Here is a 72089-nt window from a genome sequence, read left to right as displayed (position 1 = left end):
AGTAACTATCATTACCTCGACATTTAGAAACAAATAGTTGGACAGTTACTGCATCCGCAAGAAATAAATTAATTTCGGGCTTAATTCATGAAATTTCCACTTGTCTCAGATGAAGGACATGGCGCAGAAGAACCTGGTGCTGCGGAACTTCATGACTGGAGCGTCGCACCACGACACTCTCCACACCCGCCCGTCCCTGGTGAGCATTTTTATCAATTTTAATATTAGGGCGAAGTATGAAACATCACATTAACGTTAATATTTAAAAGCAAAGAATAGTCCACAGAAATTCATATCTTTATAGAAAACGTTTTATAGAACGTTATAGAACGTTTTCTATAAAGATATGAATTTTTGTGGACTATTCTTTGCTTTTAAATTTTTAGTCAACTTGCGATTTAAGCAAATAAGTGACATTGCTACTTTAATATTAATATTTAGCATGTTGAATGGCACATATACTACCTAACTTCAACTTTAATGTTAAGGAGACATAACCTTACTCGTACGTTGATATTTAGGAGAAGTATTCAATCTTTCATTAACTTTGATATTTATGATATTTAGGTGGAATTCACAACTTCGCTCTTACCTTAATATTTTGGCAAAGTATATACCTCACTCTAGATTTAATGTTAGAGGAAGGACACAACCTCACTTGAACCTGTAGCAATTTATTCAATCGTATTAGCTTGTATATATATATATATAGGTGATCATTCATCATCTTCCGTCAAAACCATTTTATTTGCATTACCCAACAACGTGGAAAAGTCACGCACTCATTTATCAACCTGAGTCGCACGGCAACAGGTGCAATTTTACCTCTAGCCCACTGACGACATTTTCATAATGAACGAAAAGTTAAAAATTGTTTTTGTAATTATATTAATAACTATAAATTATTAATTATTAACTTAATTTATTTTTTTCTTCAAAACGCCTTTCCATCGCAGCTTCTATTTCTGTTTTCATCATAATGATAGTACAGTTGCAAGAAAACATTCGGTTTACCCCAGTGAAGATAGAATGGGCTTACGCATGTAAGTGAAACGCCTCGCGCAGCGTAAAATACTGAATCGGCCCTGAAATGTTGGGCGAGATTATTTTTTTTACCTCTAATGAGTATAAAATGTACGAGATATATAATGAGTTGGGCGGGATTTGACCTCTAATGAGTACATGACGGGCGAGATATATAATGAGTTGGGCGGGATTTGACCTCTAATGAGTACATGACGGGCGAGATATATAATGAGTTGGGCGGGATTTGACCTCTAATGAGTACATGACGGGCGAGATATATAATGAGTTGGGCGGGATTTGACCCCTAATGAGTATAAGATGTACGAGATATATAATGAGTTGGGCAGGATTTGACCCTTAATGAGTATGGGTGTCACTATATTGGAGGATTCTCTCATTGTGCGGCGCTAGTGCACGTTTATACTAAAATTGTGATTGATAGACATGGATGGACTGATTTCAACGTGTAGATATTTACTGCAGTAGTATCTGAAACTTAAGTCGGTTCTTCTTAAATTATACGAGTATTAAATTCCTGTTCACATGATGTGCACCAACTGTGAACGATATCACTTATGCTTTTCTTACATTTGAGCATTACGTATTTTTCACTTGCCTCCAGTTGCGATAATAACGAATGAAGACTTAACATTGATGGGTATATATGATTAGACCGCATTTCTCATAGCAACGTCGAGTGTCAGCTATAGGAACTACGCTTCTGCTTTAAGACAGCGTTTGCACTGCATGTGTATACAGTGTATTTTTGTTCATTATTCTGTTTTTTTTTCAGAAATGCGCGGTTAAATTTAGCAGGCTTTTGAATTCGAAGATGTAAATTTAATGCACATGTTACTGTAATTTTGGGTTGTTATGAGATCTATTTGGTCTATCAGACCTAAACAGTCGCTTCCTCTCTATAAATTTTGTTAGATGCTTTATAATTGTTTGACTCCTCCGTCATACACTGTTTAATTTCATCATTATATCATAATATACCAAGGAGAGTATTTGAACCATAAATATTACTATTATTCTACGGGAAATGAACTAATTGCTAATAAAAGTTTTCCATCACTTCATTGCATAGTCATGCTGATTACGATGACAAAAATTACCCTGAAGCAATTGGTTATATTGGATTGCAATATCGAGAACATCATACCTCTGACGCACTGAAGCAATCATCGGTCACTGTCTTGGTCTGATGAAAACGATTCACTTCAATAAGATTTTTGATACATTTCATAGCTTGGGTTTGTAATTAATAAAGCTACATCGGGTCATTCGGTGCTACGTCAACTCTATGTTCGTGCTTATAGCGTAAGACAGTGCGTAAATATTTAATCCGTTAAATTGTTTTCAGTGAAAGTTCTGCTTCCTAATGACTTACGAACTGGCTTACTGAAAACTGTTCCCGGAAATTCGTACTCTTTGCATGTAAGCTTGTCAGTATTAAGCAGAGACTTTAACTAACGAAGGCATCTTAAATGACACCAATACCCTAATTGCTATAAGACATACAGTGAAGCTCTTCTCTCAGTCAGTTTTCTCTAGCAGTTTTTGATTTCTAAAGCTTCCCTATCGGAGAAATGGGACAGCGTTTGGAGCCATACTCCTATCAAATCACACATTTTTCGTAATTCAAGGCCAAGTTAATTTTTTTTAATTTCTACAGAACAGAAAATTATAGCGGAATGATTACCTAAGCGTCCTTTGATTAGTTGATCACAGAATTTAACCTCCTAACCTCAGAACGCACCAATTACGCTTTCTGCATTAAGCAATGTTTTGGTGACTAACAAACAGCATAATTGCGATGTTTTTTTAGATGACCGGCCTCCTGTTTAATTAATTTGCTCATTAACTCCAGGAAGACAATAACTTATTTCATTTTCAGTTGAGCTGACGTTCTGTAATAATTAAGTAGGATGGCCTCGCTCTATTTTGTCTTCAAAAACTTCGCTGACTTGGGATGTTTTTGCCGCAAGATGCAGTTGAGGCTTTTCTAGCTTTCAAAATAAATTGAAACTTTTTGTGCAATGATAGTATGTTTTCAACTTATTATCGGCCACAGTATGAATGACCAGATGAGTAGCGAATAAGGATAATTGTTGACATTATTTCATTGAAATAATAGCGATGTGAAAATTGCTTTCAAGTCTTACTTATTTTAGGCTTCTTTTTCATATGCTATCATAACTGAAAGCAGATCTTCAGAGCGTATCAAAACTCGTATTATTTTCGATATAGCCCTGCATGCAACATCCGCAAGTGCCCTTGGGCCAGAGCAAAAGTTCTGCGTCTTCACCGCAGGGTTTATGAGTAGTTTATGCATGATTGTGCCGCTCACAGGCCTACGCTCCTGATGATGTCTAGGCCCAACGACCTCCTAAACGTCCATCTCATCGCGAGGCGATCGTTTCTTTGCACTCACATCCATAAAACTGGACACATCTTTGCCCTCAGTCCAAATAGAACTCGCGCATCTGGGGCGAGCTTCTTATTCATGCTCGGTTTATCAGTGGACTGTGTACCGTGTATAGGCTGGTTTGAATTAAGGCTCTTGATGTGTTGAACTTCGGTAATGGCTAATTAATGATTAGTATTCATTTATTAATTCTCATTATTGCTTCGTAACGTCGTAAATGTAGCTCAGCCATGACTTGCGACTCAGTTGTCTTTGCTCGCTTCTTCAGTTAATTATGGAAGATTATCTTTTTTCGATTCCCTGGCATTAAGACGTTAAATTTCAATTCAAATATTTACGAATATGTTTATCCACAAGCGTACAGCATTCGACACTCCCATAATTTTTTTATTTTTTTCTGGCCCAAAAACAACTGGACTTTAATTCAATATTGTTTTATAAGGGAATCCTTGTTTGATCAAACGAACTCAATTATCCACATTCTTGCATACATTGGGAAATTCTTGCATTATAATTATTCTAATGAGGCACTCTTGCATACTACGGAATGTGATTCACGGATGTTCAATGTTTGAGAGAACGAAATTCGACGCGAATGAAAATGGTTATATCGTTAGTGCTCAATGTATTCTAAGCACATGGAGAAATTTATGAGTCTTTGTCATAGTTGACCTGCACTTTTGCCCTTGTAAGAGTCACCCTAACTTATTTGACTCGTCAAAATAGCGCATTATTGCCCCGCTCTCCGCTCGTCTTTCTGCTGGTAAGAAAGTTTGTCTCTATTTGGGCCATGAATGGCCCATTCATTTTTCTGAGTGAAATACCTATGCATATTCGCCAGTGTGTGCAAATTTAGAAGACATTTGGATTCTGCGAGTCTCGCCTGTCATAAATATTGCCATCAACGCGCCTTAATACCGCAATTAGGCGAAATTTTTAAATCCCTGTTCCCTGATGGCTCTCAAGAGTCGCATTTTGTTGCCAGTTTCAAAATTCGACATTTTTCCCGCTGCGAGCTAATGATGGATTCTAGGTTCTCATGGATCGATTAGGTTTGAGATGTCATGCATGGCTGTTTTCACCTCTTTTTCTATAGTTCAGGTGATGACATAACATTATATTATAACACATCAATTGTAACATTATAGCGATGGCCTTCCGATAGACCAAGATCCCTGCAGGATGTTGCAGGCGCGTATGTCTACAGGTTTCTTACAGTTATTTTATTGTTCGCTGTTATTATTTTGGGTTGTTTAATTGACGATATATGTGTATAATTTTCGACGAGTTACTTCAGCTGCACCTCCAAAACACTCGCTGCATCGTTCGATAACACTGCCGACCGGAGATTTATTCCGTATTTCAGTTTTAGGTTCTGAAACATACGTGTGGTTAAAACAGTTCATAAATTATTTTTGACAAGTGGGTTGTCAGGCATGCATGACTGTAGGCGAGGACGCGAGGTGACAGCAGCAATTTGCCGCAGCCCTCACAATTGTCCAGCTCACAAAAGGAGCCCGCAAGTCTTATAAATCTTCGCTCTTTTAATGTAATGGGCGCTACGTAGGCCGTGTAAGTCTCTTGCGCTTGTGTCCACGTCTGCCTCTCACCGCCAAATATTACTTGAAATTTTTTACTTTACTACAATTTTGTTAAGATTTGTAACTTCTGAACTTGAGTCGGTTCCGTTTGGGCTAAGCTGTCAAATCTCTTTTCTAAACCTCGAATCGTGTAAAATCATGATGAGATTGGGAATGGCTGGACTGGAAATAAGACTTTTGTGTATTCACTTTACCTGAATTGTTAAAGCTTTAATGCCCCCAAGATTCAGGGAGCTATATGTATTTGTTATGTCTATTAGATGAGCAAGTCGTGATATTATCTGGTGAAATCATATTATTCAAATTACTCAATTGTTAGTTCTTCGTTTGCATTCGATTGCCAAATAAGCCGCATTAACGTGGTAAAGTGGTAGAAAAATGTTCGTCTTTTATCGAAAAAAAAACTTTCTCGGGTTAATAATCGTCTTTTCATTTTTAAGCTTCGTCTGGATTTGCCTCTCGAACATTCACGAACTTAATCCTGCCGTGACTCACTCACAGCTTCCCTTGGGGCATCTCCTCGCAATCAGCAACTGTGATGTTTCCTCATCTCTTTGTCCCTTGATGCCGCTGAATTGTACTATCGAGGTAACCTTGTTTTGCTCAGTGCACCACATAAGATGCAAGACCTGACAGGATGCAAGTCCTAACGGCATTAATCGCTGATTGAGAACTTCGAACCATACAAACTCCGGTCACTGATTCAAAAGTTCTTCTGTAGCATTCATGATACATTGAGAAATGAATTATCGCCGAAACAAAATAGCCTCTCCTCAGTAGGGTTACTTGAAGACTGAGAAAGAACAATATTGCTTCATCATGGCTCACAATAACTCGACATTTTCCTCGATGTCCATGTCCATGTATGGTAATAACTTGAAGAGTTTTCCAGTAAGATGGCACTCGCTGAATCGGATTCTCGTGTCTTCGAATAATGAACTATTTTAACGTAATAATTAAGATTACTATTCGCGAATTGCTTATTGTGATGCCCACTTGTCACCAGAAACCACAACTCGACATCAGCTTATGACAGCATTACATGACATGGTTCCCTACAACGTCATAAAGTTGAAGCATGTCGGGAATTAAAGGAAAGTGCCTGTCGTCAGTGCGTCCATGGCTTAGCCAGCTTGTTACTCAGCATAGTCAGCACGCCAGCCAGCGCAGTCAGCAAGCCACTCAGCGCAGTCAGCACGCCACTCAGCATAGCCAAGGCGTCACTCAGCGCAGTCAGCACGCCACTCAGCATAGTCAGCACGTCACTCAGCGCTCCCTAAATGGGAAACTACCCTCAGCAAGTGACAAGCAACAGCATCTTGCATCAGCTGGCCCATAGGAGCGCAAATAGACGGAACACGTCCAACGCTACATCCGGGACCCGAGGGCGGGGTGACCTGCCTAGCGACGACTCGGAGACGGAGGACGACGAAGGCGGCGCATCAGCGTGACCGTGGACTAGGAAGTCCCGAACTCGTCATAAGGTCATAAGTCAGCACGCCACTCATCACCGGCACCTGCAAGCATCTTAATTGAACTCCCGAGAAGTTGTCACTGAGCTTCTTTGCGGCGCGCGTCGCTGCTCGCCAAGATGAGGCGGGACACTGCAGACTTAGCGGTCGGTATTTTCAATTATGATTTAATGATAAATTCTGGTTAGTTTTAATTGACCTCGCCTTCAGTGACCCCGGTTTCGTGCCCGCGCCCTGTAGGAACTTGTTCAAATTTGAGGCCGTTATTCAAAAATAAAAATAAAAATTGATTTTCTTGAGCCTAGATCGAGGTACAAAGCAGCTTTTGTCTTCTTTGACGAGCTTCACGTTATTGCTGCGGTGCAAATTTTGCGGCCTGATAGCGATTCTCCCTCGATACTGAAATGATACTTGAACGGTCATCATCAAATAACATTAGGGTTTATTTTCCCGATATTAATATTCTAGGTTAGGGCCTCTCATCGGATGTATTAATAATAAGAATTAGGAATTTAGAAGCAAAGAAAACAGCCAGACAATTAACCATTTCTTAAGAATGAAAACGTTTTGGAGTCTAGCTCCATCGTCAGTTAAAAAATTCAAAACCTATGAGAAAAGTAGAATCAATTAGGCAACTAAATTCACATCGAAAATAAAAACACAAATTAACAAAATAAAAACAAATACACATAAGGAGACAGGCCTATCTATTTACAATTTCAAGGGGATAGAAGCTGAAGGCTGCATTTAAACTAGGTTTCTGTTTAAAAATATGCAGGGAGTCTAAAATCCGTAGGTCAGTAACACCGGTCGTGTAAGCTAGAACTCTAAAATCAATATCGGGCACCGGAACATTGCACTGCTCGGCATGGACGCGCACAGCTGAATGAGGAGGATGCGCAAGTAATGATCCCGTTCTAAAACTTCTGCCCTTATGCTCCGCCAGCCTAGTGTAAAAATTGCGAGACGTCATACCGACGTACGCTGATGCGCACCGCGCACAACTGTATCTATATACTAGGGACGAACGCATAAAAAGAGGGAGAGCATCTTTATACTTGAAGAACGAGCCGATTTTGAAGTTATTCACCAATATCACCTGCAGATTTACATTCGGAAGATATTTATTGATCAAATCTTTCAATTCCTTGGCCATAGTCTCAGATGCTTTACGTAGGGAAAAGAACAATCTATCAGGTTCCTACTGTCACAATCGGGAACAACTTCATTATATTACCTTGACTTGAATTTCTTAATTTGAGTATAAATTAATTGCGACGGAAACCCATTTAAAGAAATGATGCTGCGCAAAAATCCAATTCAGTGTGCATAGCATTGAAAGTTGAAGAAATACGGAAGCTAAGATTTAATAATGTTTTAATCCCATTTAATTTAAAACGAAATGAGCAAAAACTAAAAAAGCTGGTGCTTAAACCGGTAAACGTTGACTTTCTGAACACAGAGGTCTGGAAACGGCCATTAGCTTTTGTAACATTACAATCGAGAAAAGATACACTATTGTTGGTTTCAAGCTCCATGGTGAATTTTATTGACTGATGTTGGAGGTTTAGATAATCAAAGAAAAGGGCCGCATAAGAGGGATGCTTGAAAAGTAAAAAAGTATCATCGACATATCGGTTATAAAAAAGTATGCTTTTATTATGCTTTTAAATTCCTGATAAATTTGCGATTTAAGCAATCTAGTAATTTTAATACTAATAATAACTAATGTTATTATAAATGTATTAATAATTATAATTCAGTCAAGATTAATTTTCAAATGGTGGTCAACAAATCTTATTACAAGAAATTTCTCTGATGTAACTGAAATTCAAAGCGTTTCTCAAATTCAATGGTAATTTCCTTCAATGCTTGAACTCTAGAAGAAGCTGTAATACAATACAATTTATAAAATTGTTATACACGTTTTATTTCCCTTCTGCTCTGACGGTACAAAAAATAAGTCTTAGAAAGATATAAAGCTTAATTATAAGATTTATTTGCGATATTACCATAAGTTTGCTCATGATCCCGAATTAGGAGGGCAGGAACCCCATGCTCCTGAACCCCATGCCCCCCGTGCCTTAACCCCATGCCCCCCGTGTCTTAACCCCATGCCTCCCGTGCCTTAACCCCATACCCCCGTGCCATAACCCCATGCCCCCGTGCCTTAACCCCATGCCCCCCGTGTCTTAACCCCATGCCTCCCGTGCCTTAACCCCATACCCCCGTGCCATAACCCCATGCCCCCGTGCCTTAACCCCATGCCCCCCGTGCCTTAACCCCATGCCCNGTATATCACGACAATATCATGCTGTATATCACGACAATATCATGCTGTATATCACGACAACATCATGCTGTATATCACGACAATATCATGCTGTATATCACGACAATATCATGCTGTACATCACGACAATATTATGCTGTATATCTCGACAATATCATGCTGTATATCACGACAATATTATGCTGTATATCACGACAATATCATGCTGTAAATCCCGTGATTAACCATGCTGTAAATCCCGCGATTAATCATGCTGTAAATCCTGCGATTATCACGTATGATTATCATGACCGCTTACCGGCAGCGGTCATCAGTTAGGGTCGGGCCACGTGGCATCTCATTAGGCCGCCTTATCATTATCAGCACGCGCGTTTATCTGCGACTGCGACGCCCCCCTTTCTTATCAGTGGTTACATTAAATTTCTTTTTCAAAATCACTGCAAACCTGGGACAAACAAACAATGCTGAAGCAGTATATATCACTGCATACAAGTGACAAACAAACACTGCTGAAGCAGTATATATTATTGCATACAATGGACAAACAAACACTGCTTTAGCAGAATGCATTACAGTATAAGAATGTCAAACATACACTTACATTTATATGCATCACCCTGGACCTCGAGGCTAGCCTCGCAGAAAGCATCTTGTAGTAGCAGACTTGTCCAGCAGACTGAGGGATCGCCCTCTGAACATTACTTCTCGTTAGTCACAAGCGCCCGCGCGTCTCTAGAGAATACGTGTAAAGCACTGCTGCTCTTTGATGGTCTTGAGTGGCCGTGTTTTACGACTACAAAATTACTTTGTGTGTGACTTTGGTGTCAAAAATGTGAAGAATTCCTTGAAATTCTTAGTAATTGAATAGATTCAGTTAGTAATATTTATCCAATGTAAATTTTCATCGATGGAAACATGAATTTTATTTTTCACTATTCACTATCTATCTTATATTGACCATGAAATTGAATGAAAAATCAAGACTTCTTAGTCAATGTCTGCTTGAACTATATTTCGAGTCCATCTCCCAAGAGGCTTTTGTGCAAGTTGTCCTCCTAATATTTGAGATCATTTCACTATTTCTAATTGCTCTCCCAATAAGTTATTAGTCATAGTACCTTGCATGATTTTATGCCGGCTTAAGAGTCCCTTGGAGCGGCCGCCAGCCGCGTTAATCCCTATGAGGGTTCTTAACAATGAAGGCAACCAATAACTCTCCTCCGAAATAAGATAAAAGTCTGAAATTTGGAATGGTGATCTGGCTAATTATTTTCAATTAACGGACAGTAAGATATATTATGTAAATTATGTATTACCACTTTTATCACGAACAAAAATTTTAATCCATATGAGGATCGTAAAATGAGCGACTTTTTCTAGCGCGATACTATTTTCTAACATTTTCGCGACACAAGTTGATTTAACTATTTATTCTTCATTGATCTCCACACAAAGCATTTCTAAATCATTCTTTTAGCATTAGATATTAGTAGACATTATTAGTGGTGAGTGAAAATTCCGTAGATTTAAGCAAGACCTGACCCATTGTCATACCGTGTGTAGGCGCAGCCTACCCTATATGACAATGAATCTTCTGTCGTTCAAGGTAAACATTCCTTCTTCCCTCCCTCTTCACTTCGCAGTTCCTTTCGATCAGCTTTCAAAGCCCTTGTCTGAAGCTGCGGGAGTCTTTCAAAGGGTCTAAACTAACAATGCATGTTTCCATGCATCGTCATGTGGCTAAATCTTGAAGATTTTATTTAAATGTCATCTCGTGGCTTTGTGTTCAAGGATATGAAGCTAATTATCAAAGTCCGCTTCACAATAACGGCTATATTTTTTGTCAAGCGAAGCTCGTCTACATTAATAAAGACTTCCGAATTTGTTAGCGAAAGATAATAATGCTGAGGAAATTTCATCCCGTGCTTATTGCGCAGGAATAATATATTACGCTTCTATATAAGCTTTTCGTTAAAATTTTTAGAGTAACCTATCAATAACGTAGGAAAAAAAGCTCCGTGCCACGCGTCATCCGAATGAACAGTAATGCATTTGACATCTGAACCATTAACGCCAGGCTCGCATCTTATCAGAAAATAAAGAAAATTCTCTACTTACCTACTTAACATTTCAGTATTCTTTACGTCATGTATACGTAAATGATATGCATTATTTTATATATATTTCCTCAATCTTAGTGTGTGTGATTTGAAATGTTTCTTAGGAATTTAATTTAATTAATTCAATGGCAATTCTATAATTTTGAACGCATTTTTTAAATAAGTTTTATTAATAATAATAATAAGTTTTATTAATAAGTTTTATTAATTTTATTTAGTAGGCTTCGAAAGAAAATCTCTACAGCTTTTAACTTTGCTATAGGTAGTGATGTAGTGAATCCCTCCGAATCTGATCTCTTCCTGCTCACTCATCATTCAATTCGATTTACTGTATGTGCGTACCAAACCACCGGATGGTTCGTGTCGATGCTATATGATTGAATTTTTCCAAATTTTTAGTAATGAAGAAAGAAAAATAATTGCACAGTGTTTGAAAAAGGATTTCTTGTATTCTATGTGAAGTTAGCATCCATCTTTATAACATCGGTTTTATGTCCATATTTGGAGACTATTTACAGGTATCTTCTATTGTTCTCTAGTTGTTAGGTATCTTTTAAGCACATTTTCTCATCTATGGTAAAAATGCACTATTGTGCTCGCCATGTCAGCCTGTCCGTCCGTCCGTCTGTCTGTCCGTGACTTCACGTTTTCGTAGACGAGAAAATTCGCTCTCAGTCACTCACTGCAGTGAGTACTGAGCTATATTTTTTGTAACTATGGCGTTACGATCATTGCGAGAAGAGAAAATATTGTCTTTGGTTGGGAGTTCCTCCGGTACTGCATGCGATGCGGGAAGCATGTATAGTAAACGAGCGGCTCCCTCGCCTCATTCAAGATTCTTTTTCTCGGGGGTGACTCAGGGCTAATTTCTTTCATTTGTTATTATTATTTGTTATTAATTACTCAGAAAGTTATGGGCAGGTTATTAATGGCCGGTCATTAGTTGTATGGCGCCCAGAACTTATAAGCAACTCATGCATATGACACCAATATGGTTCTCATGCAGTGAGCAACTCAATATAGCCACTCGCACTGAAACTTGTCACTGACACGAAGTAAGATCTCCAGATGTATGTGAGCTGATAGATTTTGTTATTAAGACTGGAGGTAAATTTTATATCTAAAAGGTCGACCATTGATTGCGTGAGTAGTAGAGAGGTAATTCAATACTTTTAAATGCAAATAAGTTTATTTTATCATGTTGTTGCCTCTAATTTCAACTCAATGCTGCTATTACAGCTCCTCTATCTTTTCTCGCTGGTCATTCTCATGCTGCAGTTATTTCTTCATCAGCTGCCATATTAATCTTATATACTCCACCTGATGCCTCTAGATACTTCTGCTGTCGTTGCGGCTCCCGCTAAGGCAATCCATCATAGGTGATGATGCAACTCATTCAGCGACAAGTTCGGCCATCCATTTTTCCTATTTTGAGGTCCAAAAGTGTCGTTTCTTGCTCCCAAAACAAGAAAACCAACTCTTGAAACCCAAGCCCCACGAATTTTTATAAATATACTTGATTTATTTGCCGTAGCTGAACATTTAGGTAGGAAATTTTCATGGCGTGGGTCCATGCAGTAATGTTTTCTGGGAGCGTTGAAAATTTTATTTGGAAATTGTGTTCCCAAAACCGGAAATATTTTTCACGTTATTACCAAAATTCTGCGATTACATTGGAGCTTGCCCATTTTTAACGCATTTTCTCATTTAGGGAAAAAAGACGCTATTGTGTTCATGTCCGTCCGTCTGTCTGTCCGTCCGTGACTTCATGTTTTCGTCGACGAGAAAATGTCGACTCTGTCACTCACTGCAGTGAGTACTGAGTTATATTTTTCAACATGTTTTAATCACGTATTTGCGGACGAGTTATTAATCACGAATAACTATTTTATCGTTACATGTATTCGTAGAACATGAATAAGTATGATCACCAACCAGTGTGAGATATTATAAAACTGTGCTGTACGTTTAACAATTGAGGATAATAATTGATTCAATGATTAATAAGCCTCCTGGAGCGTTGTTTATTCGACGTTTTCGTTGTGCATGTTTAATCGCGAACAAAAAATAGGCTAAGAAATTAATTTAAAATTTCATCTTCTTTCAATTTTAGTTTTCATATTGTTTTTTATCTGCAGATTTTTAGGAAATAAAAAGATTCTTTAGGTTTTAAAAATCAGTAATTCACTTCGATATCAATTCCTAGTCGTTACCATTGGAAATTTAAATACGGCTACATTTTCGGTAATCGGAGCGTTTTCAAAAAATGATGAAATTGGTTTGTTTGAGTGTATTACTTATGCAGACATCAATTACTTTAATGACTGAGAAGCTCGTGTACATTGCAAATTTTTTAGGAAAATTCTTGAAATTGTCTTATACCGCAACCAAAAACATCAAGCGTGAGTGGTTAACCCAATGTGTTTTCCTGAGGGTTTTCAAATGTGTATGACGTGTAAGATTTTACAAATTATCCATAAAAGTATGGCGAGCTAACCACGGAATATTTTCGAAGCTTGTCCTATGTACCAAGTGCTGACCCTGAACTTGCAATAGAAGTTGCGGTAGATTCAACCTACGAGTAGACCGCAATAGATGTTGCGGTAGATTCAACCTACGATTTTTTAGACTATCTTGCATATGAAATACATTCTTCTCATGACCGGTAACACATAACCAGCATTATTAATATAGTGCACGGATTAGAATTCGTAAAATCTTGTTCGTTTGGAATTATTATGTTGCACTGTGAAAAATTGTAAAAATAGTGCTGTGTGCGGATTTAACGGTAGCCACTGAAGTAAGCCAAAACAGAGGGTATACTAAACCCGGATATTCAGAAGGTTATTAAGCTAAATAACAATAAATATTATGTGGAAATTAATGATATTTGCATCGAAAACTGTTTGTAAGCCAGCGCTGAAACTGTCATCTCCACTTATTTAACATAGTTGTCATGTCGTGTTACATAATAACGTTCCAGGCTAAGTAATTATTTCATGGTATATTTGATCATAATGTTCTATGGTGCATAATACTGTCTGCTTGTCATGTTGCATAATAACGTTCTGTGGTGCATAATAATGTCGGCTTGTCATGTTGCTTAATAGCGTTCTTTGGTGCATAATAATGTTGGCTTGTCATGATACATATATAACAACGTTCTGTGGTGCATAATAATGTCGTCTTGTCATGTTACACAATAACGTTCTACGGTGTACAATAATGTCGTCTTGTCATGTTACATCATAACGTTCTACGGTGTACAATAATGTCGTCTTGTCATGTTTTGTTGTGGTCTGTGGGGGGCTGGGGGAGAGAGGTTGTTGCAGTCAAATATTTGGGGTCTGTAGGAGGATGAGAGGGGAAGGGTGTTGTGGTCTGTATTGGGACCGAGTCTGATATTTGACAAGACATGTCGTTGAATCATCGTTAATGAAATATAGTCTGAATGTGGTAGAGTGTTGTGGTCTGTAGAGGGACTGAGTGTGCGACCTCATCAAACATCTTACGTTAAATCAACATTGTTTCGACGTCATTTGACTCGTGGTATTTCAGCTAAAATGGCATTGAAGTGTGCAGGGGTGCTGGAGGAGAAGGTTTTTGTGCTCTGTTGGTATGTCTCCATCGCTGGGTATTCCCTACTGTCAATCGCTCAACATATTTTCTTCAAGGATTTCGTCCATTTTCCATTTTTCCAAGTTTAAAATTTGCCGAATGTATAACAACTCAATCAACTTCTCGTCAACTTTTATGGGTGCAGTTGTCCACTTATTTCCATGGAATATATTCTGGTTCATTAAAAGTATTGCCATGGGACTCAGCGCTCGTGTATTTTTCTCTCTTATCCGAGTAATTTGATTATGTTTAAATTTGATCGTTCATTTCGATTTGCTGGTTCCATTTATTTCAGCTCAGTGAATGGCTCTTAATTTTGACCTTCATTCCATGATTTTATGTTAAGAAATTTAACTGACATGCTTGCCTTGCATTCAAAAAATTTACTGTATCATATGGTCCAAATAGTGACACACTTTTTGTACGTAGCACTGACACGCCCTTTTACCTGGTCAAACTGGGTCAGGTTGAGCCACGCAAGGGTTGAGTGCGTCGCTATTTGGTCAAAGTCCCACTCATTTTTACCACGTTTTTCTTAGCTCGCTTTCGTATCCGTCTGTCTGTTTGTGATGATCAAATCTTGCAATCGATATTTCATCAACTTTCCCGCTAGCTAGCGCTCTGAAACTTTTAGTGAAGCTCAGCTCCCGATGACAATACAACAATCAGTAATATTTTGCACGTTTCCAGGCGTATTTATTCAATGAAATGTATGAAATGGAATACTGAACAACAATGTATCCCCTCGAATACAATTTTCTACAGAACTTCGAAAATAATTTTCTTTCGTGCATTTGCGTGGCCAACTGAAATAAAATGAATATTCCGCCAATATTCGCAACAACGTTTTCCATGTGTAGCAACGGACTAAAAAGGAGAAAATAAAATACTTAAAAAAAAATTAAAAAACCACGTTTTTCTTGTGGACTAAAAAGTAGAAAATAAATTATGGCTCGCCCCAAAAAACGTGGGTCGGGCTTATAATTTATAATTATATAATTTTGCGAGCTCTTAGCATTACTCGCTGTACACTCACAAAAATGAGCGAGTTATTGTCCAAATATCGATGAATTTTTACCCTTGCATGGCTCATCATGACCCAGTTAGACCGGGAAAAATGGCGTATTAGTGGCACGAGTAGAAAGTATGTCACTATTTGTACTGGTTGACCCGTTAATTTTTCCTAGAGTGATATTTGATATGCAAATGAAATAAGCGTGTCTCCGAGCAACCGTCGCCCCCGCGGGTCATGAGTGCAATGAGAGTCGCTCACATGAGCAGACATCCTCGCTGTACTGCGCCGGATTTCGTCTTGTTATCTGCTCATTGAGAGAAATGATAGGAGCAATGTCTAGAACGCGATGCCCTTTAGCAAAAAAATCAGTTATGTGAAATGAAAGTTCATATTTGAATTCATGTAGCCCGTATTCACTACGCAATTAATGCCATATTGAAGATATTAGATCACTTTTTTGACGAGATTCGACTAACAGCTAGTAGCGTGACGATTTGCTATGTCATTATATTGCTTTATCAAAAGCCTGTTGAAAGTAATTAAAATATTCGTTTGATTGCGGTAGTCATAGTGCGTTAAAATGTACAAAATATTGACTTATTTTCTCATTATTATTTGATTTTATTTGATATTTTATTATTTTAAAAACAGTTGCAGAAGAATATACAATGATGAAGCTTCTAAAATTGCCTTTAATCGTTCGGATGAGATAATTTTTTATAGCAGTTCGCCTTCTTTGGATTTGTTATTACCTTTACAATATTATTACATGATGTGTTCCTTCTCTTATGCCTACCAAAGAAATAATTTTTCTATATACTTCAGGTGTTCGATTGCCGCTATGTGACTTCGGCCAGTGGCATGTTTGAGTCCATCTGCACGCACGTCAAATACGCTACGAATAAAGGCAACATCAGGTGAGTTCATCTGCACGCACATCAAATACGCTACGAATAGAGGCTACATCAGGTGAGTATTTCTTTACGTTCCCTCAGAAGCATTCGAATGGACACAAAACAAAGTAGTCCGCAACTTAACATTTATTGGCCTGGCGTTCATGCAAAATGTTAGAAATTGCGTGTATTTGTTGTATAGATATGCAAAAATAAGAAATATTTTCACATTATTCGCGCTCATACGCGAAAATGCCCCATATGCTTGATATGTGCGGAAATATATTTCGAGATGTACGCTGTACATATTGCTCTTCATTTGGCTCGACTTTATTTCCACACGAACACAGCGAACAAATTGAATGCTCGTGAGAGTCGCAACGAAAAAATATAAAATCTCTACAGGTCACAGATTTTGCCTAACGACGCGTAAAAAACATGCTCCAAATAATTGCCAAATCGACTAAATTCTGCTGTTCTGAAATTTGTCACTTTTACGTATCCAACTGTTGACTTTTCATTGCTTAAATAATGTATGTTTTCACACTTATTCTCTGCGATGTTATAAGAGAATCGAGATTTTATTGATCTTTTATTTATTTATATTGATCTTTTTTATTTGAGTCAATGATCATTTTGCCGTATTCTCGTTGTAGAAATGAGAATAAACTCGTGTTTTTTCATATTCAGATGCGAGATAATAATTCAAAGGTTGAACACAGCGTCCCTCTGCCCGCCTTCTTCAATGTATCAATTGTTGATTGAAATTAGATTTTTCACCTCGTGCTCGGGTAGAACTAAGACATCAATTCGCAGCACTGGAATTTTTTGATGCATTTTTTCTTTGGTTACGTTTGCTCGTCACGGTCAGTTGCTTTTGCATTTCTGAAACGTCCTTCCATTTGTTGTGGTTCCCTCCTTTTTGATTCTTCACAACGGAGTTAATGAGCGCGGTAACGCGGTGCATGAGCTCTTGCAACTGCTCAAAAATGTGCTCACGAAACTCAAACAATACGTAATTTCATTTTCACTTTTAAATGGCCCACTTTTGAATTTTTAATGTGAAAAATTTTTAAATGGCTCCTCTACATAGTCTCTTGATGACTTATTTCTCGCGTAGTGTGTTAGTGACATCGCTTGACATGTCCGAAACATCACGTCACTATTTTTTACAATACGTCACATGTTTGTGTCATCATTCTACGCATCCGTTTTATCGCGACACCTGTTTGTTACATCACGCTTAATGTATTTGTTTGCATCACGTTTTTCCCGTTTTTTGTGACCATCACGCCTTATCTATATGACATCGTCACTTGTTTTTCTCCTTCGTAACCAGGTCGGCCATAACGGTCTTTCCGCCACGCACGGATGGCATGCACGATTTCCGCATCTGGAACAACCAACTGATCAGCTACGCAGGGTACAAGAATGCGGACGACAGCGTCTTAGGCGACCCTCTCAACGTCGAGTTCACTGAGGTGAGGGATCGAGTGTTCCGTCATGTCGGAGGTTTTGCTACCTTGTCGACGTCAAGTTTTACGGTACAAATAATCGAGAAAAGTAGAAATATGATAAATCGTTCATCCAAGTCAATTTGCTCTACGAACGTTAGCCTAACCGGGGGTTACCGATTTTCACGAAGATGATTGAGATTGCTAGGGAAGCACTCCAACAAAAAAGAAAAACAAAGCCATCTTCGTCCCTGCATTATTCAGCCAAGTGATCATATAGGTCCATCTATTAGCCACAGTGAGAACAAGTTTTCTTAGTAATCTTTATTGACAAGTATAAACATAAGAACTAATGACTTAAAGTGTTACTGAGATGGTTACTTGAATCAAGACTATAACTGAGACTCCTTTATACACATCGACGGCAACCACAAGACTAAACTAGGTTCCGCTATTCGGTTAAGGTCACGTCAAACTCTCTCTAAAACAAAAATGAAAAATATACATCCTATCCAATCCCTTACAAGATAAATGACAAAATTTTTTAACCTACCTTCCCCATATCAAGTTTATGAAGGCAGGGATATCAATTGCGCGTTTTTCTCGAAGTCGAGTGAAATCTTTATGATTTCAGAGTGAACACTAATCCATTTCGCTAAACCACGTGACATAACTTTGCTGCCGGCACTAATATAAAAATTAATTATGATTCATTATTTGGGCCATGATCATCTATTTCTCCCAAGTTGATTTCGTTTCGTTTACGAACACCAACTCATTATTATTATTATTATTATTATTATTATTACTGACCTCAGTTTTGTGTCCTGTTTTATTGATATGTTGGTAATAAGTAATAGGCTGTTGATAATAAGTAATTAAGTTATTGGTAATAAGTAATTAAGCTGTTGGTAATAAGTAATTAAGTTATTGGTAATAAGTAATTAAGTTATTGGTAATAAGAAATTAAGCTATTGGTAATAAGTAATTAAGCTATTGGTAATTAGAAATTAAGCTATTGGTAATAAGTAATTAATCTGTTGGTAATAAGTAATTGAGCTATTGATAATAAGTAATTGAGCTATTAGTAATAAGTAATTAAGCTGTTGATAATAAGTAATTGAGCTATTAGTAATAAGTAATTAATCTGTTGGTAATAAGTAATTGAGCTATTGATAATAAGTAATTGAGCTGTTGGTAATAAGTAATTAAGCTGTTGGTAATAAGTAATTAAGCAAATGATAATAAGTAATTAAGCTGTTGGTAAAGTATGTGTCCAGTTCCCATCTTGTAGGCGATTGTTTAATAACTTGACAATTTGCTCACTGTTGTTATACATGCTCTAATTCAGCTCTGAATGTCTTTGTTGAAGTGTTTTATTTAGTTTTGTTAAATTTCTAAGGTTAGTGGAACGTTTTTAATTTTTATTACGTGTTCAATAAACTTCAAATTTGCTTAAATCGAAAATGTGTCAGAACTTGACATTTCTAGGTTGTGTATCAATGTTGAGCAAAGTATTAGTGCTAAATTTCTGCCGCCTCTACGCTGAGTTTGAACTGCTGCGACATCTAGAGGCCTCTTGGCGCGCGTGCCTTGAATTTATATTCGATCAAATTGCTTTAAGTATTGCCCGCCGGAAAATTTTAACCGATATATAACGCTCAACTTTCTGTTGCTGGCCTGCGTCGAGCCATACAATTTATTGGTTCTCGCATACAGTAGCAAACGTGCATCTGCGGATTCAGTGCAATTTTTTCGTTTTTATAATAAAATATTTGTGTTTTGCGCTGCCGCCCCATATTTCTGATACGTGTTTCAGTTTAACGGATATAGTATCTGTAGTCCTGACAGCATGTGTTAACACATTACAGATTTCTTAGTACTAAGTAAATTTCTCCTAATGTAACTCACAATACGAGCAAGATCACTTACATCTGTCGCGCCATTTGCAATAACGAATATTTTTGAAAAATTTTGTATACTTAGCTTAAAAAAGCTCGATATACTGGCGAAATTACTTGCATCTGTCGCGCTATTTGCGATTACAAATGTTTTTGCATCATTTCGTATACTTCACAAAACAAATCTCACAATACCCGCTAAATTACTGTAGATGTCACGCTGTTGGCGAGATGTCTTTACAAAAAACTTGATTACTAAATAAGCTGAATTCCTGAAAATGCAAAATTACTTTGGTTTACAGGTCTGCCTGCAGTTGGGCTGGAAGAAACAGACTCGGTCTCAGTTCGACGTCTTGCCTCTGGTGCTGTCAGCCAACGGCCAAGACCCAGAGTGGTTTGATTTGCCGGCCGACCTCGTCTACGAAATCAAATTAACGCATCCCAAGTGAGTTAATCAATAGTCTACGCATTGCTTATGAAGAGCTATATTATACCCTGATGCTTTTCAAGACATAAATTTTCATCCCATTTTTATGCAATTAGTTAACTTCAAATCCGTGAACAGCTTTATTTCTTTGTGTTTTGAGGAAGTGAAAAAATGAAGTGTTCAGAACGTTTGACCTTTTTAATAAATAAGCTTTTATGTGTCGTCAAGTCAAAATTCAAAAGAAAAATTATAGATTTTTTCCGTTTTTTAATTGCGCCTTTATAGTCCTTACCAGCCAATTCATTCTATTCTACTATTTTATGTATCGTATGGTGCCATTATTTCTGTACAATTATGTAATCATCCTTCATTGCCAGTGTCGGCATTTCTTCTTTTTTCTCTAAGTTTTTTAATTGTGTGTGTTAATTATAGTAAGACGTCATACAAATTTTCATAACCGAACATATAAACACTTCACTTCGAAACCTTTACAGCCTTGAATGTTCCGCTTCCATGTGACATGATTCAGTTAATAAAATATGTACAGTTCAACGTAGATTTTAGACGAGCTTTCACTGAGCTCGGTAAAGTTGTGATGCGTTGATAACATTCGAGTTCGTGATTGCAGCGAAATCTGTTCATGACATTCAAACAGCCTGCGATCTCCTAGTAAGTTCTAGGCAAATATACCTTAAGTTTTCTTAAAACATCTGCAATCTTGTATTCGACGCAGCTTAGTTCTCAGGATATTTCGGCTGCGTGAATTCTTGAATTCGTTGGCCGGTGTATTAACTTTTTTAAATTCGGAATTGCCAACTTTTGTGGACGATCTGCAGGGGGGACGAAATTTACTCTTTTTCAGAATTATGCTTCTAATCTAAATTTTAAGAATAATTTTGAAGAATATCTAAGACGGTTTCAAGTATTTCCGTTGAGTTTTACTCGAAAGAATTTGTACTTCAAATTTGCACACATTATTTAATAATGATACAATTTCTATTTTATGCTAGTTCTTTGCATAGAAATGTATTTCTTCAAGGTAAACTCGTTGAACTAAAGTGAGAAATGACGTTTTTTTCTACGTGATGTTAGCGATTAATGTGTTTATTTGCTTCACATGGTGATTTTTACAGTAATTTTAATAAACCGAAATTATCGAACAAGTACAGAACTGCCGAATGTGGGTATACTTTTGTTTGATTTAATTTTTATTTGTTAATCAATTGGTCATAGATACGTAGACCGTCGTAAAAGCTATTATTATCTAGAAGCCTGAACACAAGAACCACTCTCACTTGACTAAAGGTTCCAGGTTATCTCTATTACTGTGCTTCACATTGAATAATGTATTTAACCAGTTAGCTCAATATCGGCGAATTTTGCTCTAGGGAATGCAGCTGGCGCGACGTATAAATAAAAATTGGCTATTTCTTGAACAGACATGAGCATCATCTTGAAATTTAAATTTTAAAATAGAATTTCCTGTGACCTGATATGTTCCTGCCGTAGATTTTTCAATACCGCGTCGTATTGAAGATAATAATTAAAGAGAAGCTATCATTTTTGAGCTGCCTACTCTGTTAGTGCATCCTAAATATGAGGATATTGCGTAGACCGTCGACTTTATTTGGTATCGTTCTTCTACACTTATTTTACTGTTGTTTATTGATGCATTTTTTGGGCATTTTCAATTCGATAAATTGCTTTCAAATGTTCATTTGGCTTGTTGTCTGAGCTGACGCAACCGTGCTGCGTTGCTGCGTGTCCTTGCTAGTTCAAAACACGTGCATCATTTCTCGTCCTTTGTCTTTCAGTAGAGCAGAAATTCAATCAAATGCAGCCCGAACTGCAGCTTCATATACGCCTGCTATCTGTTGCGGCAGCTACATTCCGCTTGTAGAGCCTTATCCTCAGCCATAAGTACCATGGCCTTTACTTATATTTACTTGCGATTACGGCTCACTGACATTCTTCAACCTTCATTCCTCTCCGTTTCGACTGGTTCCCCGATCTTGGCTTGCAGTGGTACACCACGTGTCTAATGTGTTGTTAACCTCTTCCTTCCCTCACTTATGTTCCCCTAAACCCTCATTCCCCTCAGCTTCGACTGGTTCCCCGAGCTTAGGTTACAGTTGTACACCGTGTCTAATGTTTTTCACCTCTTCCTTCCCTCACTTATGTTCCCCTAAACCCTCATTCCCCTCAGCTTCGACTGGTTCCCCGAGCTTGGTTTGCAGTGGTACATCGCGTCTAATGTTTTGTTAATCACTTCCTTCCCTCACTTATGTTCCCCTAAACCCTCATTCCCCTCAGCTTCGACTGGTTCCCCGAGCTTGGCTTGCTGTGGTACATCGCGTCTAATATGTGTTAACCTCTTCCTTCCCTCACTTATGTTCCCCTGAACCCTCTTTCCCCTCAGCTTCGACTGGTTCCCCGAGCTTGGTTTGCAGTGGTACGCGCTGCCCGCGGTTGCCAATATGCTGTTCGACTGCGGTGGCCTCCAATTCCCCGCGGCGCCTTTCAACGGCTGGTACATGGCGACCGAAATCGGCGCTCGCGATCTCGGCGATGTCGCGCGTTATAATCAACTTGAGGCGAGTATAATAATTAGAAATACGGGGCATTAGCACCCGGACACATTTAGGTTTGTGTTAAATTTATTACCATTAGATTGCATGGCAAATTGAATAAATTTAAATTCATTTTTAGTTGATTTAATTGATGATTTTTGAATGATTTAATTGGAGCGAGTTTTACTGGATGTTTGTTTAATTAGTTACTAAATCGTATTCATCATATCTAAAAATATTAACCTTAAGTGTATATTAGAAAACTATACAGGGAATTCAATTTGTGCACGTTTGGTGAACTTTAAATTAATGACAGCGTTTAATAGCTAACGGCATACAAGTTGAACTTCCTGACATTTAATCCATCGACTCTTCGATGTTTGTTGTTCCGTTTTGTTGAATTCTTCCTTTCACGGGATCTAAATATCAGTGGACATCAATATGAAAAGCTTTAAATAGTTGCAGGTAGTGTGACGGCACAGTTATCCCGCATAAATTTAGTTGTTTTTACAATTCCCCCTTTCATTTAGTTTGCACAAGTTTTTTATGATTTTACTTCCCCTATTCACGTTACTAAGAGAGACCTACGAAAACGACCGACGTGGATAACTTTTTTAACATATTTAGTTTTTGCTTTCGTGGGTTAGAGAAAAATGTCATTTCAAATCTTTACAATGAAGAATGAATTTCATCGCAGCAACAAAGTTTCAAAGGCGTCACTGGATGATGTGTCTACTCGTGTGATCTCTAAATCAATTCTCATATTAAACAATTATGAGTAACATTTGTGTGGAAATATTCATTGATAAGGACAGGACTTCTTAACACGGCTGGTAGCCAAGAAGCTTGACTTTTTGTTTCGGGACTTTGTCGCGCCGTCCTGAAAAGTTTGAAAAGTTCAACTTACTGTCGCGGAAAACCTATCTCCTCCTACAGTTTTTAAGCTACAGCAATGAGACATATACCATTCGATTTGTAAAGACCATATCTATAGACTCTGTGATCACTTTTTTGAATTTCAGTCTGGTTCGTTTTTTATATGGGGGAGAAGGGGGAGGGGAGGGGGGAAAAAGGGGAAAAATGGGATAAAACGTGCTTAAAAAAAACTAAGGGGAAAATTAAAAAAGTGATCACAGAGTCTATAGGTATGGTCTTTACGAATAGAATGATACGTGTCTCGATGTTGTAGGATGATATTTGTAGGAGGAGATAGATTTTCTAAAGTACCCCTTTTTAGCCGTTTTCTATGAATTTCACGTTTTCTATCAATATTTTCGAAAAATTCATATGAGCAAAATGTTCTTATTTTTACATTTTACGCATGTATGTGAAGTTTCATGATGATCGGATAACAACTGTAGAAGTTTTTCCGGAGGGTAGTGGGTCCCCTTAAAAATATTAAGTATAAATTAGCAAAGTACAAATGGAATTCAACTGGTGCACGTTTGGTGAACTTCAAATTAATGACAGCGTTAAATAGCTAACGGCGTACAACTTGAACTCCCTGATTATTAATCCATAGACTCTTCTATGTTTGTTGTTCCGTTTTGTTGAATTCTTCCTTTCACGTGATCTAAATATCCACATCAGTGGACATCAATACGAAAAGCTATAAATATTTATTTATAAATATTTAAAGTCACACCTTTAGTGTGATGGCACAGTTATCCCGCATAAATTTAGTTATTTCTACAATTACCTCTTTCATTTAGTTTGCACAAGTTTTATATAATGATTTTACTTCCCCTATTCACGTTACTAAGAGATAACAACAGAAACGGCCGACGTGTATAACTTTTTTAACATATTTAGTTTATGCTTTCGTGGGTTAGAGAAAAATGTCATTTCAAATCGTTACAATGAAGAATGAATTTCATTGCAGCAACAAAGTTTCAGAGGCGTCACTGGATGATGTGTTTACTCGTGTGATATCTAAACCAAATCTCAAATTAAACAATTATGAGTAACATTTGTATGGAAATATTCATTGATAAGGACAGGATATCTTACCACAGCTGGTAGCCAAGAAGTTTGACTTTTTGTTTTCACTGGTAGGTGGTATGTGCTGGTGTTAAATTTGTCTTCAATATATTTACCCACCTCCTATAGCTAAATAAATTGTCATTTTTTCCTGTTACTTGCTATTCTATATGAGACATGCCTATTTACGATCACGTCACAAATCTTTAACCAAGATTCCTTGCGGCGGTTTTACTATACTTTGCATGACAGTGAAGAGATTTTTTCACCGTTATTTAGCTCTAGGGGAATTTGTTACAGGTGGTAGCTCGTAAAATGGGTCTAGACACACGCAGCCACGCGACGCTGTGGAAAGACAAGGCGCTCGTCGAGCTCAACCTTGCCGTGCTTCACTCTTTCCAGGTGAATTGTGCCTTACAGAAGACATATCAGCTTAATAATATAATAGTGGCTTCAGCGTTTAGTGGGACGTAGGCCTGTCGCCGATTCTTAACATCGCAGAACATTCACAGCATTTTGCGGTCTCGAACACGCAACTCACTGCTACAATTCTGCTGTGCTTAACCGCCCGGCCTCCTCGCCGATTCTGACCAGAAACTGGCGCACAGAGCTGGGATCGAACCCGCACCTCTCTGCTCCAATCTTGGTACACTGAACTGTAACCACTGGGCCACCCTGCCCAGAATTTTAATTAATGATGAAACTGTCATTTGTTAGGTGATTAAATCATTTGTTCAAGTATGATAAGATTATTTTTTAAATGATCATTATATATATTTAATGATATCATTTATTACATGATGAGAATTTTTTTATTGACTAGAGAAAATTTTAAAACGGTTTCATTAGTGCTGATATTTATCGAGTGTAGTATACAATTAAATAAGCCTTTTTTCCACGGTAACGCATGAATGAGCAGATTAGTTATTACTACTACTCTGTACTTACTGGCTTACCTTGAATTTAATGTCCCGCTTATAAACTCTCTACAGTAAAGACGTTATGTCACCAAGCAATGTCGGTTAAATACGCTAATGGTATGAATAAGCAAGTTATTGGCTACCTAATATTAGCTACCTCCCTGATACGTGGCGGATAAGTTAGCTTTCACCTGTAACAGGCTATACGAAAGTTGTCAGACTACCTCCAGTAAACATGGCATAATAATATACGTAATATAGTGGTGTAAGCTTAGATTAATAATGTAATATAGTGGTGTCAGCTCAGATTAATAATGTAATATAGTGGTGTCAGCTCAGATTAATAATGTAATATAGTGGTGTAAGCGCAGATTAATAATGTAATATAGTGGTGTGGTGTTAAATTTGTCTTCAATATATTTACGTACCTTCTATAGCTAAATAAATTGTCATTTTTCCTGTTACTTGCAATTCTACTCAAGAGACAAGGCTACTCGATTACGTCACAAATCTTTAACAAAGTTCTTTGTGGTGGTTTTTACTATATTGTGCATGACAGTAAAGAGATATTTTCACCGATATTTAACTCAAGGGAAATTTCTTACAGGTGGTAGCTCGTAAAATGGGTTTGGACACACGCAGCCACGCGACGCTGTGGAAAGACAAGGCGCTCGTCGAGCTCAACCTTGCCGTGCTTCACTCTTTCCAGGTGAACTATGCCTTTCAGAAGACATATCAGTTTATTAATAATAATAGCGGTTTTAGCGTTTATTAGGCCGTAGGCCTGTCGCCAATTCTTAACATCGCAGAACATTCACAGCATTTTGTGGTCTCTAACTCGCAACTCACTGCTACAATTCTGCTGTGCTTAACCGCCCGGCCTCCTTGCCGATTCTGACTACTGTATCCACTGGGCCACCCTGACCAGAATTTTAATTAATGATGAAGCTATCATTTGTTAGGTGCTTAAATCATTTGTTCAATTATGACTAGATAATTTGTTAAATGATCATTTGTAGGGTTTTATTACCTACGCTGGAGGTAATCCTCTTCTAGAAATAATCAAAAGTTAAGCGCTAAGCAGGATAAAAATAAGTGATCATCAATTAAGGCATTTTAATAAGAATTTATTCAAAGCTTCGTATTTGGGGCAGTTTCTTCATATTCAAGGCAGTTTGAAATCCATTTAGAAAACTGCGTCAGAGTTTAACTTAATTTTGGCAGAAAAGCAGATATTGAAGATTACTGGAGATACCGGTAAAAACAAACACATCATCACAATAGAGTCAAGAAGCAAGTAATAATTCAGATATTTCAGATATTTACCGTGAAAAGAAAACTTTTTTCCACGGTGCAGATTAGTTATTAATACGATGAATGAGCAGATTAGTTATTAATACGACTCTATACTAACTGTCTTACCTAAATTTAATGTCTCGCTTATAAACTAGCTACAGTAAAGACGTTATGTCACCAAGCAATGTATGTTAAATACGCTATGGTATAAGAATAAGTAAGTTTTTGGCTACCTAATATTAGCTACCTCCGTGATACGTGGCGGATAATTTGGCATTGACTTGCAATAGGCTATAGCTATATGAAAGTTGTCAGACTACCTCCAGTAAACATGACATAATAATATACATAATAGAGTGGGGTCAGCTTAGATTAATAATGAAATAGAGTGGTGTCGGCTTAGATTAATAATGTAATATAGTGGTGTCAGCTTAGATTAATAATTTAATATAGTGGTGTCAATTTAGATTAATAATGTAATTTAGTGGTGTCAGCTCAGTTTAATAATGTAATATAGTGTTGTCAGCATGGATTAATAATGACGTATAGTGGTGTTGACTTAGATTAATAATGTAATATAGTGTTGTCAGCTTGGATTAATAATGACGTATAGTGGTGTCGACCTAGATTAATAATGCAATATAGTGGTGTGATCTCAGATTAGACGATGATGACCTGCCCCTGATTCTCAACCACCGCTGTGCCTGGTTCGACTAGAATTTTCGCAACTAGTCGCGGCTTTCGCACCCCTAACTTGATTTCCCAAACTGGTTGATCTTACATAACTTCTCGGTCTCCCCGAGCTCATTCGATGTGAACAAGAATTTGCGTGGCCAGGTTCAGAACGTGACGATCGTCGACCACCACACGGCGAGTGAGACGTTCATGAAGCATTACGATAACGAGATGCGCGTACGTGGAGGCTGTCCCGCTGACTGGGTCTGGATTGTGCCTCCCATCTCGGGCTCAGCCACCCCTGTCTTCCATCAGGAGATGAGCATCTACTATCTCAGGTTGAGATATGATCATCTTCAGATGCTTTACCTCTGGTCAAAATTCTCGTATTTTCATCTTGAAGTGCCTTGCCTGAAGTTGAGCTTCTCGCATGAGCATTTTAAGATGCCTTGCCTGAGGTTGAGCTTATCGTATTATCATCTTAAAATGCTATGCCGATGGTTAGGATTCACATAATATCATCTTATAATGCCTTGCCCGCTTTAGATACAGTGTCTTAGGAGCTTAGGTCGATCATTCACTGTCTCGCACTCCGAACGTATTAGACACTGCACATCGTTGAGGATTCATGTGTCTCTTAACCAAAAGCTTCTTTTCGATTATTTCATTTGGTACAGTAATTGTGTGTGACACATTGCAAACTAACAAATTTGATAAATTTAATGAATAACTTCACTGTTTTTATGTAGTTAACTCTCAACCCTAGTAACATCTTTGTAAGATCAGTGTGTTTTATGACTACGATCATTCGCCAGCCCTTCGTACGAGTATCAGGAAGCTGCCTGGAAAAGTTACGATTGTCGCCGCAAGCGCGACGCAGCTAACCATGACAGCATCAGCATGACCAAGCGCACGTTCCGCTTCAAAGAAATCGCTCGGTGAGAAAAGCTTCTTCTTCACTTAAAAGCATAATTGCCTTACCGACGGAGACAGAAAATCCGGTTAATGCTATGCGTATCAAAATGCGAAAGTTACTGACTGAACGAGCCTAGCTATCACATGATATACACAGTGTAATTAGTTTAATCTATAGAAATGACGAAATTGAGCATCTTCCTACCTAATTAAAAATAATTTCCAGATTGAAGCAAAACCATAACTTATTGACAAAACATAATGGAAAGCTTGCAGAGAAATGAATGAGTCATGTTGTCCAGATTGTGATTCAGTTTTTACCCACAGCAGAAGTAGAGATCGGTTGTTACACTGATCACTATCGGTTGCAATGCCATTTTTCAAGGCCAACTGAGCCAGTAATAGCCCACACTAGGGTAGAAGGCGCATCAGTATCCGGAAAACGTATTGTTCATTTCTCTGAATAAAGAATAACGTATTGTTATTACATATTAATATTAACAACATATTGAATATTGATAACATATTGATATTATCTCATTGCAGGGCCGTTAAGTTCACCAGCAAGCTATTCGGCAAGGCGCTGTCTAAGCGTATCAAGGCTACGATCTTGTACGCCACCGAGACCGGCAAGAGCGAGTCTTACGCCAACAAACTGGCCGAGATTTTCGGCCACACCTTCAACGCGCAGGTGAGACTTACCAAGCATGAACAATGCAGAATAAATATTCGTGTAAACTAAACTCTGGAAATTTGTGAACGTGTTAATGTAGTGATCGAAAAGGTTCTAAACTGCTTTAACCTCAAAATTTCCATGAATTTATTATGTAAACTAAAAAAGTCATAATGAATTAATATATCTAATTTGAATTCTCATAACGAAATGATGTTATAGCTGAATCCGTCACTATTCATTGTGACGACTGCTAATACAGAACTTATTTCATAAAATGAAGTTTAGAGAAATATAGAAGGTAGGTATTTAGTCATGGCCTTATATACAAAAAAAAGTTATTTGGTCATGGTCATAATAACAAAACAATTTATCAGAAATTTAAAAGCAAAGAAAAGAGCCAGTATATTAACCATTTCTTAAGAATGAAAACGTCTCGGAGTCCAGCTCCATCGTCAGTTGAAACGACGATGTTGAAACGTCAAACGTCAGTTGAAACGTCAAAAAAACTGACGATGGAGCTGGACTCCGAAACGTTTTCATTCTTACGAAATGGTTAATATTCTGGCTGTTTTCTTTGCTTTTAAATTCCCGATTAACTTGCGATTTAAGCAATCTAGTAATTTTATTACTTAAAACAATTTATTTTGTGATGTCCTTAACAAGAAGAGATGGTGTGCGTACAGGTGCACTGCATGCAGGACTACGACCTCATCAACATCGAGCACGAGACCCTCGTCCTCGTCGTCACCTCTACGTTCGGCAACGGCGACCCGCCTGAGAACGGCGAGGTGGGCAGTAGTGCGGACGATGAGTAGTTAATACAAATACACAGATGATTAATACAAAGATAATTAACACAAAGATACTAATACAAAGACATTTAATACAAAGATAATTACTGCAAAGATAACTACTACAAAGATAATTAATACAAAGATAACTAATAGAAAGATAATTAATGCAAAGATAACTAATACAATGATAATTAATACAAAGATAACTAATAGAAAGATACATAATACAAAGGTAATTAATACAAAAATAACAAATACAAGGACATTTAATACAAAGATAAATAATGTAAAGATAATCAATACATGATAATGACTATAAAGATAATTAATACAGTGATAACTATTACCACTATTCTATAAATAAAAAATCTAAATAATCTCACATTAATGTTCATTTGATGACCCAATGCCGTTTTGATTATGGTTTTCTGAGTCATGCAGCCTTTCTCATGTCAACTCCACTGATTATTTTATATTTTCATGACGAGTGCAGAAGTTCGCGAAGAGTCTGCATGACATGAAGCGGAGCATCGCTTCTGAAGAGCAGGACGACATTCCTCGGTGAGAAAACTTTTCTTTAATCCGATTATTCTAAGCTTCTTATTTTCATTGCTCTTTGCTTGATAATAGTTTTATTGCCGGCCAAATAAATAGCACCTGAGATCCGTTTTGCATCTGGAGCCGTCTAACCTCTCGGTTAAAAATGGGCTTACCAGAATGCAGTATATTTCTGTATGAAGGAAAACTTCATCCGCACTGGTGAACCTTATTGGCTAAAGTTTATCTTCGATATCACTTAAAGCCCAAACATTTTGCGCCGAACAGCCTTTTCCTAATCAAAAATTATTTGTTGGGAACTTTTCAGGTTTTTTATTCGATTTAGACTTTAGACTAAATCGAATTTAGTCTAAAGACTAAATTTATTTTATAGACTCTTTTTATATTTTATATAGATATTTTATATTTTATATAGATTGAGACTTTATACTTTATTCGCTTTTTAGTTGATTCATGCGTATTTATCAAATCTGACGAACTCCTGCCATCAACCATGGAGCTTTTTGATAGACTAGTTCACGTCCATTAAACAGACAGAGTTTTATCTCGATGATGTTAATGCGTGTCTAATCGACTCGTCATTCAAAGCCTACTGACGACATCGCAATGTTGTGGCCTAATCCTGCTGTACCTGAGGCACCGTCTCGTGTTCCTAGATGTCAAATCATGAAACGTAATAAAAATTCAGTTATCTTTATATTCTTGGACCATATTTCTTGGTTCTCCCGGTTAAATTAAATGCTATTTCGTGTAAGAATTCAACTCCATTTATTATTTTATTCACCAAAGCGCGCATGAATTTCCAATTCATTTTCTAAATGCTTTCCAATTTTTTTCTTAAATTTCAGGCACGTCTCGAAATTATTTTTTTTATTTTTAATCACAATTTCCTTGCTTCTTGTTGCAAAATTTTATTTGTGCGTTCCTCAACATTTTCTAAAATTTTCAGACATAATAATTAATTAACTTCGTTTGAAAACCGAAACGCATAATACAATGATGCATTTATCTATTTTACGCAAGACGATTTACTACTCACCAAGCGTAAGCTATGTTCTTCCATTAATCGTCAGTAAAAACCTCGGCAGATTTTCGATATATTTCATTCATAATTTTTCCGATAATGATTATCATTTTACTGGCGTATATAGCTTCCATATTTAGGTATAGGCTTCTTGAGAAATCGAAATTGTAGTGAAGTGGAAAATTTGGGAAATTCTACTGCAAATGGGGAAAATATTTTAATCTTAACTAAATATTAACCCTAATGAATATTTTATTATTTTCCTTCTTTCACATTTGTGTGTGCGTGAAAATTATTCTGTAATGTTTTTATTGTCCGTGCGTGTCAAGAATAATTCTTTATGCATTTTATATCGCGTTTTGCTCCATAAATTTATTTTAATGTTTTTAATTGCTATGTATTTCTACAATGTTCTTAACTTGAGCTGTCGATTTGTTGAATGTTGAATGAACATAACAAATTTTTTCTCATGCTTAAAATTATTTAATTTATGTGTGACCGCATCATCCACAGTCAACAGTTAAATAGTTTTTCTCTATTATGAAAATTAACCAGAAATTTAATTTGATATCAGTATATTTTTGGCGATGTTTATTTCGAAATAATTATTGTATTTACTCACCCATGAGGACGGCGTCTGTTTATAAGAAATTCACCATGCATGACAAGTAGCTTTTGTTCAAATGACGAAGCCAATTTTGAATTTGAAGCCTTCGATTCCAGGTAACTGAAAATTATGTGTAACTGCATTTATTCGGAAGTATTTTTCGATACATGAATTTTCAGTTTGAAATACCAGTAGAGGGATAGTTTGTTCGCCGACATAGAGTGGGATATTCATCGCACTTTCGAACTATAGCGTAGATTCAGACACAGACATTTTCAAATAATGTTCTAGCTTCATGATCATAATGCCTTTGGAAATCCTTATTGATTTTAAAGTGATTTTTAATAGGGAATTATTTGAAATCAATGCAATATTTTTTACTTTTAAATTTTGTCGCCGTGTTAATTATATATACTTTTTCGAACCATTGATGCCGAAAAAATTCTGATTAAAAAAGTATTTGTCAGGCCAAGACATCAGAGCATCTTAAAGCCGACATACGAGATTCCTTCCTGTTGGTTAAAGTATTTTTCCTAAATATTTGCTCCTAATCCGTCAACTGGGAGTAAAATAATCTCCTAATTATGTGACCATTTGATTTTTTCAATTATTTTCAAAAAATCCGGGTTTATTGATATTTCATTAATTTACTAAGTGCAAATGAAGCTGAAGACACGCGCTTTTCTTCGATATTGTTAATCTTGTAATGTTTTCTGCGGAACTGTTCATTCGAGAGCAGGCTTTGCTCTCATTTGAAGCTGTAATCATGGCAGTATTTATTTATCTGCTTCTTCTTTACCTCTTTTTTTTTTGCTCGCAAGTTCCTCCTCGTACCAGTTCAACTACTCGACCAAGAAGGGATAAGTTCTATTCTCATTGACCGTTGAGTGTTGCGCGCCCGAGATGGCATGGCTTGTGATAGACTAGCGCCCCAGACAAAATTCAGAGGTGCGGCAGCTTCTGATTCTGGGCCTATACTTTCAAAAAAGTTAAGATATCGTAAGTTCATCAGCCAATCTTTGACGGCAAGCAAAATCCACCAATCATAGACAAGAAAATAGTGCATAAGTACTTACGTTCACTTAGCGAGTTTTGAAAGTATGGCCCCTGGTAATCAGAAGCTGGAGTGACTCTAAATTTTGACTAAGCTTTCCGCTGCGTGGTTTAGTTACCACGCGGCAATTTCTTCTCTCCGCACTATCACTGATTTAAGCGCCACACGATATTTTGATTTAGGCTGCCTTCTCTGATGTGATTTCTCTGGTGTGATTATGCCTTCGCTTCTTAATAACCAATCGTTCTCATGCTTTGGAAGCAAATATTTTTGAAGCGGAGAAGCTTTTGATTTGCTAGTTTTTATACCTGTATTATTTTTATCAACCGGTCGATAACAGGTTTCATTCAACCTCCCAGTTAGCTGACATTTATTTCAATATCGAACGTTCCTGTAATCGAGATTCTTGAATGAATCGTTGAGAACGCAGCCCCAAGACTGAATTAAATTCATAAATAAGGTTTTCTAACTTTACTTCGCAAGCCCCTATATAGAAGTAATTACATTGTTTCAGATCTTCCTAATACTGTAATACAACCTTGCAATCCCAGACAACTTCGTTGTTGTAAAATTCCCCAGTAAAACTTATTTAACCGTTGTGCTTCTAAAAATATTGTTTATTTACCATTAAGAGTTAGTTTAAGATGCGCATAAGGAGGACAGTGTTGACAAATAGTGTAGTGCACGACAAATCGCGATATCTGGTATATTGTGATTTACAGCATCTAGTACGCCCGCTCGGGTTTGTCGTCAGTAATCACCGTCTAAAACCCAGTTGCAGTCTCGATTGATAGATATCATTCATTTCGTGGAACGATATTTACGTAGACATTTTTCAAACAAGGAGTAGCTTTTTTTATTTTCTTAAAGCTTTTTTAGCGGAAAAACGAACTCCTTAGATCAATTTGGTGAAATAATTCTCGTTAATCCATATCTTCCAAGTTAATACTTAGCTCATGTCGTTCGTTCGTTCTGAAACAATTAATTTAACGAAATTTTATTGGTGTGATGCTAGTTTTTTGATCACCTAACTCATTGCTCAATGTTAGTGTGATGGTATGTGTGGTGAAAACCTGTATACTGTGGAAACCTGCGTATTCTTTTGCACCCACATCATCCAGGCATTTAGGCTGTGATCGGGTATCTGTTTGTAGTAAAATGCCTAGTAAGACACTAGCTCTAGAATCGGTAAATAAAAAATCGATTTGCGCAATGTCGAACCTAGTATGATTGTTCGCTTGGCTGATTGATTTTGATGCGCTTAATTACTGCTACTGAGACTGATTTCAATTTTAGCGTTCTAACTTTGTTTTATGAACGACTTCATGATTCAGCAGTAATCATTTTATGAGTGTGGCATCTTTAAAATATTGTTCTACCCATATTTTTCACAATCTCACTGAAGCAACTAAACATTTTTGTCGTCTAAAAACCAAGTTCGCTTTATTTTTAAAACTACCCACATTTTTATAAACTATATCTTTTAAGATTAACTGTCCTCATTATATAAATAAACTTAAACCAGTTACTTCAAAACTGTAAGCAGGCAATGAGTAGTAAGTGTAATACACCCTATTTTGTTATGATAAAGAGTTACGACGTGCATTACCATATCTTCGTTAAGGCAGGAACTAATGCTCGTTTCTCTCCCTCAGTCTATAGGCTTAAATCTGAGGCATATTACCTGCACCGCTTAAAAACGCGCTTTACACTCCCGAGCGAAAAACGTTATCTTGCTCAGAACGATCACTGATATTCACAAGAACTGGCACGGAAACATATCGCGTGAATAAATTAATATACACTGCGCTGCACGTTTGATGTTAATTTTTGGTTTCCCCTTCGCCTGACAAGCCTTCATTTCAATGGTATGTTGAAGTGCTGTGGTTCTAAGCTAGCAAAGAAGTCACGAACTCTACATCAATTGTGAAGAAACTAAAATTTGACCATAAACTAACTTGCTTTATTTCACTCGAAACTCTGGTTTCGCGAATATATGTGTTTTAGTGTACATTTTTAATATCATTAATTTCAAAATTCAAATTCCCAAGCAGTGAGCTTGACGTTGATGATTTATTAAATGAGGGCCCATGATTTTCGTGTTGTCTTTGTCTAGCACTCAGACTACAAAATTTAAATGTTTTATATGACATTGAATACGAAAAAATTTTTCTCACTTTAGGTTCCGTGCAGTAGCAGTCACAATGGCGTTTTCGATTATTTTTACATGCAAGTTATTATTCGCCTCTAATAACGCATTCTACACTGAGTATAACTACAAATTTTGTGTCTAAAGATCCATGCCTTCTTAACATTATTTTTCACTGGGAAACTATGTTAAAAATATAACTAGTTTTTCAATTTAATTTTGATACAGTTTTTAGTTTATCGTTTTCTGGTGGTATTTTTTTCATGGTTGTCAATAACACTGTTTTTTTATAATATTCACACCTGAGTTCCATCAGAGTGTAGATTGTTGATTGTCTTGTTGTAGACGTAGCGTATTGTCGTGCACTCGTTAATTGGTGGCGAGCGAGTTTTCGTCTATTTAATTGTTGTACAATAGCAACCCACCAGACTTCTGATGTTGAATAATCGTTGTTTCAACGAAATCAACTAGTAATCAACGTTGTTCAACAAAATCAGCTCGTAATCAACGTTGTATCAACGAAATCAAATCGTAATCAGCGTTGTTTTGACGTAATTTGCATGGAGTGTTAAGGCTTTTATATGCGAGTCATAGACTATATAGCTGTGCGAGAATCCCAACAATTGTTACCACAATTTTGATCTTTATGTTGATATGTTTACATTATCAGTCAACTTCATAGCCAGGATAGGCAATGATTTTAAATGCCTCGTAATAGTTGTGAGAATCCCGCCTCTGATCTGTTACTGTAAGGACCGGGTTTGGCTTTAAAGCCCCGAAAAACCCTTATTCTATGGTTTTCAAACCATGGGTTTGGCTCAGCTTGGGGCCATACTTTCAAAACTCGCTAAGTGAACCTAAGTACTTACGCTCTATTTTCTTGTCTATGATTGAAGAATTTTGCTTGAAAGGCCGTCAATGATTGGCTGATGAACTTACGATCTCTTAACTTTTTTTGAAAGCATAGGCCCTGGTCAGTAAATTGTTAAGTTCATACCTGTGGCCGAGGCAGCGCGCTAAATTGAGCATGTACACTGTGCATTTAGCATGCTTAAGCGAGACATATTTGTGCATTGCAACCATCCTATGTTAGACAAATAAGACTTATTCCATGCAGTGGCTAACTACATCTAAGAATTTTAGTCGCAGATTTTTATGTGTAACTATTAAGCATAGCTAATTTCCCGCTGTTCTTTTTTATAAATTTTTGAGAGTGAAAGGTCTTCTTGGGCTTGAAGAATATTTTTCCTTGAGATTTTCTTTGCTGAAGTTTACAAACTCATTCATTCTGCTTTGTTTTGATCCTGGCCTAAATTATGTCTTGGCGTAAGTATTATTCTCAGCTTCATGCAACACAATTATTTCATTGCTTTATTCCAATTCACCTTCAAGCTTTAACGATACAGCTGGTTCCTCAAATTTTAATATTGCTCTCATACTTGGCTTACCAAACGAACAGTATGCTTACTGCCGTACTATTTATTGCTATTGCGCTAATACCCGTTGCCCTTCCGTGGTATTATTTTTAAATTTTTTATTGTTTCTTATTCATCGTGCAGGATCAGTTAATTAACCCTGCCCAGAAAAGCAAAAATTCTAACTTCAAATTTCCGTTAATGGAACCATTTATACAGAAGGACATTTTCTTTTAATTATAAACACAATGTATTACTTGTACCAATTTTACGGTAGAATTACGGATATAAACGCAATTACAGGATTTCTTTAGATTTAATTGTAAATTGCATTTAAAACATCGAGTCGAGACACCTTCTTTTGAGCACTATAGCAGACCGACTAAATTTTGTCGCTTGATTGTCAGACGAGAACGCCACTAGATTGTATTCTTTTTGGATTTGTCAGCCGCCACATTGTAGGAAGCTTTTATAAAATGACAGACTTTCAAGTTAGTAAAATTTACAGAAAATTCTGACAAAAAATGAATAAATTTTTTTCTGTTCTCTTTGTTCGTGATTTTGAGTTAACTTTGTGAATTATTAATGAATTTCATTACTGACAAGCCAAATAAATTACGATGCTTTCATTCCCCCATAATTTATTGTACTTCGGCAGAATATTATCGAAGTTGTGAAACCATATTCGCATCTTATGCTGCCCAGACCTTTACGGGATGATTTTTAAAGCTTATCATTGCTGATCTCACATTTTTGTAACTGATCCGTACATTACAGGAGCTTATTTATTTTTTATACCTACGTGAATCCAGTGACATCTGACGCTAAATTTGAGGTCACGCTTTGTGGAATCGTAATCAGACCACTGATCCCGGAAACGTATCAGGACTAATTAGTGTGCATATAATAAATTATTATTAATCGACTTATTAAAATATTGGCTTAGTGTGTCTGTTAATCATATTACTAAGCCCATTAACATGATATCACGCTTCGTGTATTCTAAAATGTCCTCCGTATTCAACGTATTAGCAAAAGTTTTAAGTCGCTTTGCTCGGGACAGCTTGAACCGCAGCCTGTCGTTCATGCGGATGAACAGCGTCGCCGACGCCGGCACTCCAGTCCCCCAACGGCGTGCTCACCTCGCAGAAATCTTGTCCTTCCATTGACGACCTTCACGTCACGGCCCTTGAGCAACGTTAGGTTAGGCAGATAGTGCTAAGTTATTTATGATGTGTGTTAAAATATACATAGGTGATCACGTAGAGCCCTTGAGCAACGTTAGGTTAGGCAAATAGTGCTAAGTTATTTTTTTCATATGTATTAAGAGCAACGTAGAGCCCTTGAGCAACGTTAGGTGAGGCAGATAGTGCTAAGTGATTTATAATCTGTTGTGTGAGGGATAGGATTATCGATCACTTGACTGCTCACCATCTCGTATCAGATTGTCAACATCGTTTTAGTGCCGGGAGATCCTGCACCACTAACTTATTAGCTACGTTGAACGATTGGACTCGCCTGCTGGACGAAAGGGATCCAGTAGATGCAGTGTACCTCGATTTTGCCAAAGCATTTGACAGTGTTCCGGCTGAGCGGCTGTTGCGTAAAGTGAAGTCTTTGGGAATTGAGGGAAACGTACTCCAATGGATCAGAGGTTTTCTGGTAGGTAGACGACAACATGTCAGTATTAACGGAACCGTGTCAGACTGGGCGTCAATGCGCAGTGGCGTGCCACACGGAAGCGTTCTTGGGCCTATTTTGTTCGTCGCTTTTATAAACGATCTGCCTGAAGCAGTGTCCAGCGTGTGCTCCGTGTATGCCGACGACACAAAAATTTATAAAACAGTGAAGGATGCGTCAAATAAAGCGCAATTGCAACATGCCCTTGACAGTTTAGTTAACTGGGCTGATACGTGGCAGCTGCGTTTTAATACTGACAAGTGTAAATTACTTCACCTCGTGAAGAACAATGAACAGCAAGATTAGAGTATGAGAAGACATGGTTGCAACGAGAGAGTAATGATTGAAAAGTGTAGTGTGGAAGTTTATGTCGACAAGGAGCTGAAATTTTCTAAGCATGTTGAAACGCAAGCTAACACATCCAACAAACTTCTTGGATTAATCAGACGCTCATACGAGTTCCTAGATGCAGAAGCGATGAAGCAGTTGTTTGTTGCTGTCGCGCTCCCGAATCGAGAGTTTGGAAACGTTGTGTGGCCACCGAGGTTTGAAAAGGACAAAAATTTAATAGAGAATGTTCAAAGACGTGCAACAAGGATAATTCCGAGCTTGAAGGGCAAGTCCTATGAAGAAAGATTAAAGATTATGAAGCTTCCAAGTCTAAGTTATCGACGTCTGCGTGGGGACCTCATTGAAGTAGACAAGCATACTCATGGTTTGTACAAGGTCCCCGAAGGATTACTAGAATTTGAAACAAGAACCAACACCAGGGGCCACGGCTATAACTAAAAAAACTGCACTGCAACTTATCCACGCGACAACATTTCTTCTCGCTTTGAATCACCGACATGTGGAACAGCCTCCCCGAAGACATCGTTGGCGCTCCAAGCATGAACGCGTTCAAGAACAGACTAGATAATGCTATGGAAAAATATATATTCAGATTTGAAATGCCTAGCACCATATCTAACCCGGATGTAGTAGAATATACATAGGTGATCACGTAGAGCCCTCGAGCGACGTCAGGTGAGGCAGATAGTGCTAAGTTATTTGTGATATGTGGTAGAATATACATAAGTGATCACGTAGAGCTCTTGAGCAACGTCAGGTTAGGCAGATAGTGCTTAGTTAATAATGGTGTGTAGCAGAATATTATCCATATATGATTATTGACTACCACGTATAAAGCAGCCCTTAAGTAACATCAAGTAAGGCCGCTTTCACACAGGGCGGGAAATCCCGCCGGCGTGAAAAAAACCGCCGCGGGATTTCCAGCGCTATCATTCACACGAGGCGGTCTTTCACGCTGGAATCTATCAGACTTGCAATGCTGTTATCCGTAAAAGTGGTCCTCAGTTTTTGTGAACTATATCTATAAATGGCTGCTCATAGCAAAGAAAAGAAGGCTCTCCTTTTATATTTGCTGCATTAAAGACGGCAAAGAAAGAAAACGAGGTGCTGGGTTCACAATACAGTAAAATTAAGGCCACAAGAAGGTGAATTTGCCACACTATTCGGAAAATTGAAGTAAAATTCTTCAATTATTGTCGAATGTCTCCCGAAAGTTTTGATGGATTATTGTCTTGTGTGTAAGTAAAATTAACCCACAACAGCACGCAGATGAGAGACGCCGTGCCTGCTATTGAAAAACTTTAACTCACACACACTCTCGCCGACCCACTGTCTGTACCACACTAGGTAGCGGCGTGAAAACCCGCCCCGTGTGAAAGATTACATTGAATACCATTGCAAGCTAAACTGTAGCTGGAAATTCCGCCGCAGTTTTAGCTTGACACACGCGGTCGTCAGGCGTGTAATTTCACGCAGCGTGAAAATTCGTCGTGTGTTAATAGCAGTGCACATTTTATACGTTTGCTGAGGTTCGGCGGGAAATCCCGCGGCGGTTTTTTTCACGCCATCGGGATTTCCCGCCCTGTGTGAAAGGGTCCTTTGGCAAACAAAGCCTTGGGATCTTCATAAAATACTGAAATGCCCAATACCATCACGTGTAGGTGACCCAGTGGTTACACGTTCAGAGTAACAAGATTTGAGCTGTGTGTACTTGGACTTACCTTTGACCCAAAGCTCACCTTCAGCACACACATTAAATAATACTCACAACAAAGCCAATAATACCATCAAAATTATCAAATCACTTACAACCACACAATGGGGAAAACAAAAAGAACTACTCACAATCACATTTCAAACAATCACACGTCCAATCCTTGAATACGCAAACTCATCCTGGTCACCAATTATATCACCCACGCACATGAACGCACATCCAAACAGTCCAGAACGCAGCACTCAGGATCGCCACAGGCTGTACCGCAGACACCAACATCCATCACCTTCACCAAGAAACCAAACTCCCACCCCTAACACAACACCTCAAACTTCACGCCTCACAACTCAGACAGAAAGCACAAAACCCAACCCACCCACTACATACCCTCACCCTTCAGCCGCACCCACACTGTCTCATGAAACAAACCATTTTCCACAACTCAGGTTTCACCACCAACATAGATACTCCGCCTGCACAAGCTACACAGGACACAATCAAACAAAATCTCAAAACAATCCACACTACAATCACAGTAAACTATCTTGCAACCCTCCCTCACAATAAAATTTTAAACATTCCCGCACCACAGATCCACCCATCTGAAATCAACCTACCTAGACCTGCACGCAGGAACCTTGCCCAACTTCGCACAAACAAATCACCGCTACTTCTCTCATACCTAAATAAAATAGACCCTGCCACTCACTCTTCTCCACTTTGCCCACTCTGTCTATCCAACACGCACAACACCATTCATCTTTTCTCCTGCCCTGAAATGCCCATATCCCTGTCGGTGGGCGACCTTTGGGCAGACCCCGTAAACGCCGCGGGGCTGCTGGCCCGCTGGAGCGACCGACTTGGTTGGCCCCAGAGCTGGGTCTAGGCCCCGCCTCGCGCCGTGAAGCGAGGCGGGGAGGGTCAACAACAACAGCTGTATGTTCGACTCCAGATACATGCGACAGTTCTGGTCAAATTCTACGAGGTAGCCGACGAGGTTAATTACACAAAGTGAATAGTGAAGCAGTGAGTTGCGTGTTCGAGACACGCAACAAGCTGTGATAATTTTTGATGTTCAGAATCGGCGACTGACCTAATAGCCTAATCAACTCTGGCACCGCTAAACCTGTTAGTATTTGCTAAAAATAGTAAACATTAAATCACGAATGAAACATTTCTCGTTTGAATTTTATTCGCATTCCCTGCACGCCATGCCTCCCTGTGCCCAGGTATGCGGTGTTTGCGTTAGGGTCGAGCGCATACCCCAACTTCTGCGCGTTCGGGACCTACGTGGACCAGCTGCTGGGGGACCTGGGTGGGGAGCGGCTCCTCAACCTCACCTGTGGGGATGAACTAGCGGGGCAAGAGCAGCAGTTCAACCTCTGGGCGGGAGAAGTATTTAAGGTTAAATAAAAGTTTCTGTTACTGTATAGCATGCAGTAAATTGCGTGATTTCGCCATTATCTATCAACATTGTGAAATAATACGTAGGGAATGTAATTTAATTTCAGAAATTTGCGAAAACAACATCTATTAATATTGAGAAATATAGTTATCGATAATTAATGCCTCTCCGGTTTACACTTTTTTGTTCATTGATTCGACATTAAAGAGCATGCATCTGATAAGCTGCCATATTTATGCACAATTCCTAGGCGCTCGAGTGCACGTAGCGGCCGGCCTAAGCACTCTTAGTGGCCGACTTCTTGTCTTTGATTTGTGAGTTTAGATGAAAAAGCTGTCAGTGATTGGCTGATGCAGGTGCGAACTGCTTCAGACAATGACCATGCATCAATAAAATACCGCACAACGTTCTTTTAACCGCGAAGAGGTTCTAAATACTGTATTTGGATTTATCATTGAACAGAATGTGGCTGCTGTTGGTTTCGTCACGACATGTATTTATTATGGGATTTATTATGAATATTCACCATAGATCATGATCACTTATACTTGATATGAAGGAATAAAGACTGACTATACTGAGCGTTCTGCTAAAGTGGTTCAAATTTTCAACAAAATCCGGTTAATTATTGAAGGGAAGACGACATGATGTACAACATAACACGACTTATGTTGTACATATCGGAACACAGCATGATGTTCACCATGACGGAACATGACATGATTTTAAACATGTCTGTGCATTTCACGATGTCCAAGATGATGACTAATGCGAAATATTACAAAATGCAGACGGGTTGCAAGACGTTCTGCTTGGACGACGAAGGCGCCATTCAAGACGCGACGGCGGCGCTGAAGGCAGACAGGCGCAAGAACCTCGACGTGAAGCTCATCGAGTGCGACAACGCAACGCCGCGGCAGGTCGGCCTCGCACGCGCCCACGTCAAGAAGGGCGTGCAGACCGTGCATGTGATCGAGTCCAAAAACCTGCATCCCGAAGAGTCCAAGTAGGTCTATATGGTTCTGTTATATATCTATTTGTTTAAAATGAGTGTTTGAATAATTTTAAGCGCTAAACATTGCTAAGCAAGCCCACGTCAAGAAAGGCGTACGCCGTGTATGGGATGGGGTCGAAAAACCTGCACCGCGAGCAATCAGAACACTTCCAAAGGTCGATTTTTTAATATCAGGTGTTTTGAAAAATTTTCTGTGCTAAATAATGCCACGAACGAAGAGATATCCATGGTTTTCAATGCGTCCAATTAAGTATCTGTTCGGTAAGCTTGCATAGTCGATTAGAACAAATAGGTTCAACTAAAATTGAATTAGCAATTTGAACATTGACCGAATCCATGTAACGTTACGATATGACTTAGGAGTTATTTGCTAGTTGTATACTCTGATTAGCTTTTACAATAGCGTGCTCACCTCTACAGTATTAGTACATTTATTTGCACTAGCGTTTGAAAATATGATCGTATCAACGTTTGCATTAACTAATAATCATATAATTACTTAATTACAAATTTTAAGTTATATCCACGTGGTGTATTGTTCTTTGCAGTCGCGTCAACTTATGCCGTAAATAATAATTATATTAGATTAATACTAGAATCAATTACTAGACCTCTTAAAGTTTTTTAATTGTTATTATCACTTTGTCAACTTTCGCCGTAACTATCAATTTCTAGATTATACCTCATAATTTTTTCGTATGGTTATTTTCATGTAGCGCCTTGTTCGTTGCGGTCGCATCTACTCGCAATAACTTTATTATACCATTAAAATTGTTTTATTTTTAAAAACAATAAATACGCATTTGCGTGGTACATTTCCTATTTTTTCATAAATGCGTGGCGCATTTATTATTTATTTTTTTCAGCCAGCACACTTTAAAATTGTTTTATTTTTAAAAACAATAAATACGCATTTGCATGTACATTTTCCATTTTTTCATAAATGCGTCTTGCTATAATAAATAAATAAATGCTATTATTATTTTCCTAGCCGGCACACACAACAAATAATATTTGACATCAACGGGCGTGAAGGCGCCCCCATGCTGCACTACAGCCCCGGCGACCACCTGGCGGTGCTGCCCTGCAACAGCAGCGACCTCGTGCAGGACGTCGTCCAGCTCCTGGCTCCTGGCCTCAACCCTGACACTCCTGTACACGTCATGGTCATGCGCGAGACTCATACGCCTAATGGTGAGCTTGACACTCCTGTGCACGTCATGGTCATGCGCGAGACCCATACGCCTAATGGTGAGCTTGACACTCCTGTGCACGTCATGGTCATGCGCGAGACCCATACGCCTAATGGTGAGTGATGCGTGCGCCTGATAGTGAGTGATGCATGCGCCTAATGGTGAGTGATGCATGCGCCTAATGGTGAGTGACACATACGCCTAATGGTGAGTGACGCATACGCCTAATGGTGAGTGATGCATACGCCTAATGGTGAGTGACACGCATACGCCTAATGGTGAGTGACACGCATACTCTTATTGGTGAGTGACACGCATACGCCTAATGGTGAGTGATGCATACGCCTAATGGTGAGTGACACGCATACGCCTAATGATGAGTGACACGCATACTCTTAATGGTGAGTGACGCATACGCCTAATGTTGAGTGATGCATGCGCCTAATGGTGAGTGACACGCATACGCCTAATGGTGAGCGATGCATACGCCTAATGGTGAGTGACGCATACGCCTAATGGTGAGCGATGCATACGCCTAATGGTGAGTGACGTATGGTGAGTGACACGCATGCTGGCCACAACCCTGACACTCCTGTACACGTCATGGTCATGCGCGAGACTCATACGCCTAATGGTGAGTGATGCATGCGCCTGATGGTGAGTGACGCATACTCCTGATGGTGAGTGACGCATACGCCTGATGGCGAATGACGCGCATGATTAATAATGAGTGGCGCATGCGCCTAATGGTGAGTGACGCATACGCCTAATGGTAAGTGACAAGCATGATTAATAATTAGTAACCCTTAACCCTAATGGTGTTTCATCCACGGGCGTAATATATTGTTATGATTGTACGACATAAAGATAATAATGCTCTGATTAACGTTTATATTTACTCCCAAACTTTTTTTCATAATCAGACAATGAGTGTGGATCGAGTGTTATTGTTCTTCTTTTAATTTTGAAAAGAATGCTGATAATAAGCAAAATTTGCTGAAAAAAATTGAGTAGAGAAGGAACTGTATTGAATGATTAACAATATAATGCTAGATATCATGAGACATGGATGGTTAACACGGCACGGCACAATATGTCAAGGCCGGAGACGTCCACTTTATCCTGCACGGTATGCCTATGCCTCGAATGACGACATTTCAGGCAAACATTCTGAAATGATATCAACCTGATACAATAACATAATATTGCACAATATGCCTGATAAGATACCACAACACTGCACACTATGCCTGATATGATTCAGTCCTAGTCAACGGACCGAGTAGACCGATTCAGTCCTAGTCAACGGACCGAGTAGACCGATTCAGTCCTAGTCAACGGACCGAGTAGACTGATTCAGTCCTAGTCAACGGACCAAGTAGACCGATTCAGTCCTAGTCAACGGACTGAGTAGTCCGATTCAGTCCTATAGTTCTTCAGACTCTTACTTAGCAACTTGTGGTCAGATGCATTCAAAACAATCCGGTAAATAATATGAATAGTTTTTATTAATTTCCAAATGTTAAGAAATTAGGGATCTGTGTTAAAGTTTCAAGTCAGAAAACAACCAGACAGAACATTTAAGGTATCAGAAGAATGTTTTATAGTTGTTCAAATTCGTCGATCATTTATACCGTGTAATAAAAGGACGCCCGCGCGTACGAGGAGTGGAAGCACAAGCGCTACCCGCACCTGCTGGAGGTGCTGCAGGAGTTCCCGAGCGTGAAGCTCCCAGCGTCGGCGCTGGTGTCGCAACTGCCGCTGCTGCAGCCTCGCTTCTACTCCATCAGCTCCTCCCCTGCGGCACAGCCTGGCGAACTGCACCTCACCGTCGCCGTAGTCTCGTACAACACCGAGGGTGGGTCTTCACGACACTTTTTTGGTTGCTTTGGGCGCATTTTCAGTTTCGTCAGGCGCATTTTCAGTTTCTTTAGGTGCATTTTCAGTTTCTTCGGGCGCATTTTCAGTTACTTCAGGAACTTTTTTAATTTCTTCAGGCACTTTTTTAGTTTTTTTCAGGCGCATTTTCAGTTTTTTCAGGCACATTTTCAGTTTCTTAATGACACATTTTCAGTTTCTTCAGGCGCATTTTCAGTTTCTTCAGGCAAATTTTCAGGTTCTTCAGGCACATTTTCAGTTTCTTCAGGCTCATTTTCAGTTTCTTCAGGCGCACTTTCAGTTTCTTCAGGCGCATTTTCAGTTTCTTGAGGCGCATTTTCAGTTTCTTCAGGCTCATTTTCAGTTTCTTCAGGCACTTTTTTAGTTTTTTTTTTCAGGCGTATTTTCAGTTTCTTCAGGCACATTTCCAGTTTCTTCAGGCACATTTTCAGTTTCTTTAGGCGCATTTTCAGTTTCTTTTGGCGCATTTTCAGTTTCTTTAGGCGCATTTTCAGTTTCGTCAGGCGAATTTTCGGTTTAGTCGAGTTGTGTTCCAGCTTTTTCAAGTTCGGCTTTAGTTCCCACAAGTTTAGTTTCAATTTCCTCAAGTTTAAATTCTGTTTTCGCAATTTTAGCTTTAGTTAACTCGATTAAACTTTATTTTCGTCAAATGTACATTGTTTACACAAGTACTATGATCGGTATTGGGGCATGTGAATTTTCTCGAATCGTTAACATTTCACTCCTTGCCATCTGTGCTACAACAAATTGACTGTGTTCGTTCAATAACTTTGGATATACGCATGATGTTTCACGCTTATATGATATTTCACTCATGAAATGTGCCTTGATGAATTAACGAGACTGGAGTGTCGGTGGTGCCAATTCATTTAAATGTAATTTATCAAATGAAGAGAAACAATAAACTATTCGTGCTCCATAGCGAACAATTTTTTTATGCAAGCAAATCACGCCGAACAAGGCATTGGATGAGCGGGCATTAGATAAGAACTAATCCAAACTTTCTTAGTAAAAGTCATGTAAATTTGCATGAAACTGCTTTGAAAATTTTTTTAATATAACTATGATTTAACGATGATCTCTCATGGTTTGATCGCTGGAAGAGGCTAGTAACCAAGAAAATTTCGTTGACAACGTTTGGAATCAATTACATTCGTAGTACATTTATGTTTTTTATTTGACATAAGGACTACAAATTATATCACTAAGGAGTAAGTCTTGATTTAGAGAGTTTGTTGTAGTAGAAGTATCGTCTCTGATGCCTATATGTCATCAACAGTTTCGTTATTTGATGCTTCGATTTGATGAAATTCCTAAGAATTTCTGTCCATCCTAAATGTGAACTTTTATATAAAAAAAAAACTAAAAATGAGTTATTCTGCCTATCTCATTTTTTTGTCGTGTGGATTTCGCAAGATAGCGATTTTTAATTTGTTTATTAGTCGTGCCTTGGAATAAAAACCAATTTATTCCCCTAACCAATTTTACATTGAACGGCTAAAGCAATACAAGAATCTGAGACTATGTTTTCAGGACCATTATGGGATGAAAAAAAACAGTGAAATAAAGGTCGGACCGGCGTTCTAAATGGCCGGCCTTCTCATGAAATTCGGCCATACAATGGTTCGGTTTCATATTTGGACTTTTAAAAGAATAATGTCAGGGTTTTATTTCACGAGGCAAACTGCCGCTAAAACTCTGGCCCAAAAGTTCTTTTACTGTTTTTTCCTAACAGTGTGTATATGAAACGACTTAATTGTGATTTGACTCATTTTTCAGACGGTGAAGGTCCGCTGCACTTCGGCGTTTGTTCGAACTACTTAAAATCGCTGAAGCCTGGCGACGAAGTGCAGTGCTTCGTCAGGAAGTAAGTGGAAGGCTAGAGTGAAAATGAAACATGAATCGTGTAAATGGTTTCTATGCAATTTCTGAACAGTTCTGATATTTAAATTGCTAATTTTAAATAAATTTAATTTTTAAATTTATTAAATTAATATTAATTTAAATATTTAATTTTTAGCCTCAAGTTTCAGAGCCTCAAGTTTTATTGTGATGTCGGTTGTGTTTACTTTGTTCAGAGCCTCAAGTTTTATTGTGATGTCGGTTGTGTTTACTTTGTTCAGAGCCTCAAGTTTTCTAAGCAGACTGGACTGTACCACATGTTTTCGTTCATGAAATCAGCAGCAATTTTTCCGACGCATCGCATGCCAACTGCCTCTTGCTCGATCTGTCTTATTGAATGACTGATATTAAGTTATTCCTCGTATTGCATAATACTGCGATTCCTAAATTAATAATTATGTCATCGGTTTTTAATGAAGATTGATTTAATTACCCTGATTTATCTTTTAATTTGTATGATCCCACCGTGAGAGATTATCAACCGCAGTATATATGAACATTATGATAAAAATGCCATATATTAGTGGGAAAACAAACTTCGAAAATTCATTAACGCAGAAAACATTGAAACGTGAACGCTTCAACATCTGATGAGCACTGGTCTTACATGACGACATACGAGCGGTTTCAACAGCAACGTTCTTTCCCTTGTCGCTTTGCCTATTAGCTTGGACCGCTGAAACTATTGAACTCTGAGTCGTTCGTGTGTGATTCTTCGTTAGTTCCTTCTTTAATTCTTTTGCTTCTGTAAGGTTTACTTGGGACGTGACCATCGTGATCGTTTCTATCAACCCTTGTCTGTCACCAGTCTTTCGTTCGTTCACTTTTGGTCTGAAAAATTCAATGAGAACTACTACAGAAATGACGCAAAAGTCGAAAGCGATGAAAGCCATGAACCACACGTCGATGAGCTTAATGTAGGATGTCTTAGGGATGCTCTCGGTCGTCTGGGAAAACAGAGACACCAGCACCAGCAGAGACGTCAACGACACCATGATGCGATTCTGTTGAAATAATTAAATATTCATTTATTATTTCTTATATTGCGTCGCTAGTGTTGGCATTGTTCGATGAGTCATTGCAACTTCAGTAGTTACTTCATTGTAATGAGATTAAGTAAGTGATATCGTGAAACTTTCATTAAGTATTCAAATTATATACATTCTGAGCTGCCAATTTGTGCCGCACCGGGAAATCATCGATGGCGAAGTAGAAGACGTAGTAGCACACAAGTACTATGAGGAAGCTCGGTACAAACGCGTTGCCGATATAGTACGTGTACTGGTTCCGGAACTCCAACGTGACCTGAAAAAACATGATCTTATAATCTTAAAACAGACCCAATCAAATACTTTCATACAATTTCATAACTAGTAACTTTCTTTCAAGGTGATATCATTGTTCGTCTTCTTAAATATATCTATACGTAGACGTTGTAGACTTCTTCATAACTAAAAACTATGTTTATTGTGATGAGAGGTTATATACATACGTGTGTTCAAACTTAAGTTAGGTTATCTCAAAATGTTCAAACCGATTTCTACAATGCCTACCTTCATCTACTCTCTTGTCTATTTTCTTGCCAAGCTTAATTAATACAAGACCAGTTTACTGACCCTGGCAATGGGCATGTCCTTCACCACATGGACGTCCATCTTCACTAAGCTGTACTCCAGCAAGTCTTGCCTCCCTTCGAACCCGCTTACGGACATGTACTGAGTCCGTGGAGAGTATCATAGAAATAACGAGCATGTTTTGTGAAATAGAAACGATTTATATTTCGACTTTTATCCATGGTGCAAGTATCAAACGTACTTCATTATCATCATTATATCACATGCATAAATAAAGAAGTACCAAAGATATATCATTCATCTTGCAAGCATACTTATTGGAATATTAAAATACATAGCATTAATCTGTCATGCAGGTATAATTTTGTGAGAGCTGGACGAGAATCTCAACGACATTATTTGCTTTCGTCAATAAATCCGATCATTTGATACAATCAATCAAATTTTACACATTATTAAATAAAATCTCAAATAATAGTACACATGATTCCATGTTATAAACCTTCCATTATTTATCGCTCAAATACCACATTAGACTTATCACTCGACCAGTCAAGTTCTAATTTTATGTATTTTTTGTATATATATTCATCTCATTCTTTATTAATTTCGTTGCACGGCAATGATGATTTAATGTGGAGTCATTATCTTCAGTTCTTACCTCTTTAATCTTAAGGCTTTCCGTGTTTTCCACCTTGATGTTGAGTTCACATCTCTGCGTGTCGAAGGGATACGCAAGTAATTGGAAGCGGCATGTGAAGGCAGCGCCGAGCTTGTGCGTCAACAACAGCGTTAATTGAGCTCCTTCATAATAATTATCTGAAGATGGAAAAAATATTGTACACATTTGGTTTCCCGTTGAGATTATTATTTACTCAAGGAATCATTATTAATCTTCCCTATGATTTTGAGACGGTGTTGCAATTGAATCTATGACTAAATTTTAACTCGTAATGTGTGCTAGTTACGTCTCATGATTTAGTTTTCTAATAATTGTGATAATTGACCTATATTATAGTTAGTGTTTATGTCATAGTTATCGTCTATAATGAAACGGCTAAAGCAAAGGGTGGGTCATATGCGTAGTATTTCAATTTACAATACTTAATTAATGGGTGGTACAGATAATATCGTTAAATGACCATATCATTGAAGCTAATGAAATAAATGAAATTATAGCGGAGAGAGGAACATTAGTATTTCTCTGCTCATAGCAAAAAAAAATTAAATGCTAAACAAACTAGACCTTCTGAAGAATGGTTGACGCTGTTATTTTTTGGCATTCCTCGCTTTTGAATGGATAGTGCTTTAGAATGTTCAGTGACAGTCACGGTGCTGCCTGAGTTGTCTTCTAAGATGATTATGGGCAGCCATATGCCAGGTATTTTGGGCACCGTTTGAGGGACGTTATGGAGAAAATGTCCATAGATGCGAGGGTCCGACCACCAAATGTAAACGTATAAATCAATTGTGAGCGCGAACGAGCTCAAATCCAGTTTTTTCACATTGATCAATTGCGCTGATATTTCTGGAACGAAACTCCCACCATCTTGGCAAGGAGGAGGATGCTCAGGCTTGTACATGCTTGGCAGTGAAATGCGGTTACAGCCAGCCTCATCAGAAGCGTCGGCGCAATGGAGGCTGGTGTCGCAGCGTTGAGTTTTCGAAATGCACTCTCCATCTGCGCAAGTCCATTCTTCCTCCGGTTTACAGATTGTCAATGTTAACTCCAGCTGTTGGGAAAAAATCACAAAATATGCATGAATTTACTTAATTCGGATATCAGATCTAATATCAGATTAAACAAGTTTTTTCTCTCCTATACCCGATAGATTTGGAAGATTTTTCTTTGGATAATTATTGATTTTTTTCATGATCTTATAGTATAAAAGCAAATAATGTAACTACCTCCGACTTTTCACATCCTATTTGCCCTTTCCAAGTGGACACGCCGAGTGGTAGTCGATTATTCTTGCTTGAGACCAAAGTTATTTGTGATTGATCCACGATGTTCGTCAAGATCCATTTTAATCCATCGAAATAGAGTCTCGTCAGAAATGGCGATGAGTAGGACCACACGCTTTTATGTAACGAGTCTACAATCAGGCTATTTTCTAATTGAGAACCAGCGCATAAACCTAAAACTCTCAATTCTTTTTCATCATCGAAAGCACAAACTGGACACGCTGTTTGGTCGCAACGCAAAGGGTCCCACACATGGTCGCGACTGTCATACGACACACAAGTCCTATTCTCGGAAGTTTCATTAAATCCAATACTGAAGTTGTCGTACTCTATTGGTAGATTATCAGAAAATGATTTCCATTGTCCATTCTCTGTATCTAATGTTATTCCGTACCAGAAAGAATTGGACATACTTCCTAAGCATCCCTTCGAAACATAGTCGTAGTTTCTTAGGAACGCTAGTTCGGATTCTTCGCTTTTTGGGTAAAAGAGTCGGCCACCCAATGTTCTGCACGTACTCTGCGCCGTGTCGAAAGTTACTGCTTTTACGAAAGGTATGACAAATTCCTTTCGCGCGTCACAAACTTCTTCTCTTCTTATTGTGGATTTCACTACTAACCCTTTCATTTCGAACTTCTTCAGTTTCTCTTGGAAGTTCAGTAATACATTATCGTTGTCCTGGAAAGCTTTGCAGTCCGCGGTGTAAGCCTTCATTTGCTCAAGAGGCATACTCTTTTTCGAGAACCACATATCAGTTTGGTATCCGATGAAGGCCTGATGTTTGTTGAAACCTCCCTCTAACGAGTCCAACTCTTGTCCGATCACGAATCGACCTCCTCCCTTCAACGGTTGCCCGCCTACTGCAAGCGTCCTCTCATACGTCTGCAGGGATAACCTTTATGCGAATGTTGCAGTATGTATACAGCAACTGAAGTTATTTTAGTAACTTCCTTGACTTCTGAATTTCATTTTATGTTATATTATATTCCGGAATTTTTTAGTTTAGTTCGTTTTGTTCACTTACGAATCAGACCAATACTACTTAACAATTATTATTCGGTGCTTACTCAGAATGGATTTTCACCCTTATTCAATTTATAAATGTTATCACAAAGCTGTATTAAATACTATTAGATTATTTTCAACAATATGCCTCTCGTTAATCGACGTGAATTTTTCCGCTTTTTACGAACGTTATAGAGTGATTAAAAATCAATTATTTAATATTTTGTTCAAATATCTGTATAACAAGCACAGTCATATATAGGTTGTATCACTGTAAACTTATTACTCTGTATACATGTTACCTGGTTGTCGAAGGCGAATCTCGTCTTTGTTGTCGTGTTAGTTAAAATGCTAACCGAAGCACATAGAGAATGCCAGCGCAACCTCCTGAGCTCATCTACAGAAAAGGACTCGTGTTCGATTCCTATGGCTTCAATTTGCACCCAGATTTTCTTCGAGTCTGAGTCGTGCTCTGTTCACAGAAATTAATGAATTCATTTTGAGAACAAGATATCTATACAAATTTTAAAGTTCATGTTTTGCAGCGGATTTGCTGGTCAAAGATTATTTCTAGCCGAAATTAAGCAGATAATTAAACAAATTCAATTAATTCAACCGAGAAGGTAGCAACGATGTCAAAGAAAAAATTGAAATTCAGCCAAGAAGAGAGATCGTATAAACTGGAGGCATTGGAATTTTATGAAATTTGTCTTATGATCATGCACACCTGTTTCATAGAGTACACCTAAATAAACGTGGAAGATGTAACTGGAGCATAAAACAATAAACTTGCATTGCAGTTCAGTTACTCTGGCGGCAAGCGTGAACTCGCGTCTACTTACTGATCGTCAAGTCAGAGTCGTCCTGGAAATAACTGAAGAATACCGTGTGGCCTTGCCTGAATCTTGTCAAATAGAACCTCACGCAGTAACTGAACTGTTGACAAACGCGAATTTTACAACATTGTTGTTATTATTGTGCAATTATAGGTACTTATTTGAATAAATTGAACAATAAAATGTAAATGAATGGACCTTGTCGGTCCAATCATAAACGATGGAAGTTTTTACTATGTTAGCGATTAGAAATTCGTGAATTTTAATACAAATTAAACTTTTTCGCACTCCTGAACGAAAAATGAGAAATATGGCTATTATGTATGTACTAAGCAGCAGGCATCCCAATGTTTTATTGTGTTGGAGAATGGTGAACTCTTTTTGACCTTTTTATTCAAATTTAATCGTATATGCTTAACAGCGTGAGATAATTGTTATTGAATGCTATGTTGAGCAAAATTCATTTTAAATTTTTTCATTCTTTACTAAAATTTTTTCATTCTTTACTACATTCATTCTCTTCTTTACTTTACTGTCGTGAGATAATTGTTATTGAATGCTATGTTGAGCAAAATTCATTTTCAATTTTTTCATTCTTTACTTTAAAAGTATGAATTACTTGCAAGAAATGGCCACGCGGTAAGCGATTCGTTCACCTGCCATAAGTCGGGTACAGCCTCGGTCCCAGCATCCAGCATGGTGCTGTCGTCGATGGTATCATTAGGGTGAAACATGACCAAAGTTTGCGGTTCGATCACTGAAAAAAACACACAATTATTTCTTTTAAATTGAGGAATCCAAAGAGAAAATTTCACAATTTCTTGGGCGTTAGATTGGAAGGAAGGAAGAAATGACACAAGATTCAGTATTTCGCAATGGAGCACCTTGGGTGCAAGTCAGCGGCTCAATTGAGTCTTCCCGAGGTGAGGTACAACATTCCATTTTTTTGCTATGGGGCACCTCAAACTATAGGCGATTTTCGGAAAAAGTTGGGATTTGGAAGAAACGAGTGATATGGTAGTATCGACGAATTGAAACGAATTTAAGCATTTTGGGAAAGAAACATAGGGTGCATAAAGGTAAAGCTTTATTGCATGTACTGTGACCTCCACCTTTTGGTACCAATGAGCTTTGTGACAATAAAGCGTGTTCTGTTAATGAAGTGGATTGTACTGAATTGATTCAACGGTGAATATTGATCATCGCGTGTTGTTTTTTGTATAACTAGGTCTTACATTTTGACGAAGCTTGCACTTGGAGGACGAGCAGGGTGAATGTTTTGAAAAAAGCGACCATGTCGGATTTCGACATGTGCCGTCAGCACCGTTTAGAAGTCAATGGCAGACCAGACATTATTCAGTCTTCATGGTATTGTGTACAAATCGATTGCGACACTAATGATGGAACTATCGATCGTTATTGTTTGCGACATTAATGATGGAACTATCGATCGTTATTGTTATGTCCTGAGGCTTGTAATTTTCATTGAGTTGTTTGCACGGAGCGTTTGCAGTCAGACATTCAGTCAATCGTTTTCTGTTTACCTGAATATTGCTTTGAATGTGTTCCATCTTGCTGTACCGCGTGATATGAAGACTTCTGCTAAATGTAACTTCAAACTGAATAAAATCATTCAATTTCAATAAGTCAGTTTTAATATTTTGGTAACTTTAAAAAAAAACTTAATTTATTTACAACATTTTTGGTGATTAAAAAGTATAAACAATTGTAGAACTTGTATTCCTTAGAAGTTCTTCGTGTTTAATTCACACGATGAATTTAAAACAATATGCTTTGCCTGAAGTCTTCGTGAATAAGAAAATATTACTTGCTTTGTTTTCATGTCTTCTTTTTAGCGTGAATTGGATTTTAGTGTGGATTGATCTTACAGGCTTATACGAGTAATGAAAATTATATTATAATTAATATTATACTTGTTTATAATTATGATTACAATTATTATAATGTAATATTGGATCATACAGGCCTATAATTTTAGAGGCCCTGATAATATTAATATTATGGAAAGAGTCGAGATATTCAACATCGCATCACGTATCGTTTGTTGACTAATGATCTGCTTAGCGTTATTGCTGGCAAATATTTGACAAAACTTCAATAATTTAAATTGAGTCGACGACCTTAATGTATAACAAACAGCACACAGAACGTGAATTGGTAATGAACGCAGTTACAGGCGGCAGTGGATGTGTTTACTCGAGGATGCAATTGCGTCGATTATAATAAAAAATGCTTTGCGGAGCAAAATGATCATTAATCTAATAACGAGATTATTGATGATTACGTCAAGATCTCGTGTTTATTTGTGGCATCGAACAGTGTTATGGGTACACACCCGCCTGAAAAATGGAATAATTATAACATACTTTTTAAATTGTGTACTAAATTTGATATAGATAAATTTTTGCCTGTGTTTGGCCCCAAAACATCTTGAAAATAAAGTAATATTTAAAAAAGTTGACGACGTGTCTTACGTGATCTACGTCTGTGTAGAAATATGAACGAAATTTAACACCTTGAATCTTTCAGTCTTTTCTTATAATAGGTGTCTTCTGTAGAAATTAAATAGTAGTCAAAAACCATTTATAAATTTTTTTCGTTGAAGGCTTGTATAATTTAAATGTAAGGTAGAAACTTATTTGGAGACTCAATATTGATTGTTGCAAGAAATTTATTCGGGGTTTATGATAAATTGAAGGTGAATTGGAATTAAATACCCCAGACCTTGAATAGAATGAAATGCTGTCAAGAAATATAAATATACGATTCTAATATCGTGGTCACATGAGCAGCAGCGATATAATTAATTCTCATCATTATACTCTGATTACTCTTCTGCGACTTAAAGTACACGAGTCCACATATTTCATAAGCATTGTTCGACACTATTCAGTGCTTGTATACAGTGAAGCTTATGTTATTGCTTGCGTTCATAGTCTAAAGCGTTACGTATATTTCAACCGAAGACTGTTATTTCTCGCTCGATTACCCAGCCATAAAATACATCGGTTTTTGTCCACACCGTTGATTGATGCCTTGTGATTATAATATGTTATATATTATAACCATATTATTGATTTTTATAGCGCCGCAGCGCGGGAAGATTAGTCTGTACTTCGGCTGCCGCACCCGCGCGCTCGACCTGTACGCTGAAGAGAAACAGGAGATGTTGGCTGCAGGGGTCTTGACAGACATACACCTCGCGCTCTCAAGGGAACCTGGAGTACCAAAGGCAAGTATGCTGTTGATTGTCAAGATGAATCCTATTTACTGTCGAGATTTACTTATATATGAATCTTTCAGTCTTTTCTTACAGTAAGTGTCTTTTCTAGATATTAAATAATAGTCAAAAACTATTTTTTAAGCTTTTTCTTGTAAGCTTGTATAATTCAAATGCAAAGTAAAAGCTTATTTGGAGACGCAATATTGATTGTTGTAGGTATAGTCTCTGATTGCGCTAGGGAAATGATAGGTAGAAACTTATTTAAAGACTATCTTCTATATGAGATGTATTTACAGACGGTAATTTCCCTCTGTTAGATATCAGATAAAGCAAAAAAAAATATTGAAATTGATGCGACCGACTATATTATAAAAGTCTTTGGATTATTACATCTTTTTTTCACATGAAAAAATGAATATTTAACTACATTATTTTCTAATTATATTGTTGTTTGCTTTTGAGTTTTTAAAAATACTTGAATAGTTGAAACAGTGGGTTGAATCCGATGAGCTACCATATTTAATATAAATTAATTTTTCTAACCTGCAGATGTACGTGCAAGACCAACTTGTAGAAAATGGTCGGGAGATCGTGAAAATCTTGGAGGAGGAACAAGGTCACTTCTATGTTTGCGGCGACTGTACCATGGCCGAACATGTCTTCCAGAAACTCAAGTACATCTTCCTTCAGCACACAAAGCGCAACGAACAACAAGTTGAAAACTTTATGCTCCAACTGAGAGTAAGTCTTACAAAACAAGATGAATATAAGGTTAACTTTCTGTTGATGAAACGCATGAATGTAGGGAGAGACTAATGACTATATAGTTAAATATTGGCGCTGATACGCGGAGAAATATCCAATAGTGTCTGTCATGCGGTAGTAGTTTAGTGCCAAAAAAATACTGAAAATAAGCTCCTGCGTTTTTTCTATCATTATAGATTGTTTTATAGCAAGCCCCGGGACTATACCTTCCTTTTCCCGTACTTCACTGCTTCAGACCTATGGCTCCTCGAAAGCAATTTTTCAACACATTTGTTCACTTTCCTCATTGCAGGACGATAGCCGTTACCACGAGGACATATTCGGCATCACGCTGCGCACTGAGGAGATCCACAAGGAGAAGGGAGAGAGCGCCCGTAGTCGCCTACCGCTGGCCCAGACTTTGAGCGGTGGCCCCAAGTTGACTCAGGAGTGATACACAGCCAATCCCCAGCAGACACCACCCGATCTTCCACTTCAAGAGGGAAACTCCGAACATGGTGTTTGTGCATGTGGGGCTTCGGAGGAGCATGTACTTAGTAACCATAGTCTGGAGACTGACGTTCCCAGCGTAATTGACCATGTCGTCTCTTGTCAGAATGACGGTGTACCAGCAGGGGCCAGAACAAAATCGTTTAGCAATAGTGGTGAAGCGGGCCTGAAATTACGGCGCGTAAAAATTAAAACCAGTGCTTGTGATCCAAGTCCCTTAAGTGTTCCAGCAGAGGTCGTAACAATATTAGAATCTTCTCTTGACGAAAATTGTAAAAACCCTATTAGCTTGCCCATCAAATCTCGGTATGCGGATGGCTCAGGCCGAACAGTTGACACCAGCTCCTCCATTCAGAATGATTTTCAGTATGATGGTACCACCGATGAACCCTGCGAAATTTACGATAAATTAAGACATCTTCAGCATGAAATCGCAGGAAAGAAAACTTCTCCTAACGTTCGGTCGATGAGTGCATCTCCTCAGATCGTTAGATCAAAGCTTAAAGCTCCGTCAGATCTGGAGGCTTCGAAGGAAAACGTCCACTGCAGTCTGTTATCCCTCGGCGCCACGCCCGGCGACTGGCAAGATAAAAAGCAGACGCATGAAGGCAATGGTAAGACATCGGCTTCTGGACTCGGATTTCCTCAAGAATTTTGGAAGAAAGTTGAAGTACGAGCGTCTGCGTTTTTCGCGTCATTTAGTAAAAGAAAAGAGTAGAAGTGTAACGTTGTTCGTTGCGAATGTAAACTATTGTTAACTTTCTTGCGGGCACTTTCAATGTTAATGTATTGTTATTATCACAAATGATTGGGAAGCCGACTTACTTCCGTATTTTGACTTCTCTAAGCACCAGTTCTACTGTTGGAAAAGGACAATGTTATTCGGTGTCTTTGTATATACACCCAAACATTTTCTAAAATCTTCAATATATATACCGGCTCTATATGAAAATAGAAACAATGAACGCTCAAAGTATAATCAGTTAATGTTTCCTTCACTACAATGTATTTCAATGGCATCTCGTGTAATTATTTGATTTACACAACAATTTTAATAGTATGCTGGCAATTTTAAGCTCGACAGAGGTTTTCATTAAATTTCCATTAACATGCGTGCAGTTTTCCTTCGAAGCTTGGACCTTAGGTTTGTCAAGCCCTTCAAGACAATCGCAAAAATCGCTGTGGCACAAGCCTTAAATTTGCTTGCTAATATCATTGATTTGAATGCAGGGTTTTTAATGTGTGTTGTGTTGCCAAATGAAACCGAAACTTATTTGTGCTCGCGGTGCGATTTTTTTATCAATAAATCAATTAACTATAAATGGCTTGTAGCAACCAAAGAAGCAACCAAAAATTTGTTAAAGAGTGTGCTTAACAATTGATATGACAATATATATGGTTAAGCAATATTTGTAGTGATTTCAAATCAAAATTTTGTCTGTGTTGAATTTTGTGTCTTACACAAAATTATCAAAAATGACTACTCAATACTTGATGTTTAAGAATTATATCATGTTTATGTTAAATTTGTATGAATGTTTGTGCAAAAATAATTCGATATAATTCAGGGCAATCAGTAGCCTTAATCGTTAATCAGGAATTCGCATGTCATTTGTTACGAATTATTTATTTTATGATATGAATTATTCGTGTTTTTTTCTCGTTTATTCAGAATTATGCGTAGTGCTTCCTAGCCCATAGTTTATTGCAGCGCGCCAATTAAACAAATCCGTCGTCCTTGCTGAGGAAACAACAATTAAAGGTGATTGGGTTTTGCTATATTAATTAGTTACTTATAATCTTCTGAAGTTGATTGCCTTCTCAGCAAAGTGCTACTTAGATTATGTATATGAACATACATCTGCTGGACTCGTTTTACCTCTACACATTTAGTTTTTACTCGTATTACCCCATGCATCTACTTGAATAGTGATTAAAAGGGTCAATAATGGTGGTTTAGTTTTATGCTTCCTTCAGCACTCAGAAAAATTACAGCCTTATTTGGTCATTGGAGTTTTCCAGTTTCCAAAAAAGACAGTGCGCAAAGGTTTGGGTTGTTGCTTAATTTTCATGCTTCAGTAACCTATGTATACAGTATATATACAGTATATTCAGTAACCTATATATTTTATTTTACGCTTGAAATTTGGTCCTTGAATGCTAGTAGACTCATTGTTACAGTCATTGACGAATCAACAAAAATACTGAATTAAGTGAATTGAAACTTTTTATATGTTGAATATAATTTAAGAAAGTTAAATGTAGTGAGAATTGATTATTAACTGTACAGTATCTTTCAAGCGGATCATGGAAAATACCAGACGAATTTTATTGTTTAATCTTTCAGCATGTGAAGGTTAAGGCTCCTTTGTCTTTACTTTGAATGTAATTTCAAAGATCACGAGTATCGTATAAAACTATAAGGTTCTCGCGGTAAATGCATTCACTCATTCTAAAGTTGTTTTCATTTTTATATTGTATGAAATTGGAAAAAACGAGATTCGTTATGTAAATTTTGAAAATTTTATCTCGATATACTTGCCTGTTTAAACATTTTGAGCAATTATACTTGATTTCAATCTTATATTTTTCTTGAGATTAAAACGTATTCTCAGATGTTGCAATTTATTTTCAAAATTCATTAAACATGTTCAAGGAAGTGGAAGTCCTCCGAATTACACATACCACAATACCCCGACTTATGACTTTGCTGGCATTTTATCGGTAAGATAAGTTATGAATAGATACTTAAATATTTTTATTGCTTCTTCACAAGTGTTTATGCGATATTATGGCATTTATTAAACACGTTGCAAATGCTCTGGTTGTTGTGCGTCTCTATATATGTTATAAGCTGGAATTTCTAACTATAAGTCTCGGTTATTTCACTCTCCGTATTGTGGTTTGATCATCTGGTTAATAAATAATGAAATTTACTGGTTTTTATTATCAGATTATGAAATTCACAGGTTTTATCTGACACATCAGAATTCAATTTTTTCTAGCATGAAGCCCACCACTAATGTTTCTCATCACTATCGGTAATATCTGCTTGAATATTCCGAGTTCTACTAAATTTTGAATATATTTGAATATATTCCTAGCTGAAATTCTGACATTTTAGTTGTAAGAAAAACAACTAGAGGGATTGTTGTCGGGTCGTTCGTTCCGTTGGTTCAAGGAAACGTGGTTCAATCAAGAGTAAATAGGCTTTATTCAGAGAACAGACAGTTACACGGATAACATGTGTTCGGGCGGCACGACCAGCATAACGGGATTAAAAGGTCCGCACACGTGTAACACTGCTAAAAGACTCCCGGATCAACCCGCCACTGACTAACGACACATTGTCTCAGCGAGAAATCCGCTAAATTAAACATGAGAAAACATGACAAAACTTAAATAATTAACGAGGAAATACTTAAATAATACAAGGCTAGCGTGAGACAGGCGAACTCACAATAATACAATATACAAATGTTAAAAATAACACCCTACAACAGGATTGTTCCTGAGCGCCCCACCGCTGAGCTCGCGGTGTCTGACCGTTGGTTTCAGTTGTGGGGTTAAGTTATCATGTAGGTAGGATTCCTTACATTAAGTTATTATGCAGGTAAGATTCCTTACATTAAGTTATTATGTTTCTTTAGGCATATTTTCAGTTTCGTCAGGCGCATTTTCAGTTTCTTTAGGCATATTTTCAGTTTTTTAAGGTACTTTTTTTAGTTTCTTCAGGCACTTTTTTAGTTTTTTCAGGCGCATTTTCAATTTCTTCATACACATTATCAGTTTTTTCATGCACATTTTCAGTTTCTTCAGGCGCATTTTCAGTTTTTTCAGGCACTTTTTTAGTTCCTTTAGGCACTTTTTCAGTTTCTTTAGGCGCATTTGCATTTTCGTCAGGCGCATTTTCAGTTTCGTCAGGCGCATTTTCAGTTTCTTTAGGCGCATGTTCAGTTTCTTCAGGCGCATTTTCAGTTTCGTCAGGCGAATTTACAGTTTCTTCAGGTGTATTTTCAGTTCTTCATGCACGTTTCCAGTTTCTCCAGGCGCATTTTCAGTTTCGTCAGGCGCATTTTCAGTTTCTTCAGGTGCATTTTCAGTTTCTTCATGCACGTTTCCAGTTTCTTCAGGCACGTTTCCAGTTTCTTCAGGCACTTTTTTAGTTTTTTCAGGCACATTTTCAGTTTCTTCAGGCGCATTTCCAGTTCCGTCAGGCGAATTTTCGGTTTAGCCGAGTTGTGTTTCAGTTTTCTCAAGTTCGGCTTTAGTTCCCACGAGTTTAGTTTCAATTTCCCCAAGTTTAAATTCAGTTTTCGCAATTTTAGCTTTAGTTTACTCGAGTAAACTTTATTTTCCTCAAACGTACTTTGTTTACACAAAAACTATATGATCGGTATTGGGTAATGTGAATTTTCTTGAATCGTTACTCCTTGCCATCTATGCTACAACATATTGACTGTGTTCAATAACTTGGGATATCCGCATGATGTTTCACGCACATAAGATTTCACTCATGATGAAATAATGAGACTGGAGTGTCGGTGCTGCCGATTCATGTAATTGTAATATATCAAATATTCATCAACAGACATTAGATAAGAAGTGATCCAAACTTTCATTATAGTTGTGATGTAAATTTGCATGAAACTGCTTTGAAAATTTTCGTATATATCTATGATTTACCGATGTTCTCTCATGGTTTGATCACTGGTAGAGGCTAGTAACCAAGAAAATTTTATTGACAACGTTTGGAATCAATTACATTCGTAGTACATTTATGTTTTTATTTGACATAAGGACTACAAATTATATCACTAATGAGTCTTAATTTGGGGAGTTTGTAGTAGAAGGATCGTCTCTGATGTCTATTAAGTCAACAGTTTCGTCATTTGATGCTTCGATTTGATGAAATTCCTAAGAATTACTGTCCGTCTTAAATACCAACTTTTATAAAAAACTAAAAATGAGTTATTCTGCGTATCTAATTTTTTGTCTTGCGGTTTTCACAGATTAGCGATTTTCAATTTGTTTCATTAGTCATGCCTTAGAATAAAACCCAATTTATCCCCCAAACCAATTTTAAATTGAACGGCTAAAGCAATACAAGAATCTGAGACTATGTTTTCAGGACTATTATGGTCTAAAAAAAACAGTGAAATACAGGTCGGACCGGCGTTCTAAGAAGCCGGCCTTCTCATTAAATTCGACCATATGTTGGTTCGGTTTCATATTTTGACTTCTAAATGAATAGTCACAAGGCTTTATTTCACGAGGCAAACTGCCGCTGAAACTCTGGCCCAAACGTTCTTTTGCCGTTTATACCTAACAGTGTATATATGAAACTACTTAATTATGATACTACTAATTTTTCAGACGGTGAAGGTCCGCTGCACTTCGGCGTTTGCTCGAACTACTTAAAATCGCTGAAGCCTGGCGACGAAGTGCAGTGCTTCGTCAGGAAGTAAGTGGATGACTGCAATGAAAAATCAAGCGTGACATTTTTTTCTTTGTGTAAATGGTTTCTACGCAATTTCTGAACAGTCTTGATATTTAATTTGCTAATTTTAAATGTATTTACATCCGATTTAGTGCCATATCAGCATTTTTCCGTTAAAGGGGTAAAAAAAATACGCTCACTGGCTGTTGATCGTGAATTTTAGTGCGCCAAATAATAACCTTCGACTTTATACTCATTAATGAGCTGTGAAACTCGGGTCAACCTATGCGACCCCAGTACGAATAATCGACGCGTCAATGTTATTGTTATTCCACATCAATGGTTATTGTGATGTCGGTTGTGTTTATTTTGTTCAGAGCCTCAAGTTTCAGAGTTGGAAGTGATCTGTTTCAGAGCCTCAAGTTTCAGAGCCTCAAGTTTCATTGTGATGTCAGTTGTATTTACTTTGTTCAGAGCCTCAAGTTTCAGAGTTGAAAGTGATCTGTTACAGAGCCTCAAGTTTCAGGGCCTCAAGAGCCTCAAGTTTCAGAGCCTCAAGAGCCTCAAGTTTTATTGTGATGTCGGTTGTGTTTACTTTGTTCAGAGCCTCAAGTTTTATTGTGATGTCGGTTGTGTTTACTTTGTTCAGAGCCTCAAGTTTCCACTTGCCGGAGGACAGCCGTCGGCCCATCATCCTGGTGGGACCAGGCACCGGCGTCGCACCCTTCAGAGGCTTCTGGCAGCACCGGAGCCTCATCCCAGGTACGCAAACCTTGTCCTGAATTTGATTTACTGAATTATTCTTTGTTTTTACGAATGAGGCCTTAGAGTTATCGTGAGGATCAATCTTTAAGGGGAGCGTCTGGTCAAAATTGTTGAATTTTGGCTTTTCCGGTTTTTAATCTCGTCTTAAAGCTGACATTCTGCTCTATTCAACGGTACCAAAACCATTTCTGTAAGTTGATTTATGCGTTCACGACAGATCGCGAAAGGGTGGGGGTGGTGGAGTTCTTTCACATTTCGGATAGGCGAAAATCCCCGGTAGCATACTTAAATAGCTAGTCCACAATCCACATAACATACGATGTGCTTCAGTTACCCGCCTGCAGTTGTACGGGAGGGTTTGCGTGTCGTCGTTCACACCATCCTTGACAGGAATTGAGCTCCAGTATCGCCTAGTCTTGCATTCTTGCCACCTTGAACGCTTATTTCGAGGCGCCCGGGACTTTGTCAGGCTCTACTGAACAATTAACTGTTTGTTACTGCAAACCTATCTCCTCCTAAAGTTTTGAAGCTACAGCGATGAGACATATACCATTCGATTCGCAATTGAATTATCTAGAGATTCGTCGTAGTTTTTTTCCAATTTCGTCATAGTTTTGAAATTATTTTGAAAAAAGGGGGAAATGGAAAAATTTTCGAAAATTTTGCGAAAAATACTCCCCCATCCACAAAAATTCGAAATTCGAAAAAAGCTACGACGAATCGATAGATATGGTCCTTACGCATCGAATGATATGCGTCTCAATGTTGTAGCATCGAAATCCTAGGAGGAGATAGTTTTCTACGGTACCCCCTTTTTCCGTTTTCTGAGAATATCACGTTTTTTTTCATTTTTTTCGAAAAATTCAAACGAACAAAAAAGTCTTAGAATTCTGTTTTACATATGAGTACCAAGTTTCAAAACGATCCGTCTGTAAACAAAAAAGTTTTTTCAGCACCCAGACGCTCCCCTTATTAAGAAATTTTCCACGTTGCTGTTCAAGGATGAAGGCCTGGAACACTTATTACACTTATACGATGGCTTCGAAGACTTATTATGAATGCCTCTAGCAAAATACTAGCATTCTTGAAGCCCGTTAAGTCCATTTTTAAGCTCTTTTTTACAAGCCAATGAGTTACTGAAATTAGTTACTAATATTGAACAGTTTGTCAATTACTGGCTAAGCAGACTGGACTGTACCACATGTTTTCGTTCATGAAATCAGCAGCAATTTTTCCGACGCATCGCATGCCAACTGCCTCTTGCTCGATCTGTTTTGTTGAATGATTGATATGAAGTTATTCCCAGTCTTGCATAATACTGCAAGACATGACCTTCTGAAGAATGGTTGACGCTGTTATTTATTGGCATTCCTCGCTTCTGAATGGATAGTGCTTTAGAATGTTCAGTGACAGTCACGGTGCTGCCTGAGTTGTCTTCTAAGATGATTATGGGCAGCCATATGCCAGGTATTTTGGGCACCGTTTGAGGGACGTTATTGAGAATGCGAGGTTCCGTCCGTTATTGAGAATGCGAGGTTCTATTGTCCATAGATGCGAGGTTCCGACCACCAAATGTAAATGTATAAATCAATTGTGAGCGCGAACGAGCTCAAATCCAGTTTTTTCACATCGATCAATTGCGCTGATATTTCGGTAACGAAACTCCCACCATCTTGGCAAGGAGGAGGATGCTCAGGCTTTTACATGCTTGGCAGTGAAATGCGGTTGCAGCCAGCCTCATCAGAAGCGTCGGCGCAATGAAGGCTGGTGTCGCAGCGTTGAGTTTTCGAAATGCACTCTCCATCTGCGCAAGTCCATTCTTCCTCCGGTTTACAGATTGCCAAAGTTAACTCCAGCTGTTGGGAACAAAATCACAAAATATGCATGAATTTACTTAATTCGGATATCAGATCTAATATCAGATTAAACAAGTTTTTTCTCTCCTATACCCGATAGATTTGGAAGATTTTTCTTTGGATAATTATTGATTTTTTTCATGATCTTATAGTATAAAAGCAAATAATGCAACTACCTCCGACTTTTCACATCCTATTTGACCTTTCCAAGTGGACACGCCGAGCGGTAAGTCGATTATTCTTGCTGGGGACCAAAGTTATTTGTGATTGATCCAAGATGTTCGTCAAGATCCATTTTAATCCATCGAAATAGAGTCTCGTCAGAAATGGCGATGAGTAGGACCACACGCTTTTATGTAACGAGTCTACAATCAGGCTATTTTCTATTTGAGAACCAGTACATAAACCTAAGACTTTAATTCTTTTTCATCATCGAACGCGATACTGGACACGCTGTTTGGTCACAACGCAAAGGGTCCCACACATGGTCGCGACTGTCATACGACACGCAAGACCTATTCTCGGAAGTTTCATTAAATCCAATACTGAAGTTGTCGTACTCCATTGGCCGAGATCTTGAATGATTTCAATTGTCCATTCTCTGTATATAATGTTATTCCGTACCAGAAAGAATTGCACATAGTTCCTAAGCATCCCTTCGAAACATAGTCATAGTTTCTTAGGAACGCTAGTTCGGATTCTTCGCTCATTGGGTAAAAGAGTCGCCCACCCAATATTTTGCATGTACTCTGCGCCGTGTCGAAAGTTACTGCTTTTACGAAAGGTAGGACAAATTCCTTTCGCGCGTCACAAACTTCTTCTCTTCTTCTATATGCTTAACAGCGTGAGATAATTGTTATTGAATGCTATGTTGAGCAAAATTTATTCTCATTTTTTTCATTCTTTACTTCAAAAGTATGAATTACTTGCAAGAAATGCATGGCCACGCGTTAAGCGATTCGTTCACCTGCCATAAGTTGGGTACAGCCTCGGTCCCGGCATCCAGCATGGTGCGGTCGTCGATGGTATCATTAGGGTGGAACATGACCAAACTTTGCGGTTCGGTCACTGAAAAAAAACACACAATTATATCTTTTAAATTGAGGAATCCAATGAGAGAAAATTTCACAATTTCTTGGGCGTTAGATTGAAAGGAAGGAAGAAATGGCACAAGATTCTGTATTTCGCAATGGAGTACCTTGGGTGCAAGTCGGTGGCTCAAGTCGAGTCTTCCCGAGGTGAGGTACAGCATTCCGTCTTTTTTTGTTATGGGCACCTCAAACTATATAGGCGATTTTCGGAAAACGTTGGGATTTGAGAGAATCGAGTGATATGTTAGTATCAACGAATTGAAACGAATTTACGCATTTTGGGAATGAAATATAGGGTGCGTTAAGGTATAGCTTTATTGCATGTACTGCGACCTCTACCTTTTGGTACCAATGAGCATTGTGACGAGCGTGTTCTGTTAATGAAGTGGATTGTACTGAATTAATTCAACGGTGAATATTAATCATCGCGTGTTGTTTTATACATAAATAGGTTTTACATTTGACGAGGCTTGCACTTGGAGGACGAGCAGGGTGAATGTTTTGAAAAAATCGACCATGTCGTATTTCGACGTGTGCCGTCAGCACCGTCGAGATGTCAATGGCAGACCAGACTTTATTCAGTCTTCATGGTATTTTGTACAAATCGATGTTGCGGATTGCGACACTAATGCTGGAACTATCTATTCTTGAAGCTGACCCATGTCCTGAGGCTTGTAATTTTCATTGAGTTGTTTGCACGGAGCGTTAGCAGTCAGACATTCAATCAATCGTTTTATGTTTATACCTGAATATTGCTTTGAATGTTATCTTCTGTCTTGCAGTACCGCATGATATAAATACTTCTGCTAAATGTGACTTCAAACTGAATAAAATCATTCATTTTCAATTATAGTCAGTTTTAATATTTTGGTAACAAAAACTGACGGCGTCATAACATTAATTTATTTACAACATTTTCGGTAATTAAAAATATAAACAATTGTAGAACTTGTATTCCTTAGAAGTTCTTCGTGTTTAATTCACACGATGAATTTTAAAACAACATGCTTTGCCTTGAAGTCTTCGTGAATAAGAAAACATTACTTGCTTTTTTATCACGTCTTCTTTTTAGCGTGAATTGGATTTTAGTGTGAATTTGATCTTACAGGCCTATACGAGTAATGTTAATTATATTATAATTAATATTATACTTGTTCATAATTAATATTATCATTATTGTTATAATATAATATTGGATCATACAGGCCTATAATTTTAGAGGCCCTGGTGATATTAATATAATGGAAAAAGTCAAGATATTCCACATTGCATCACGTATCGTTTTTGACTAATGATTTGCTTAGCGTTAATGCTGGCAAATATTGTACAAAACTTCAATAATTTAAATTGAGTCGACGACCTTAATTAATGTATAACCAACAGCACACAGAACGTGAATTGGTAATGAACGCAGTTCCCGGCGGCAGCGGATGTTTACTCGAGGATCCAATGCCTTGGGTCGATTATAATAAAAAATGTTTTGCGGAGTTACACGGTCATTAATCTAATAACGAGATTATTGATGATCACGTCAAGATCTCGTGTTTATTTGTGGCATCGAATTGTGTTATGGGTACCCACCTGAAAAATATGCAATGGAATTATTATAACATACTTTTTAAATTGTGTACTAAATTTGATATAGATAAATTTTTGCCTGTGTTTGGTCCCAAAACCTCTTGAAAATAAAGTAATATTTAAACAAGTTTACGACGCGTCTTACGTGATCTGAGTCTGTGTAGAAATCTGAACGAAATTTAACACCTTGAATCTTTCAATCTTTTCTTATAATAAGTGTTTTTTCTAGATATTAAATAATAGTCAAAAATCGTTTTTAAGTTTTTTGTTGTAGGCTTCTATAATTTAAATGCAAAGTAGAAATTTATTTGGAGACTCAATATTGATTGTTGCGGGAAATTTATTCAGGGGTTTATGACAAATGAAGGTGAATATGAATTAAATACCTAAGACCTTGAAATAGAATGAAATGCTGTCAAATATAAATATACGATTCTAATATCGTGGTCATATGAGAAGCAGCGATATAATTAGTTCTCATCATTAAACTCCGATTATTATTCTTCTGCCAATAAAAGTACGTAAGTTCTCTTGTAATCGATGAAATGGGAGTTTTCACTATTTATTTTACTAAGTCTACATGAGTCCACATATTTCATAAGCATGGTTCCGTACTATTCAGTGCTTGTATACAGTGAAGCTTACATTATTGCTGGCGCTCATAGTCTAAACTAAAGCGTTACTTATATTTCAACCGAAGACTGTTATTTCTCGCTCGATTACCCCAGCCATAAAATACATCGGTTTTGTCCACACCGTTGATTGAGGCCTTGTGATTATAATATGTTATATATTATAATTACTATAATTATAATATATATTATAATATGTTATATATTATAATTACTTTAATTATAATATATATTATAATATGTTATATATTATAATAGTCGCCTACCGCTGGCCCAGACTTTGAGCGGTGGCCCCAAGTTGACTCAGGAGTGATACACAGCCAATCCCCAGCAGACACCACCCGATCTTCCTCCTCAAAGGAAATACTCCGAACTTGGTGTTTGTGCATTTGGGGCTTCGGAGGAGCATGTAATTAGTAACCGCAAACTGGAGGCTGACGTCCCCAGCGTAATTGACCACGTCGTCTCTCGTCAGAGTGACGGTGTAGCAGCAGGGGCCAAAACAAAATCGTTTAGCAATAGTGGTGAAGCGGGACTGAAATTTCGGCACGTAAAAATTAAAACCAGTTCTTGTGCTCAAAGTCCCTTAAGTGTTCCAGCAGAGGGCGTAACAATATTAGAATCTTCTGACGAAAATTGTAAAAACTCTATTAGCTTGCCCAGCAAATCTTGCTATGCGTATGACTCAGGCCGAACAGTTGACACCAGCTCCTCCGTTCAGAATGTTTTTCAGTATGATGGTACCACCGGTGAACCCTGCGAAATTTACGATAAATTAAGGCATCTTCAGCATGAAATCGCAGGAAAGAAAACTTCTCCTAACGTTCGGTCGATGAGTGCATCTCCTCAGATCGTTAGATTAAAACTGAAAGCTCCGTCAGACTTGGAGGCTTCGAAGGAAAATGTCCACGGCAGTCTGTTATCCCTCGGCGCCGCGTCCGGCGATTGGCAAGATAAAAATCAGACGCATGAAGGCAATGGTAAGACATCAGCTTCTGGGCTCGGATTTTCTCAAGAATTTTGGAAGAAAGTTGAAGTACGAGCGTCTGCGTTTTTCGCGTCGTTTAGTAAAAGAAAAGAGTAGAAGTGTAACGTTGTTCGTTGCGAATGTAAACTCGTGTTAACTTTCTTGCGGGCACTTTCAATGCTAATGATCCGTATTGTTATTATCACAAATGATTGGGAAACCGACGTACTTCCGTATTTTGACTTCTCTAAGCACCAGTTCAACTGTTGGAAAAGGAGAATGTTATTCGGTGTCTTTGTATATACACCCAAATATTTTCGAAAACCTTCAATATATATACCGGCTCAATATGAAAATAGAAACAATGAACGCTCAAAGTCTGATCAGTTGTTTCCTTCATTACAATGTATTTCAATGGCATCTCATGTAATTATTTGATTTACACAACAATTTTAATAGTATGCTGGCAATTTTAAGCTCAACTACAGAGGTTTTCATTAAATTTCCATTAAAATGCATGCAGTTTTCCTTCGAAGCTTGGACCTTAGATTTGTCAAGCCTTTCAAGACAATCGCAAAAATCACTGTGGCACAGGCCTTAAATTTGCTTGCTAATATCTTGAATTTGAATGCAGGACTTCTTAAAGTGTGTTGCGTTGCCAAATGAATGCGAAACTTATTCGTGCTCGTGGTGCGATTTTTTTATCAATTAATAAATTAACTATAAATGGCCTTTAGCCACCAAAGAAGCAACCAAAAATTTGTTGAAGAGTGTGCTTAAAAATTAATGTAACAATAGATATGGCTAAGCATTATTTGTGGTGATTTTAAATCAAAATTTTTTTGTGTGTGTTGAATTTTGTGTCTTGCACAAAATTATCAAAAATGACTACTCAAAACTTGATGTTTAAAAATTATATCGTGTTTTTGTTAAATTTGTATGAATGTTTGTGCAAAAATAATTCGATATAATTCAGTGTAATCTGCAGCCTTAACGTTAATCAGGAATTCCCATGTCATTTATTATGAATTATCTATTTTATGATATGAATTATTCGCGGATATTCCTCGTCTATTCAGAATTATGCGTTGTGCTTCCTAGCCCATAGTTTGCTGCAGCGCGCAAATTACATAAATCCGTCGTCCTGCTGAGGGAGCAAGAACGGTGATTAGGTTTTCTATATTAATTAGTTACTTTGCTATATTAATTAGTTACTTTGCTATATTAATTAGTTACTTTGCTATATTAATTAGTTACTTTGCTATATTAATTAGTTACTTTTATTCTTCTGTAGTTGCTTGCCTTCTCGGCAAAGTGCTACTTAGATTATGTATGTGAACATACATATGCTGGACTCGTCTTACCTCTATACATTAAGTTTTCAACTCGTATTACCCATGCATCTACTTGAATAGTGATTAAAAGGGCCTATAATGGTGGTTTAGTTTTATGCTTCCTTCAGCACTCAGAAAAATTGGAGTTTTCCAGTTTCCAAAAATAACAGTGCGCAAAAGTTTGGGTTGTTGCTTAATTTTCATGCTTCAGTAACCTATATATACCGACTATGTTTTTATATATTATTTTACGCTTGGAATATGGTCCTTGAATGCTAGTAGACTCATTGTTTCAGTCATTAACGAATCAACAAGAATACTGAATTAAGTGAATTGATACTTTGTAGCGCATTTTCTCATTTATAGAAAAAATGCACTATTGTGCTCGCCATGTCCGTCTGTCCGTGACCTCAAGTTTTCGTCGACGAGAAAATGCGCTCTCTGTCACTCACTGCAGTGAGTACTGAGTTATATTTTTATATATTGAATATAATTAAAGAAA

At 37.8% G+C, this 72089-nt stretch overlaps 1 protein-coding gene across 1 annotated transcript; it reads left to right on the top strand.

The window, feature by feature from the left end:
* The first annotated feature begins 16398 nt into the window (after positions 1-16398).
* LOC108677990 (nitric oxide synthase, salivary gland) lies at positions 16399-60860 on the top strand. Its single transcript, XM_047880457.1, has 21 exons — positions 16399-16493; positions 17809-17950; positions 20127-20269; positions 22671-22845; positions 25102-25203; positions 27855-28030; positions 28508-28630; positions 29154-29298; positions 29967-30071; positions 30571-30638; positions 37930-38040; positions 39631-39672; positions 41862-42036; positions 42829-43043; positions 44044-44332; positions 45893-46103; positions 47924-48011; positions 48178-48185; positions 56477-56679; positions 57220-57411; positions 57728-60860. The coding sequence occupies exons 1-21, from the start codon at positions 16438-16440 to the stop codon at positions 57866-57868; spliced, it is 2910 nt and encodes a 969-aa protein (XP_047736413.1). The 5' UTR covers positions 16399-16437; the 3' UTR covers positions 57869-60860.
* The last annotated feature ends 11229 nt before the right edge of the window (positions 60861-72089 follow it).

This window comes from Hyalella azteca, unplaced genomic scaffold, assembly GCF_000764305.2.
Source record: "Hyalella azteca isolate HAZT.00-mixed unplaced genomic scaffold, Hazt_2.0.2 contig5416, whole genome shotgun sequence".
NCBI lineage: Eukaryota > Metazoa > Arthropoda > Malacostraca > Amphipoda > Hyalellidae > Hyalella > Hyalella azteca.
The sequence above is the reverse complement of the archived record's forward strand: the minus strand, read 5'-3'. Positions and strand labels throughout refer to the sequence as shown.

Coding starts and splice junctions, on each gene's coding strand:
- LOC108677990 (XM_047880457.1), top strand. CDS start 16,438: ATGTTTGAGTCCATCTGCACGCACGTCAAATACGCTACGAATAAAGGC. Junction 16,494..17,808: donor ACGAATAAAGGCAACATCAG/GTGAGTTCATCT, acceptor CTTCGTAACCAG/GTCGGCCATAACGGTCTTTC. Junction 29,299..29,966: donor GCCACACCTTCAACGCGCAG/GTGAGACTTACC, acceptor GTGTGCGTACAG/GTGCACTGCATGCAGGACTA.